Source organism: Acomys minous (genome assembly GCF_964271855.1).
Source record: "Acomys minous genome assembly, chromosome: 2".
Taxonomy (NCBI): Eukaryota; Metazoa; Chordata; class Mammalia; order Rodentia; family Muridae; genus Acomys; species Acomys minous.
Window position 1 is genome coordinate 84,262,063 of NC_140484.1, and position 70,852 is coordinate 84,332,914.

At 48.5% G+C, this 70,852-nt stretch overlaps 2 protein-coding genes across 7 annotated transcripts; both read left to right on the plus strand.

The window, feature by feature from the left end:
• The first annotated feature begins 754 nt into the window (after positions 1-754).
• On the plus strand, positions 755-7,774 carry KLK6 (kallikrein related peptidase 6). Of its 4 annotated transcripts, none has more exons than XM_084773270.1 (7): positions 755-885; positions 1,652-1,702; positions 1,999-2,059; positions 2,490-2,646; positions 4,232-4,479; positions 4,937-5,073; positions 7,466-7,774. In XM_084773270.1, exons 3-7 carry the CDS (start codon positions 1,999-2,001, stop codon positions 7,622-7,624), a joined length of 762 nt encoding a protein of 253 aa, XP_084629396.1. In that variant the 5' UTR covers positions 755-885; positions 1,652-1,702; the 3' UTR covers positions 7,625-7,774. The 4 variants fall into 4 exon arrangements, with proteins under 4 accessions (XP_084629396.1, XP_084629395.1, XP_084629397.1 ...); XM_084773269.1 differs by having other exon boundaries at positions 783-885; positions 1,529-1,702; XM_084773271.1 differs by having other exon boundaries at positions 819-889.
• A 14,436-nt stretch (positions 7,775-22,210) lies between these two features.
• KLK5 (kallikrein related peptidase 5) lies at positions 22,211-31,574 on the plus strand. Of its 3 annotated transcripts, none has more exons than XM_084773241.1 (6): positions 22,211-22,366; positions 22,622-22,705; positions 25,156-25,417; positions 27,308-27,564; positions 27,821-27,954; positions 31,102-31,574. In XM_084773241.1, exons 1-6 carry the CDS (start codon positions 22,351-22,353, stop codon positions 31,252-31,254), a joined length of 906 nt encoding a protein of 301 aa, XP_084629367.1. In that variant the 5' UTR covers positions 22,211-22,350; the 3' UTR covers positions 31,255-31,574. The 3 variants fall into 3 exon arrangements, with proteins under 3 accessions (XP_084629367.1, XP_084629366.1, XP_084629365.1); XM_084773240.1 differs by having other exon boundaries at positions 22,218-22,393; XM_084773239.1 differs by lacking the exon at positions 22,211-22,366 and adding an exon at positions 22,401-22,527.
• Positions 31,575-70,852: the final 39,278 nt, after the last annotated feature.

Below are 70,852 nucleotides of genomic sequence, written 5' to 3' on the forward strand. Positions count from 1 at the left end.
CCCCAGGAATACAACTGCATACCAAGCACTCACATTTCCCCAGGTAGTGCAGGGAAAGAGCCAGCAGAGCAACAGAAGATATGGAGAGTCCGGGGGCGGGGGCAGGAGACAGACAGACAGACAGAGACACAGTGACACAGAGACAAAAAATATGGAGAGAGACAGGGAGGCAGAGAGAAGGGAATAAGGAGATACAGACAACGCCAGACAGAAACAGTAAGAGAGACAGATGCAGGTAGAAAGGCAAACAGAAAGAGACACAGACAGACAGCCAAACAGATGCACAGAAAGAAAGACGAATAAAAACATGCAGAAATAAATACATACACACAGAGAGAGAGAAAAGAGTCAGAGACAGAGAAAGAGGGAGAGAAATAGAGATGTGGAAAGAGAGAGGCAGAGGCAGAGAGAAAGCTTGAGACAAACATGGGGCAGAAGGAAAATAACAAACAAAAACAGAGCATTTGAGAGATGTAAATGCATTGCGATGGGGGAGGACAGACACAGACAGACATGGAGAGGGATGGGGCCAGAGGTGAGAAGACTTGGAGGAAAGGGTCCTGAGCTCTAAAATATTCAGATCAGGGACCCAGCAGGGCTGTCAGTCACATTGGTACAAATAGAAGTCATTGAGCTAGCCTCCCGCCCATCTTCCTGGAAACGAGGTTGAGAAAGGGAGCTGCTGGGAGCATGGTACCAAGTTTCTGGGTCCAGACAATGCCCGATTGTTGGATGTCTCTTTCTCCATATTGCTCACCCTGCTTCCCAGCCCGGGTTAGGGGCGGGGGGACAGTTTAGAGAAACATCCTTTCTCAATAGCTTGGCTGGCAGTTCCCACTCTCCTGGGGACGTGGAGGTCTTCTGCACCCACAGAGCGACTTACAGGTAGGTGAGTCAGCCTGACCCCACTGAACCTGGGCAGCTGGTTCCAGTGCCTCAGAGATACAAACGCAGGAGGATGACCTGCAGGCTCCCTAGCGGGTATAGGTGGGGTCCTTGGGGAGGTTGGGGTACCAATGAATAACCTGGGAAGTGGCATTCAGTTCCCAGTCTGATTTTTGTCCCAAATGCCAAACTAAGAATGAGCTCCCATCTCTCTGGACCTCAGCCCCGAAGATTTCGGCCCAACCCTCCTCTTTGGGACTAAGGCTTCAGGCTCATCCCTCCTCCTCAGACTCAGGAGTCCAGGATCAACACTCCTCCCTTAGACTTGTGGTCCAGGCGCCAGCCCTCCCTCAGACACACGGGTCCAAGCCTCAGCCCTTCTCCTTTGGGCCCAGGAGAGCAGACCCAATTCCTTCCTCAGGGCACAGAGGTCCAAGATTATTATGGACCAGAGCTGGGCACTGCCTTCCCCGTCGCTATCTGGTCAGGGGTCACCAGGAGCAGAGCCGTGGGGCAGAAGGAATGTATGTGGGAGGGTTGGGTGAAGAAAAGGGTGTGTCTGGCTTCCTCCTAGCTCAGACTAGGAGAGAGAGGGGTTAAAAGGAAGCTGGAAGAGACTGAGAACAGAGCGTACCTCTTTCAGGGACGCCGTAGAGCCAGGCAGGTTTCTGGGAGGCAGTCTCCTGCTTGGGACCCGGCACCCAGGTGTCCCCTGCAGCTCGGGTCCTAAGGCCACATTCTGTCAGTCGGCTCCGTCCCTCCTCAGGTGGAGCACACTGCCTTGCTGACTTTCTCTGCCTCCGGCTTCCTGTGATAAGTAAGTGGTGTCATTTTCCCTACCTAAGTGTTGGCAGGTACGCTGCTGCTGGCTAGCAGCAGGTAAGGCCACAGGGGAGGGCGGTGGGGGGCTGCAGTGCCTACAGAGGACGCTCAGATTCAAGGTTGGGAAGGGAGGAACCAGGAGGTGAGGGGTGAGGAGGGTGAGGGAGTGGCAGAGCAGAGATCAAACAAGGACAAGACAGGAAATATGGAGAGGGCTTGAGGAAGGAGCAGGGTGGGGTCCAGGACAGAGGCTGGGACATGACTGATGGACTGATGCCTTCCCCTCTCAAGATGCCCATGAAGATGCTGACGGTGAAGACGCTGGCCCTGTGCCTGGTTCTTGCTAAGTCAGGTGAGAAAGGGAACATGGAAGGGGGAGGGGATTGGTAGATGGATGGGCCTTGTTGACAGATGGTGGCTTAGGATAGGGCTAGGTGGCTTTGAAATGAGGAGACCAGCTAAGAACAAGTGTGGAGGTGGGCGTTGGGGATGGGGATAGCCAGGCGTGGTGGCGCGTGCCTTTAAACTCCAGCACCAGGGAGGCAGAGGCAGGTGCATCTCTGAGTTCAAGTCCAGCCAGAGTGAGTTCCAGGACAGTCAGGAGTACACTGAGAAACTCAGTCTCAAAAAGAAAGAAAGAAGACAGAGGACGGAGGTGGAGTGGAGTCGGGGGAGGCGGAATTGGACGTAAGAATGAGAGTAGGAGCCTACTTGATTGTAGTTCATCGCAGGAGGATCCAGGCTCTCCGAGCCTTCTCTCACTCATGCCCTCCCTCTCTCAGCCTGGTCCGAGGAGCAGGACAAGGTGGTGCACGGTGGCCCCTGTCTGAGGAACTCCCACCCTTTCCAAGCTGCCCTCTACACCTCTGACCACTTGTTGTGTGGTGGGGTCCTCGTCGACGCACAGTGGGTGCTCACAGCTGCCCATTGCAACAAACCGTGAGTGTCTCTGCCTTTGAGAAGTGGATGTAAAGGGGTCCGGAGGGTGTCTTGTAGACTTCAGGAGGGAGGCAGACCTGAGCGCTTACCATTTTTTCAGCCAGGTCTCCACAGGTCCCAGGACCCTGGGAGTATCAAGATTTGCAGATACTCAAGCCTTTTACAAAGAACAAAGTAGTACAACACTTGCTTGTAGTCTGTGGATACCCTTGGAAGAACTCTAAGCTCTGTCTCTAAAGGGGCTGCGGATGCAGGAGTCGGTGGAGTGACTTCCCCGAGTTCCATCCCCAGCATCTCCTAAACTGGGCCTGGAAGTCACCACTGTAGTCTTAGCGTCTGAGAGATGGAGGGAGGAGAATCAGAAACCCAAGCTGCTCCTCAGCTACACAGGGAGCTTGAGACCAGCTTGAGATGCAAGAGACACCCTTAAAAAAAAGTGGGGGCTGGAGTGATGGCTCAGTAGTTAACTTGCTCCACAACTCAGTCAGGGAGACCCAAGGCCCCCTTATGGCCTCTGAACATGCATAGCTATGCAACACGCTCACACATACACATGTACACACACACACACACACACACACACACACACACACACACATACACAAACTATTTTTAAAAAATAGGGTTGGAGAGATGGATCCGCAGTTAAAAGCACATCCTTTTCCTGCAGAGTTCAGTTCCCAGCACCCATATGGTAGCTCACAACTGCCTGTGTAACTCCATCATCAGAAAATCCAATGCCCTCTCTGGCCTTCATGGGCACCTGCACTCAAATGCACATACCCCACCCACCCACACATAAAACTAAATCTAAAAATAAATCTTAAAAGATATATACACAAGTTATCTTTAGATTATGTGTAGTGCCCCTGGCAATGTAAATGCTGCGTAAACAATTGTTGCGTTATTTTGTTTGAGAAAAAGATCACTAAAAAAAAAAATCTGTACGTGTTTAACGCAGACACACTTCCCCCATACATATTTTAAATTTTGTGTTTGTTGTTTTTGTGGGGGTGTGCACATGCCGCAGTACACCTGTGCAGATCATAGGACACCTTTGCGGAGTCAGGTCCTCTCCGTCCGCCTTTACACAGGTTCTAGAGATTGAACTCAGGCCATTGGGCTTGTGTGACAATAACTTTACCTGCAGAGCCATCTTGTCAGTTCCTCCTTCAATACTGTGTTGTTGCTTGTTCATTTGTTTGTTTGTTGGGTCAGGGTCTCTCTATGTAGTTTCGTTGGCTTGGAATTCACTATAAAGATCAGGCAAACCTCAAATTCATAGAAATCCTACGTACGGCATCTGCCTGCAGAGTGCTGGGATTAAGGGTGTATACCACTGTGCTCTGCTGCTCCCCCAATATTTTTGGTCTGTGATCAGTTGAGTCTGTGCATGTATATCCTGCAGCTATGGTAACTGACTCTCAAGTAGTGCAGTAGAAAAAATTTTAAAGTCAAAATTCTAGAAGAACAAGCTTGCCTTTTACTAAGCTGGGGGAAATTGAGGGAGGGGGTAGGAACTGGGCAGATGATCTCTCTCTAGCAACCTAGGGCTCTAGGTGAGTCCTCGCTGCCTCTTTCCCAGGAATCTGAAGGTGCACTTGGGAAAACACAACCTACAGCAAACAGAGACTTTCCAAAGACAGGTCTCTGTGGATTGGACTTTTGTCCATCCCCGCTACAACCCTAACACCCATGACAACGACATCATGCTGGTGCATCTGAACAGTCCAGTCAGATTCTCTCAGAAGATCCAGCCTCTGCCCTTGAAGAAAGACTGCTCGGAGGAGAATCTCAACTGTCAGATCCTGGGCTGGGGCAAGATGGAAAATGGTCAGTGATGGGAGGTAGTTGGGAGTGGTCAGGGAGACCAGAGGGAGAGGGTCTAGTGATGGAGGTGGGGCAGGAGATGGTGGGCCATGAGAAGATGCTGATGAAGAGTACCAGTGGGCTAGTCTGTGTATGGCTAAAAGATGGATGGAGAAAGAAGAAGGTTGGACCAAATGTGGGTGGATGAATAACACAGAGAAGATGGCTGTAAAATGAAAGGCCAACGAGAAGAGAAAAGAGAATTCATGAAGGAATAATGATTAGTGAGGAAGTCAGGCTAAGAATGATGGGGAAGGGGACCAGTCAGGACACAGGGTCAAGGAATAAATGGATTCTAATCATGAGGGAGAAACAAAAGAGGAATCAATGGGAAATGGGGGGGGGGGGAGAAGGGCAGTGAGGACGGTGAAGACCTGAGAGGAACGGGCTATGTGAGCCTGGCCCATCTCCCTCCTCCTAGGTGAATTCCCAGACACCCTTCAGTGTGCTGATGTCCAGCTGGTGCCCCGGGATGAGTGTGAACGCGCCTACCCTGGGAAGATCACCCGAAGCATGGTGTGCGCCGGTGACAAGAGAAAAGGGAACGATTCCTGCCAGGTGAGGCCGGGAACAGGGATATGAACTCAACCACAGCCAGAAAAGACAGCGACACAGACCACAGCAGCCGAGCAGAGATTGAGAAAGCCGCTGGGAGGGAATTGGAAGACAAGACGGGAAAGAGACTCCACCTTACACACGAAAAGGCAGATAAGAAACAAATGAGACCGCTTGGGGCAGAGAGGTTGGCCCAGTCAGAAAAATACTGGCTAAACAAGTGTCAGGGCTTGAGTTGAAGGGTATAATGGCATAGGCTTGTCATCCCAGAACTGGGGGGCAGAGGCAGGCAGATCCTCGGGGTACCACTGGCCAGCCGGCCTAGCTTAATTGGTGAGCTCAGGCCTGTGAGAAGCCTTGTCTCAAAACACGTAGTGTGTGACTCCCAAGAAAGGATGGATGCCTTCAACTGCTGGCCTCCACCTGCACGTGCACACACACACACACACACACACACACACACACACACACACACACACACACGACACCCAGCAGAAACAGGAAGTTCCTATGCAGAGACAGAGAGGGAGACACCAAGAGCCAGTGGTTAAGCAAATATGGGTGAACCTAGAAAGCCTGAAAACTTAAGACATCATTTCAATGAAGGGTCACCTTGGTAGGAGCTCTGAACAGGTGGGACAACTCAAAGGCCGAAGAGATCCTTCAAAGAGCCATCTTTCCTCAGGGCTGCAGCCATGAAGCCCACTTGGAAATGGCTGAGCTCCCAATGAGAAAGAATCCCACTTGCAAAGAGGGGGACTCATCCCTCAAAAACCTGTAGCAGGGCTTCTGTGGAGCTCATTCACATGCCTTGGCTTGTCCCCAGACTTGCACAATCCTCCTGCATCAGCCTTTGGGGTACTGGGATAAGAGGCATCCACCACCGTACACATCTAGACTTCAATGCCTTCCCTGGAGCCTCTCTACCTGCTATCCTTCCTGACTCTAGTCCATGGAGGAGTGAAATCAGCCTACCAAGAAAGCAAGGGTGAGGGTGGAGAGGCCAGTAAAGTGAGATAGTGATTTAGGAGCAAAGAAAGATTGGTAGACAGCCGGCCTGGGAACAAGAGATGGCGAGCATTAAGTTTTTTTTTTCTCCTTCCTGAGACCCTGCCTTCCCACCTCTTCTCCCCTCCCCTTTCGTTCATTAATACCCTTTACTTTTATGGACCTTGGTGTCTCTCTCTGTCCTGTGACACTCTTCCTGCAGTGATGAAAATAAACATCTACTCACCCCAGATAGGGAGCCAACAAGAGAGCAAGAAATGGCACCAAAGCCCAACTTGGTGAACCAATGGGTTTTATCGGAGTTACTTATAGGAATGTGGGTGAGGGAGGTTATTTACAGAAGCAAAAGTGACTCGTGGGCAACTGCAACACCAAAAGCTCACCCCAGCATGGGTGACAGCTCGCCAAACCAGAACGCGGAGCACACTGCACAGCCTAGAGAGTCAGAGCCTCTTCCAGGAGCTCATCTTGTCTGAGAAAGGCTCTTATGGTCCTTACCACTTTTATATACCTGGGGAAGGAGGGACCGAATGCATCTGGTCAGTTTTGGGGACTTCCTGAAACCACTGAGTTGTTTGCCTGTTGAGCTTAGGGTCTTCATTGTCCAGTGTAATGTTTCAACTCCCTTAGATCGTGTTGAGTGTGTGTGTGTGTGTGTATTTTAAAGATTTATTTATTTATTATACAATGTTCTGCTCAAATGTGTGCCTGCACACCAGAGAGGGCACCAGGTCACGTTATAGATGGTTGTGAGATACCATGTGGTTGCTGGGAATTGAACTCAGGACCTCACAAAGAGCAGACAGTGCTCTTAGCCCCTGAGCCATCCTTCCAGCCCCCACATGTTGTGTCCTAACAACCTTCTATCCAGGATGGATGGCTTGGCACCCTCCAGCACCTCATCTATCTCGGCCTTTTACTGAGACTTGGACCCAGGTTCTTTTTTTAAAAAAATATTTTATTTCATTTTAATTTATGTGTGTTGGTGTGAGGGCGTCAGATCTTGGAGTTACAGACAGTTGTCAGCTGCCATGTGGGTGCTGGGAATTGAACCCGGGTCCTTTGGAAGAGCAGGCAGTGCTCTTAACCACTGAGCCATCTCTCCAGCCCTGGATCCAGGTTCTTATGCATGCCTGACAAGCGCTCTATCAGTGAACTACACCCCCGTTCCTATTTTACTTTGAGAAGGGGGTCTTCCTACGTAGCGCAAGCTAGCCTTAAACTTGTAATCCTCCTGCCTCAGCATCTTGAGTAGTTGAGATGACCACCACATCAGCCTTCTTCATCTCTGAGTATCTCTAACTTCCCCACTCTCCTCACTTCTCCTCCCCGACCCCTCCTCCTTATTCTGTGTGAGTTTCTTATTTTCTCTCTCTCTTCCACACAGGGCGATTCTGGAGGTCCCCTGGTATGTGGGGATCACCTCCGAGGGCTCGTGTCATGGGGTAACATACCCTGTGGATCAAAGGAAAAGCCAGGAGTTTACACTGATGTCTGCGCTCATACCAGATGGATCCAAAGCGTCATAAAAAACAGATGGCTCTAACACGAGACATCCAGTGCTCGCCCTGTGACTCCCCCTGACCCTGGAGGGCTACCGAGTCTCTCTCCCTGAGACCCTGCCCTAGTCTCAGAGACTTCTGATGCCCAGATCTGACCCTGATACTTAATAAACGCGGTGACAGAGACCCTGGAACATCGCTTACTATCCTCTGCTCATTTCTTGCACCCCAGGAAGATGTGGGACTCAGGCTACAGTCCTACACCACGAGTGTGGGATGCAGGCTACAGTCCTACCCCACAGGTGTGGTTAGCAGAAAGAATCCCAATGTAGCCATTTACTGTCGGGCACACCCTTGGGAAGTGCTTTTCTTTATAGTGTGAGTGTTCTCATCTGTAAAACTGAGATAACATGGGAGCTGGAGAAATGCATAGCGGTTCATAGGCCTTACTTGCAATAACGTGCTGGAATCAGTGATCATTTACTCCTCACGGCAAACAGCACACAGTAGGTTCTTTTCTTTATTCCATTTCTGCTCCTTGGAAGCCCAGCTTGGCCCAGTGCTATTACCTAATGTGATATCCACTCTGGACTCCTCTGCCCTGTCCTATGGCCCCTCAGAGATGACTCTCCCTCAGGCTTTTTGTCATGTTAGAGTATGTGTGAGAGAGCTACAGCCTACCACACCGAAAAGAGTGGGCTAGCACTCAGAATGGCTCTTGGTGCTGAAGCTCAAGGGCACAGCACTTTTGTGTTGTTGTTGTTGTTGTTGTTGTTGTTGTTGTTGTTGTTGCTGGTGGTGGTGGTGGTGGTGGTGTGTGTGTGTGTGTGTGTGTGTGTGTGTGAAACAGGGTCTCTTTATTGGCTGTCCCGGAACACATCATATAGACCAGGCTGACCTCAAACTCACAGAGATCCACCTACCTCTGCTTCCTGAGTGCTGGAATTAAAGGGGTGTGACCCTGCCTGGTGTGGAGGGTGTAAAAACAAAAACAAAAACAAAAACACAATTACATCTGTACTAGCTGGGGGTCAGAGTAACTGTGCAACAGTTTCTGACAGAACATAATTGTTATTTCAGTCACAACATGACAATTTTGATTATACCTTTTTTGGTTGTTTTAGTTTATGTTTAGTTTATATAAATATTAACTACTTCGGTGAATATATTGAAACCATGGTCAGGGTCATAAAAATTCCAAATGTGTTGCCAACGTGGACGTAGCTGTTGGTGGGGGAGGTGGGTAGAGGACTGAGAAGAGTGTAAGCAGACACAGAGTTGGGACAAGATGGCGTCTGTTACCTTAGTCACTTTGGTAGCAGCAAAAATAAGGAGGTGAAACAGGTGTGGTGGTGCACACCTTTAATCCCAGCACCCAGGAGGCAGAGGCAAGTAGATCTCTGTGGGTTCGAGGCCAGCCTGGTCTACAAAGTGAGTTCCAGGACACCCAGAGTTCCAAAAAACCAAACAAACTGAAAAGTTAGAGGATTGTAAGAGTAAGGGTAAGAGGGATGGGAAATAACCATCATAAGGGACCTCGGGTATCAGCATCTGAGGCAAGGACAGTATCCTGGAGGCCATAGGAAGACATAGAAAGTTTGAGAGCAGCCACACGGGAAACCCCACAACTGTGGGGTGTGGGAGGAGTTTTGGGTGGTGGTGCAGGGAGAGAAGAGGTGGGACTGGGACTGGAAGGGTTGAAGAAAGGTGTCTGGCTGTGGAGGTGGGTGGATAGCGCCATCAGCGAGGGGAAGTCCTGGGTGTCGGACAAGGAAGGCTGGGCTTTGAGGCAGGAGGATTAGGTGGCATTACTGTCGACACCAGTCACCAGAAGATGATAAGACTGAGGGCCGGGCAAGGGAACTGAGCTTGGCTCTGAGGGAGAAGAAGAGTTCTGAACTGAGAGTCAGAACCTCAAGACTTCCTTTATGCAGCCAGGCATGGCCTGGACTTCTCCCCCACCTACTGAGCGCTTAGATTATAAGCATGTACCATTATGCTCAGTTTAATGTGTGGTGCTGGGAAATGAACCTGGGGCTTTTGCACATGTTAGTCAAGTCCTCTGCTAGAGTGTCAACTCAAGAACCAGCAAAATATTAATTTTATAGTCATGTCACAACGGGGGAAAAAGCAGCTGACATTTTTGAGTGGACGGGAAGATGACATTGTGGCAGCCTGGCAGTTTCAACCAACATTCTCTAGTAAATACAATCATGAAACTTCCAGAGTCACCAAGAAGAATCCAGAGGGCAGGTGTCCAGCTCCCTGAGGAAGAGAGGCTTGGCTTTCCAATGTAGAGGTCAGGTACAATGAAAGGAGCCCGATCCAGCTCCACAGGCTTGCCACCCCATGTCTTAGTTAGGGTTACTACTGCTGTGATGAAACACTGTGACCAAGGCATTTAAAAAGCCCTGGTAACAGGGAGCTTCCTTACAGCTGCAGACGGTGAGTCAGGGACCATCACGGCAAGAGCAGGGTGGGAGGCAGGCAGGCATGGTACCGGAGCAGAAGTGAAGAGCCTACATCTTCATCTGCAAATCGGTGGCAGAGAGAATGAGACCGGGCCTGGCATGGGCTCTTGAAAGCTTAGAAGGGACAGGAAGGGTCCACAGTTTGGGCCCAACTATTTTCCACACTGAAACCATCCTTTAATCCTTCACCTTGCCCCTGTTATATAAGAATTTAAAAATCTGCAAGTATGTGTGTGTGTGTGTGTGTGTGTGTGTGTGTGTGTAAGAGAGAGGGGGGAGGTGCACGTGTATGTGTGAGTGAGCATGCACATGGCTGTGAGTGCAGGCGGGCCTGTGCCAGGGCTCTCTTGTAGAGGTCAGAGGACAGCCTCAGGGGTCAGTCCCCACCATCCACCTTGTTAGAGAACAGCTCTCCTGTGCTGCCAGGCTAGCTGACCACTGAGTTTCTGTGTATTCTCTTGTTTCTGTCTCTAACCCCACCAGGAGCTCTGAGATGATGACATATGCTACCATGTCTGACTTTACTTGGATTCTGTGGATTTGAATTCATGGCCTTATACTTGCCTGACAAGTGCTCTCCCCGTGAGCCATCTCCCAGACCCTAAATAAACCTCTTGGTTTTCTTTTCCCTGTGGTGCTGGGGGTGGAACACGCAGCTTCAAGCCCACTAGGGGAGCTCTTTATACCAAGCCATCCTCCCGTCCTCCCTCTTAATGTATGAGTTTTAAGTTTGTAACTACAAGCATCAAGTTTACATACGGATATTTGAAAGAATGAACGATCATATTGTCAAGTATAATGTGCTTTTATAGTAAACTTTACAGAATGTCTAAATTTTGGGTCTAAAAACTAAATGACTTTCACAGCGAATGTGTTCTTTTCAGAAAATGTAGTTTTAAACTTTTGAAGGTGTCTCATTAACTTAGTTTCTGAAGGGGACAAAATAATATTGTAATGATCTCATGAAAATGACTCTGAAGAGACCTCTAGAGGACTTACAACTGGTCAAAGTGCAGAAGACACTCAATGGAAGAGCGCTCACCCATAAATGGAACTTCAACGTCACAAACAGTTGCCCCAGCCCTCAGAGAGATTACAGAAAGGGGAGCAGAAATATTCCAAGAGCCAGAAACTGGGAGGAATACCATTAAATAGCAGCTTCTAGACCTGGCACAGACGCTGCACCCATGAATTTGTGGTAGCTGTGGTCGCCCTTACAGAAGGTCAAGCCAGTCAGCCTTCCATCATGGATGGGAGGTGGTCCACGAGCCCTTGCTCTAGCAAAGGAGCTATTGGAAACCGGTGGCTGTGAGGGAGAAGGAGTTATGTTCTATGGAAAACAGCCCCTAGCAAATTGTCTGTGCTCCACTGGATGGCCCCATACCCATGCACGTGTGGGCGGCATAGTTGAAATCAGTGGGTTATCAAAAATAAACAAGAATCCCCTGCTTGACCAGAGGCCGCCATAACTCAAGGTAGGCTGCTGGCCTCCTGGGCACCTGCCCATTCTCTTGGCACTCGCTGTCCCAATACTACCCCAATGCCCCTGCCTCTCTTCATTGCCCTGTCCCAGGCCCCGCCTCAGAAGGAGACCCTCTGCTCCAGCAGAGGCCATGCTGACTACCAGAACTCCAGGTAGACCACCAACTCATGGACCTCCCCCAATCTCTTGATGCTCCCCTTGCTCTTCATCACTGTATTCCAGCTGCCAACTTGGATAGAGACGATGGAAGAAATAGATACATCAGTCAAAAAAATGTTAAATATAAAAATGTCTTGACATTAGCCATCCGGGAAATCTGGGACACTATGAAAAGACCAAATCTAAGAATAAGAGGAATAGAAGAATCCCAGGCTCAAAGGCCCGGAAGTATTTCAACAAAAATCATAGGAAAAAAGATTTTCCTAACATAATGACATGCCTATAAAGGTGCAAGAAGTTTACAGAACATCAATAGATTAGACCAGAAAAGAAAATCCCCTCATCACATAATAATCAAGCACTAAACATACAAATCAAAGAAAGAGTATTAAAAGCTACAAGGGGAAAAGGCCAAGTAACATATAAAGGTAGACCTATTAGAATTAAGCCTGACTTCTCAATGTAGACTCTAAAAGCCGTAAGGGCCTGGAGAGATGTCCAGCAGACACTAAGAGACTACAGATGCCAGCCCAGAATATTATACCCAGCAAAACTTTCAGTAACCATACATGGAGAAAACAAGATATTCCATGTTAAAGTCAAATTTATACAATATTTGTCTACAAATGCAACCCTACAAGGATACTAGAAGGAAAACTCTAACCTAAGGAGATTGACTATGCCTATGAAAACACAGAAAATAAATAATCTCACACCAGTAAAACCACAAAAAAGGGAAACATACTCACAGACACACTACAATCACCACCACCAACAACAACAGGGAAATAACAGAAGTTAATAATATTTTATCACTGTTCACTCTCAATATCAATGGACTCAATTTTCAAATAAAAAGACACAGACTGACAGTCTGGATGTGAAAACAGGATCCATCCTTCTGTTGCCTTCAAGAAACACACCTCAACATTAGCAGAGACATTACCTCAGAGTAAAGGATTGGAAAAAGATTTTCTAAGCAAAGGAATCTAAGAAACAAGCTGATGTACCCTTTTTAAATATCTAACGAAATAAACGTCAACCAAAAAATAATCAAAAGAGACAGGAAAGGACACTTTATACTCACCAAAGGAAAAATTCACCAAAATGATGTTTCAATTCTTAACAGCTATGCCCCAAACACAAGGGCACCCACATATGTAAAAGAAACATTACTAAAGCTTAAGTCTTGCATTGACCCTCACACACTGATGGCATGAGACTTTAATACCCTACTTTCCAATGGACAGGTCATCCAGCCAAAAACTAAACAGAGAAATACAGGAGCTAACAAACATTATAAACCAATTAGACCTAACAGATATGTATAGAGCATTTCACCCAAACACAAAAGAATATCCCATCTTTTCAGAGCCTCATGGAACTTTCTCCAAAACTGATCACATATTCAGTCACAAAGCAAGTCTCTCTCTCTCTCTCTCTCTCTCTCTCTCTCTCTCTCTCTCTCTCTCTCTCTCTCTCTCTCTCTCACACACACACACACACACACACACACACACACACACACACACACACACACACACAATTTATTCCTGTACCACATCAGACCATCACAGATTAAAGCTAGATTTCAACAAAAGATTCATGGAAACTGACTGACTCTCTATTGACTGGCAACCGGGTCAAGACAGAAATGAAGAAATTAAAGACTTTCTAGAATCCAATGAAAATGAAGGCACAACATACACAAACTTATGGGACACAGTAAAAGCAGTGCTAAGAGGGAAGTTCATAGCACTAAGTGTCTACATAAAAAAACAAAAACAAAAACAAAAACGGAGGGTTCTCATACTTCATACTAGCAACTAAACAGCACACCCGGAGGCTCTAGAACAGAAAGAAGTAAATTCATGCAAGAGGAGATGGCAGGAAATAATCAATACCAATAAAACCGACAGAAAGAGAACAACATAAAGAATCAACGGAACAACTGGCTCTTTGAAAAAATCAACAAGATAGATAAATCCTTATCCAAACTAACTAAAATAAAATGGAGAGAGAATTCAAATTTACAAAATCAAAAGTGAAAAGGGAGACATAACAACAGACACCAAGGAAACCAAAGAATCATTATGTCATACTTTAAAAACCTGTACTCTACAAAATTGGAAAAATCTCAAAGAAATGGATAATTTTCTTGATAGATACCATTTACCAAAGTTAAATCAAGATTAGATAAACAATTTAAATAAACCTATAGCTCCTAGGGAAATACAAGCAGTCATTAAAGGGCTCCTAACTCAGGGCCAGATGATTTTAGCACAAAATTCTTCCGAATTTTCAAAGAAGAGCTAACTCTGATACTCTTCAAATTATTCCACAAAATAGAAACAGAAGGAACATTAGCAAATTCATGCTATAAAGCCACAGTCACCCTGATACCCAAACCACACAAAGATCCAACAAAGAAAGAGAATTACAGACCAATTTCCCTTATGAACATAGATGTAAAAATACTCAATAAAATACTTGCAAACCAAACCCAAGAACACATCAAAAACATATTCCACCATAATCAAGTAGCCTTCAATCCAGAGATGTTGGGATAGTTCAACATACCAAAAAAAAAAAAAAAAAAATCAATCAGTATAATAAGTAACTTCTAAAACCCACCATATAAACAAATTGAAAGAAAAAAAAACCCTCACCATCATCTCATTAGACACTGAAAAGGCCTCTGACAAATCCAACACCCCTTCATCATAAAAGTCTTGGAGAAACCAGGGATACAAAGGACATACCTAAAAACAGTAAATGCAACTTACAACAAGCTTATAGACAACATCAAATTAAATGGAGAGAAACTCAAAGCAATTCCACTAAAAATTAGTAATAAGACAATGTTGTGGAAGCTTTGGTTTATATGTAAACATGTTTATTTTAATCCCAGGTATGGGACATGGGACTGTTCCAGTCTGTCCAAGCTAATAAGTGCCTCCTGAGAGGGCATGTAATCTTTGTCAGCTGTGAGCTGCCTCATGTGGGGGCGTGGCCTTTGCCAGTGGGAATAAATGCCAGACCCAGAGAGAGATTGGGGGCTCCGAGAAAGCAGAAGACTGCTGATGCTTCCCCCTGCTGCTCCTGGTTGCTGTTGATGCAGTTTGAGAGGAGAAGTTGGAGATGTCCTGAAACAAAGACTGGATTGCCCTAAGGAACCTCAGCAACCCTAAACAGCAGGAAGTAGCTAAGGAAAGCCATGCCCCTGTCCCCACTCAACCTCTGCCTCCCTGACCTGGTGCTAGGGTGTTGGAAGGCATTTTTTAAAACACTATGCCTACAAGACAAGGCTGCCTACTCTTTCCAGGTCTATTCAATATAGTATTGAATATTGACGTTCTGGTTATGGCTGTAAGACAACTGAAAGAGACCAAGGGGATGGATACAAATTGGAAAGGAAGAAGTCAAATTCTTGTTATTTGCAGATGATGTGACAGTATATGTAAGTGACCGCAATATTCTACCAGGGGAACTCTTACAGCTGATAAACACCTTCAGTGAAGTGGCTGGGTACAAGATTAACTGGAAAAAAAAATCGGTAGTCCTCCTATATACAAATGATAAAAGGGCTGAAAAAGAAATCAGGGAAACAGCACTCTTCGCAGTATCTTGGGAAAACTCTAACAAGCAGGTGAAAGAAAGACCTGTATGACAAGAACCTTAAGTCTCACATAAGCATATGTGCAGACAAAACACTGATGCGCATAAAATAAGAGTAAATGAATCGTTTTTAAAAAGATCTCTCGGCAGGGTGAGAGAGACGGCTCATCAGTTAAGACCACTGGCTACCCTTCCAGAGGACCCCAGTTTGGTCCTCAGCACCCACGTGTGTTGGCTCACGGCTACCTGTAAGTCCAGTTCCAGAGACTGGAGCCATCTTCTGCCTTCCACGGGCATCCACACGCTTCATATACAGACAAGCCGGAAATACCCTCACACGCATTAAAAAACAAACAAACAAAAAAAAACTTTAGAAAGAAACAAGATATCACTAATTATGTAGCTCAATTGGTAGCGCTTGCCTCGTACTCATGAAGACCTGGATTTGATGCAAAAACACTATATCAAACAAATTGTGGGATACGTACAACTCCAGCACTCAAGGAGGTAGAGGCAGGAGGGTGCACAGTTCAAGCTCATCCTTAGCTATGTAGTGACTTCAAGACTAGTGTGTGCTACATGAGACCTTGTCTCCAAACAAACAAAACAAAATAAAAAATCTTTAAACGAGTGGTTTATATCTAAACGTGGTGGTTCGTCCCTGTACTCCAGCCCTTGGAAGGCTGAGGCAGGAGGATTGTCAAGAAGCCTACAGCATGAGGTCTTATCTCAAAGATCAAAATCAGGAGCTGAGGAGACCATGAAGCAGGTAAAAGCACTTGCTGCTGGCCTGATGACCTCAGGTTGGTCTCTGAGACCCACGTAGCGGACAGAGAGAGCCAACTCCTGCAGGCTGTCCTCTGACCTCCACTTGAGTAGGCGCATGCACCAAAGTTAGGCCTGATGATAAACAATTATTAGACCCTATTGATAATTATAAACAACAAGTGGTACTCGACATGGGGCAGGTATCCACACTCTTAAAAATCATATTTTGTCATAGTCTGGTGAGTGAAAATAGCTCCCAGAGAGAGTCCATGGGCCAGAGAAAAGATGGCTACAGACACATGACCAGTTGGAGAGGCGGACCTAAGAGACGGACAGTCTTCTAAACTAGCCTGAGGAATGGAGCTAACTGCCTAAAATAATAAGAAAATAAAAACTGCTATGGCCCCTCGGCGAGGGACCATGGCAGAAGGCCCCTGGATCTTTTTTTGGCTTTGTTTTGATGTTTATGAATTTGTTTACAATGGGCTTAGTCATAGTCACATTCTCCATACAAGGCAGAGAGCCAAGAAATGTTAGGCTAAGTTACTAGCAACTAGAAAGGGAAACGGAGGTGAACTCTTCTTTATAGAGTTTAAAGCAGCTGGGATTTGAAGCTCCTTAGCTGCAACATGGTTGTTAGGCCTTTCTGGAAAAGGTCCACCAGAAAGAGATATCAATAACTAAATTCCAAGGAATGGTGGACAGGATTTCACTAACTGAAGCCTAAATTGGCACAACTGACCCAAGGCTTAGACTTTTCTTGGTTCCTTACTTGAGTTTTGCTGAGATTTCTAAAGATTTGACAACATAGAGATGAAATAGATAAACAGGGTGGTGGTGGCACCAGCCCTTAATCCCAACACAATAGAGACCAAGCCTGGTGAAACTCCAACCTGGTCTCCACAGGGCGTGACCTCCTGCTGATAAGATAAATTATTTGTACAGACAGCCTAGCATTTAAATTGACAATTTTTTTTTTAATACATTCCTTTTTCTTACCAATGGATTATATGTACTTGCTGATCTAAAGGATGGATACACATCAATCTAAGGTTTATATAAAAAAAAACAAAAACAAAAAAACAAAGTGAGTAGCTGTTTTTAAAAAAAGGCCAGCCAATCTCCTTAAAAGTGGAACATCCATGAGAGATATGGCCAAAGGATAAATCAGCCTAAGAAATAGATTTTGTTGGTCAAAGTAAAGACCACGGTTGGACGGGAGACAGACATGAAGCTGCATGGCTCCCACGTCGAGAAAGGCGGGGGGGGGGCAAAAACACCCGCCACCAATGTGAAAAGCCAGGTACAAGATACCTATGATATACATAAACCCTAAAACAAAATGAGAGTTTATATGAAGTTTATTTAAAGTGTAATGCCTTTTTCATTTGCTCAGGGCAACCGGCTTGTCTCTAAAACGGGAAGCATTTTCTAGAGAAACAGGTAGCAGCCTGGCCTATACATCAGGTGCCGTAGAGCCTAGAGAAGGACATTTATAACTATACAATCTTGTTCTGTTTCCAATATGATGATAATTGTGTGTTCGTTGCTAATGGTGATGTTATATTTCTTCTTTGAGAGAGGTCAAAATAAAACAGACCCGGGAAAAAGAGAGACTTGCTAACTTAAGGAAATCTCTATTTACATGAACTCAAACTGCAGAACAAGCAGTTAACTTATATTGTTAGTTCCGCTACATGGAAACAGCTCTGAGACTGGCTGAGACATGTGCGTCCTGCACACCTAATACACTCATAGTTTTAGGACTGTATAATGCTTGTGAGAAATTATATATTTTCGGAATAAAAGAACAGGACGCTGACGCTGGATCAGACCTGACGGGATTCATTCCTCCAGCATGCCGAGACACTAACATCCTGCATCCTTCATGTTCCAGCCCCGAGTGCTTTGGTTGCTGTTCCTCATCAGAGAAGGACAGATTCAAAGAAGGCTCCTGATCCAAATTGGTCCAGCATTCCAGACTGCCCCACAAGGACTTAATATTAAGCCTGGAATTTCTCAACATTTAGAGACTGGACCACAAATACTATTCCTAGCTTATTTAACCTTTTTTTTTTTTTCAGTTTTAGTTGGGCCCCTACATAGGTATTCTCCACCTCAAATCAGCGTGAAGAAACTTTAAGAGAAAAATGCCCCCATTTCCCTTAAGCGGGGTTTGGGTAGAAAGAAAGGGGAGGATAAAGATATGTAGGGATGACAGGACAAAAAGTGGATTATTGAATCTGCTCCTTGCTGAGCATGGTGGCTCACGACTGTAACCCCAGCACTCTAGAGGCAGAGGCAGACAGACCTCTGTGAGTTCGAGGCCAGCCTGGTCTACAAAGTGAGTCCAGGACAGCCGACAGCCAGGGCTGCTACACAGAAACGCTATCTCAGAAAATGAAACAAAAGACAAAACGAATCTACTCCTCAACTTAAGGCCTTAATTGTTACTCACAAATAAGGTTAATTTTACTTCACTGATACAGAATTTTGTATATTGATACAAAATAAGTTTAATTTTTGATACATTGAAATAGAGTTCAAATTTAATATTATCCTTCACACATTATGCTTCTACTGTAATATGAGGTTCTGTGCACATACAACTCAATTAATACATGGTTTACTTCCAATACTCTGATAGTGTCATTATAGGCTTTTTAGGATAATTTTTTTCTCCTTTATTAATTTATTCTTGTTACATCTCAATGGTTATCCCATCCCTTGTATCCTCCCATTCTTCCCTCCCTCCCATTTTCCCCTTATTCCCCTCCCCTATGACTGTTCCTGAGGGGGATTACCTCCCCCTGTATATGCTCATAGGGTATCAAGTCTCTTCTTGGTAACCTGCTGTCCTTCCTCTGAGAGCCGCCAGGTCTCCCCCTCCAGGGGGACATGGTCAAAGGTGAGGCACCAGAGTATGTGAGAAAGTCATATACCACTCTCCACTCTACTGTGGAGAATGTTCTGTCCATTGGCTAGATCTGGGTAGGGGTTTAAGGTTTTACCGCCTGTATTGTCCTTGGCTGGTGCCTTAGTTTGAGTGGAACCTCTGAGCCCAAATCTGCCTATCATAATGTTCTACTTGGCGTTTTAGGATAATTAAATAATACAAGTCAATTGTTGATCAATTCATGGTTGTGTCAGGTATAGAAATATACATCCTAGGTTTAACAGATAGATATAATTCTATAAATAAAATAGTTAGATATGGTCTTCAAAAACCTCAGAGACCTACAGAATATGGCATTTTAAAATGTTTTTATTATTTTAAGACAATAAGACAGGTTAACTCCTGACAATACCCAGCCCACCTCAAAGAAGATGATGAGCATTGAAGAAACTCCTTGTGGAGATGGCTTCAAGTGTGGCAAAGAAGCCACTGGATAAAAATGTCCTTTTATCTGCCACAGACAATATGTGACTAAAATGGGCAAGCTTGGATGCAAGTGGAGTGGACGGCCAACTCTGCCATGACAGGGTAAGCAAGTCCTCAATGGTTCCTGCTTCACAAATATGTCTGTCAGATATATTGGGCCAGAAGGCTGAAGATGATGCTCCAACGTTATATAGAGTTTTGGGTGACCTGTCAGGCAGTAAACTGTCTCTGTCATTCTTTCATTTTGGAAGCTGCTAACCTGCACTTCCTGTTTACTTGGGTAATTAAATTTATACTTTCTCAAGTCTCTGATGGGGTTGAAGACCAGATAGTTTTAAAATTAAGCTTAGTTGGTTAGGAGTTAAGATACTTTTATGTCTAGATAGATACTTTTAGGTTGATAGATTTAAGCTTTGATAAGTATTGATTTAGTTCAAAACTTTAGACTCACAAAGATAGAATAGATATTTCTTCAAGGTTGCCAAATACCTTTCGATCAGACATTATGTATGTAAGTCTTACCTATTGGTTTTTATAATTTTTCATAATTGTTCTTATTGTATATAAAAATGCCTTTTTATCTAGACAGAAAAGGGAAAATGTTGGAGGATGGTCTGATGTATTTTGATGCTAATTAGAAAAAAGCCATCCCACCTGGGCAGGGCAGATGAGATAGATGTGGCTGAGGTTCCTGGGCTTAGGAAGACAGAGAGGATCTTGGGAAGGAGAAGGTGAGAGGAAGAGAAGGAAAGGCCCGAGGGGTCCCAGGAAGAGAAGAGAGGAAGGCCACCGTGGGTTAGATGGAAGAGAAGACGTGGCTGGCGTGGTGGATGGAGATTAGGCCTAGATGAAGAACGTTAGCAAGTATTTGGGATTGTGGATGGGAGGTAGCTTGATAGGCATTATTAGAAACAGATGGGATTGGGGCAGGTATGGGATGCCGGCCCCACCATGGGAAGTAGTTTAGAGGATTAATGTCTGCCCTGCCCCAGGTTAACTAAGGCTATTTTAAAATATAGCAGGTGCCTGTGTCTTGATTGATTGCTAGCCGGGCATACTGATAATACAGATAATTTAAAAATATCTGTCATATTTTTAAATAATGTGACAGATTATTTAAAAAATAAAGTCATAAATAAATAAAGTACAATTTTAAAAAGTAAAGCATTTGGGCTGGAGAGATGGCTCAGAGGTTAAGAGCACTGTCTGCTCTTCCAGAGGTCCTGAGTTCAATCCCCAGCAATCACATGGTGGCTCACAATCATCAATACTGGCATCTGATGCCCTCTTCTGTCATGCAGATAGAGCACTCATATACATAAAATAAACAAATACTTTTTTTAAAAAGTAAAGCATTTAACCACTACAAGCTGAGCTTAGAAGACAATATAAGTAAGTAAAGAATACCAAGAGACATAGGTGGCTGACTCTGTAGCTTTAATATATGAAATACAACTTCCCAGAATCACATTAAGCCTCAGTGAGGGCTTTGCTGTTTGGCTTTTCTTTTCTCCTATGCAGTAGAGCCCCCACCCCCACCCCCACCCCAGGCTGTAACTCTCTGCTGGAATCTGCACATCTTCATGATTGTCATTTCACATGGAGAGAATCCACGTCCAGCACGAGGGTCCCTGCCTCCCTGTGGGGTAAGTAAGGAGTTGGACACAGAAAGAGACACCAGGACACAGAAGAGGGCAAGAGAGGCTGCGGTGGTCAGGATCAGACAGGGAGGGGTGCTGGGCTACTTTCCATCCAGTGCCCCATTTCCCTAAGCACTGGGCACCACCCACCTCTGGTCCTGGCTCTTGGCCTCATTTTCCATTAACAGGTTGCCCTGCCCAATTGTGTCATGCATGCCCGGCTGTGCCAGCTGGACCAGGGCACCTGGTGGGGGCAGCCTGCTTCACCCTGCCTCTTGCTGACCCTTGGCCTGGGACCCAGAGTGAAGGGTGAGATAAGGTGATGGGGTTTCATGTGCAGATGGCCTTGTCGTCCTGCCCAAACAACAAGGAGGTCTATAGAGAGACAGAAAAGGACAGGGAACACATATCCAGAGAGGCAGTCATGAGAGAGACAAAGCTCAGAGAGACAGAGAGGCAGAAAAGAAAGGCATGGAGACAGCTAAAGACTGGAAAAAAGTGGCAGACACGCAGAGAAAAAGAGATGAAGCAGAGAGAGAGAGACAGAGAGAGAGAGAGAGAGAGAGAGAGAGACAGAGAGAGACAGAGAGAGACAGAGAGACAGAGAGAGAGAACAGATGAATCAGTGACAGGGAAACAGAGACAGGTGCATAGGGGGCAGAGTCGGAGAAACACAGAAGCAGACAGAGAGAAATGGGGACAGAGATGGGGAAAGACACACTGACAGAGAGATTCATTGAGTGATAAATGTTGACACACTCTGAAAGGTTCCATGAGATCCCATGAGATCTGATAGCTAGACCACAAGGTAAAAGAATTTTTTTTAAAAAAATGGAAAGAAGGGTGAGAAAAGACACACCGAGACATAATGAATTGAATGAATGTGACACAGGGAGGAATTAAAAGTCCTTGCTCTGAAACCATACCTCTGGTGAGAAGCCAGATTCAAGAAGGGCCTGGCCTGGCCTGCCCTAAGGACCCCTCCCCATCCTTAGGGCCAGGGAGGGAGGGAGTGGTGCTAAGGCACTGGGTGGGGGGTGTTCTGGGGGTGGAGGGGAGGGGAGGCAGGACGAGTGAGTGCTGGGACCCAGACTGACAGGAACCTCACAGCCTGGGAATGTGCCCCAGGGACCCGTGGGTGGTTATATCACCAGGTGCCAGAGCAGAGGTGGTGGCTGGAAGTCTCAGGCCAGCTTGAGGAGTCTGCAGCTATATTTGGAGCCAGATCCCACCACCCACCGCTGGGAACATGGGGACAGTGGCAGGTGAGGCCTGGGGAGGGGTCTCAGCAGGTAAGGAAAGAGAGAGGACCTGGTCTGGCTCTGTCTTCCCTTGGACTCACCCTGCCTCTCCTCACTGTCCACGCTCAGGGATGCTAAGATGCTTACAGCCTTTCTTCTCCACTGCTGGTCCCTGGGTGCTGATGGTGAGACTGGGAGGTTGAGGAAAGTGGACCAAGACTCCCATAACCACCTAGGCCCATCCAGAACCACCTCGTCTCTTCCTCTACTTCTTACCAGGTGCTGTGGTCATGGAGAGGGCAGGACACCCCTGGAAGTGGATGATGACTACCCTGATTGCAACCCTGCTTCTGGGGGTCTCAGGTAACCACAGTCCCTAAGTATGTGTGGAGGGGACTGCCTCTGTGGAGCACTGAGTGCGTCTCCACGACCAGGTGAAAGTGCGTTTGTGGTTTGTGTCTATGTGGTTACACAATTAAATATGGGCCCCATGGCTGTGTGTGTACTGCAAAGGAGGAAAGGGTGTTTTTGTTTGTTTGTTTGTTTGTTTTGAGATAGAATCTCACTGTGTAGCCCAGGCTGGTCTAGAACTCACTATCTAGACCAGGCTGGCCTTGAACTTGTAGCCAGTCCTCTTATATTTGCCTCCCAAATATAAGTAGTGTGTCACCATGTGTTTTTGCTATTATTGGTTTCTTTTGGGTTGTTTGTTTGTTTGTTTATCTTATTTTATTTATTTATATAGCTATTTTTGCATTATGTATGCCTGGTGGCCAAGAAAGCCAGAATAGGCTTCACTTGGACCTGGTGTTGCAGACGGCTGTGAGCCATCATGTGGATGCTGGGAATCGTACCCAGGTCTGTTGCGAGAGCAGCCAGTGCTCTCAGTTGCTGAGCCATCTCCTCAGACCTCTTATTTGTAGTTCTTGAAACATAGTCTCCTTTTTTAAGCCTAAGGAAGCCTAGGGTCTGTTCTACAGCCCAGGCTCGCCTGGAACTCACTCTGCAGCCCCGGCTGGCTTTGAATTCTAGGCAACCCTGCTGCTCACCTTCTCGAGTTCTAGGATTGGAGATGGGAGCAGTTCTGCCTGGCTTGTGTGTGGTCTCTTCTCCTGTCAGGTGGCTGTGCATGGCAGATGGTCCTGGCCCTCTGAGATTTTTGTGTATGTACGGTTGGGTGTCCATGCGCTTCAGATCACATTTGGCGCCGTGATCATGTGGGTGCAGGTTGCAGGTTGCTGTGAACGCTACTGTGTGCGTTTGGCCCAGTGTTTCCTTTGCACGCCACACTGCATGCCTGCAATGCAACGCAGCTCTGCTCACCTCTGTGAAAACGTGTGACCCTTGTGTTTGCAGATAGCCCCTTTCAAGTGTGTGGTTGCGTCTGTGACAGTATTTGTGATCGTGTGGCTGTGTGTTTGGGGGGCTGTGAGTGCAGCAAGATGTATGCTCATGCTGCACTGTAACTGCAGTTTCTGACCCCACCTCGAAGTACTGAGTGAGAAGTGACTATAGCTACCGAGATGCTTTTCTTGCACTGTGCCATGCTGGGAATCGGAAATCAAATGTCCTTTATGTGTGACGTGACAACATGCCTGTGTACAGGTGGATGAGCTCCCAAGAGTCCACCTGTCACTTGGAAGCAGTAGCATTTGAAGACAATGTTTGGGTTTCTTGGAATGCGGCTGTGGGTGCAGACAGCACTGAGGTGTCCCTTCTCTGGGCCATCAGCAGGGACAGGATGAGTGACTGGCCTGTGAAGAGTTGGGGGTGGTGACAGAATACGTATAGGTTTGTGGGGGAATTCAGCATGTGAGCCTTGCTGTGCCCTCCAGAGTCCCCTTTTCCTGTCCCCCTTCCCAAGATCTACCCAAGAGCTGACTCCACCTACTCTTCTCAGCCAAGTTGCTAGGCTAGGCTTACACACACACACACACACACACACACACACACACACACACACACACACAGCCCGTCTCTTTTCACTAGGCTTCACCCACTTGCCTTAAGTGGCTCCAGAGCTCAGCTGGAGCCTTCCAAAGCCAGGGCTCCCAAGGGGGACTGGTCACCCCAAGTGACCTTGGCCTTGGGTCTCCCTAGATTAATTCCAAGTCCCCAGCCTCTCAGCTCTTAAATTTGCCATCCGGGTGCCTCAGCCCCCTGAATAAGTGAGGTGACTGGCTTGTGCCACCGATCTTGACTTCTGAGTTCACTCTGGAAACTAGGTTTCAGTCTTTAAGCTTGGTCTGCCCTTACGTGCTACTGTGCCCCAGAGCAACCTCCTTCTCCTCAGGTATTACCAGCCGAGCTCCTGGCGATGTCAGGAATCCCTGAGGCTCACAAAGTCCAGGGAGCCCACTGGAGCCAGGGTTCTCTGTCCTAACCCCTAACTCACAGGCTGAGTTGCAGCTTCTGCCTCTTCTGAAAGCTCCTTCCCTGCAGCCTTGGCCCCGCCCACACTTCTCTGACCCCACCCCCTACAGATCTAGCCACACCTCACAGCCTTGTCCCCACCTCTACAGCCTTGGTTCTATTTCTGTAGCCCTGCGCCTAACCTTCAGTCCTATCCTCACCCCTACGGCTCTGACGCCTGCCTTGCCTACATTCTCGGACTCAGTGCTTCAGTCCTCGCCCAGTCCTGCAAGCCCTGGCCTCGCCCTCCACAGTCCCGGTTCCAACTCTCTATCCAAAAACCTGGGATGCCAGGTCAGACCTGCTTGGTCCCAGTTCCTGACTGTAGGAGCATCCGTGCCTCTAAACCCCATCCCAAGTCCCACCTCCAGGCCCGTTCTCCATCCACTCTCTATTCCCAGAGCCTGTTCTTGCCGATGTTTCCTCTTGCGACAACCCCTCTGGCACCCAACCCTCTGGGACCAACAGAGACGTCAACAAGGAGTCCGAGTCAGGGGAAGACAGCCAGTCGGATAGCAGCTCTCGCATTGTGAATGGGTCTAATTGCAAAAGGGACGCGCAGCCATGGCAGGGCGCTCTGCTGCTGGGGCCCAACAAGCTGTACTGTGGGGCCGTGCTGATCAGCCCACAGTGGCTGCTCACAGCAGCACACTGCAGAAAGCCGTGAGTGTGGCTGGAGAAGGCGGGTGGGAGAAAGCTGGGCACGGAGGGCAGGAGAGGACAGGTCTGGGGAGGGCATGGGGAAGGAAGAGTAAATGAGTTCATGGATGGATGGAAAGATGAACCGATAGAAGAAAGAATGGATGGATATGGGTGGGTGGGTGAGTGGATGGTTGAGTGGGGTGGCTGGGTGGCTGGATGGATGGATGGATGGGCGGGCAGACAGATGGGAACAGCAGCCTAGGGATTAGATTAATATCGGTGAGAAGGTTGATCTGGGCTAATCTAGGGATAAGTGAAACTGCAAGCTAAAAAGTGAAGAGACAAAGAAATAGTGCAGTAGAGACAAGGAGAGGGATAAGGAGAGAGATAGAAGTGGTAAAGACTTTATAGAGACTCGAGTGGCTTGGAATGGGGCTGGGTTAGGACCTATGAAGATGAAGATGGGGCTGGAAAGGGGCTGGAAAGGGGCTTGGACTAGAGACTGGGTTGGGGTAGAGTCAGGGAATGGAGTGAACCTGGCAGGCCTTATAGATAGGGCTAGTTGAGTGGGATTTGAGAGGTGCATGCACATGGTTTTGGGTTGGGAAAAGAGTACTGTTGGGGTCGGACGTGCATACATTGATGGTTTAGTGTGAGACGGATTTAGGATCTGATCTAGAGTGGAGCTTAGTGGGAAGTGCAATGGGTGGGGGGAAGATGGAGTCGACAGAGCCAGGGCCAGAAATGGATATAAGACAGAAAGTGTATTTGGGTTAGTTTATGAAGTGAGGGATGGCTAAACACGTTTGGGCTGGTTTGTCATTTTATCATTATTTTGCTGCTTTTGAGGAAAGGTCTCATGTAGACTAGGGTGACCTCAAACTAGTGATGACGCCAAGGATGGTCTTGAACTCTTGACCCTCCTGCCCTCCTCTCTTCAGATCTGAGATTATAATAAGCCTTGCTTCCATGCCCTGCTGGGATGCTTACGCTGGGTACAGAGCTGCATTGATTATAGACAAGGCTATAGATGTGAGGTTGAGAATGCTAACCCGGACGGTTGCTGGAGGGGCTGGAGGTTGCAGTTAGTGTGCAAGATGGAATGTGGTTAGGCTGGGAGCCATGATGGGATGAGGTACACACGGGACAGAGGCTGGTGGGGCGGGGTGCAGAGTCAGGGTTGGCGATAGAGACTGGTGGGGCGGGGTGCAGAGTCAGGGTTGGCGATAGAGGCTGGGGGGCGGGGTGCAGAGTCAGGGTTGGCGATAGAGACTGGGGGGGCGGGGTGCAGAGTCGGGGTTGGCGATAGAGACTGGTGGGGCGGGGTGCAGAGTCGGGGTTGGCGATAGAGACAGGTGGGGCGGGGTGCAGAGTCGGGGTTGGCGATAGAGACTGGTGGGGCGGGGTGCAGAGTCAGGGTTGGCGATGGAGACAGGTGGGGCGGGGTGCAGAGTCAGGGTTGGCGATGGAGACAGGTGGGGCGGGGTGCAGAGTCAGGGTTGGCGATAGAGACTGGTGGGGCGGGGTGCAGAGTCGGGGTTGGCGATGGAGACAGGTGGGGCGGGGTGCAGAGTCGGGGTTGGCGATGGAGACTGGTGGGGCGGGGTGCAGAGTCGGGGTTGGCGATGGAGACAGGTGGGGCGGGGTGCAGAGTCAGGGTTGGCGATGGAGACAGGTGGGGCGGGGTGCAGAGTCAGGGTTGGCGATGGAGACTGGTGGGGCGGGGTGCAGAGTCAGGGTTGGCGATAGAGACTGGTGGGGCGGGGTGCAGAGTCAGGGTTGGTGATCGGGTGGGACTGGGTTTGAAATGGGCGCAGCTGGGGTTGAGGATGGGTTAGAGCAGGGATTGAGACTGCCATGGACAAGGGGACAGGGTTCTGGGCTGGAAGTGATCACTGCCATGTTCTTCAGAGTGTACAGAATCCGTCTGGGTCACTATTCTATGTCACCTGTCTACGAGTCTGGGCAGCAGCTGTTTCAGGGGATCAAATCCATCCCCCACCCTGGTTACTCCCACCCTGGCCACTCCAATGACCTCATGCTCATCAAAATGAACAGAAAAATCCGTGAATCTCACTTAGTGAGGCCTGCCAAAATTGCTCCTAACTGTCCCGTTGAGGGGATCAGTTGCATGGTGTCTGGCTGGGGGACAACAAGCAGCAGCCACAGTGAGTATATGGGCTCCCCCAATCCCTGCTCTTCCCGCAAGCTCTCCCACATAGCCCAGGCTATCCTAGAACTCTGTATAATTTGGATAGCAGGCTTGCACCACCATGTCCAGCTCCCCCCCCTCTCTCTCCCTCCCTCCCTCCCTCCCCTCCCCTCCCCTTCCCTCCCCCTCCGTCTCCCTCCCCTTCCCCTCCCCCTCTACATCTCTCTCCCTCTCCCTGTCTCTCTCTCCCTTATAACTCTCTTGTTTGACAGATAACTTCCCCAAAGTCCTCCAGTGCCTGAACATCACTGTGCTGAGTGAGGAGAGGTGTAAAAAATCCTACCCGGGACAGATAGACAAGACCATGTTCTGCGCTGGTGATGAAGCAGGCAGAGACTCCTGCCAGGTAAGGACTGCATGCAGCTCCATTTATCCAGAAAAGTGACTGGGTTCTGTTTACACTTGCTTTATTTATGTGTGTGCACATATGTCATAGTTTGTGTGCATGCAGGTCAGAGGACTGCACACGGGAGTCAGCTCTCTTCTTCCATGGTGTGGTTCCAGGGATTGAACTCGGGCCGCCAGGCTTGGCAGCAAGCGCTTTACCACTGAGTCTCCTCAGCAGGCCATCAAGTGCCATGCAGACTACCTGCACGTTATTAAGTACCTGCATCCTAATTTTCACAGAGCTCACGTGCCGGTGCACTGTTCTCTGATGCTCACACGGCTTGAGCATCCACGTTTTGTTTTCAGTTTTCATACAGGCAACTTAAAAAGAAAAGGAAGTAGGGCATGGCTTGTCGCCGCAGAAATGTGGGAGGCTGACTTAGGAAGAATGAAAGTCCAAGGGCCAGCCTGGGTTACAGAGTAAGCCTAGGTAACACACTGAGACCCTATCTCAAAAGAAAAACTGTAAGTGAGGCTGGGGGTGTGGCTCAGTGCGAGAGCCCTTGCCTAGAATCCCCCAGTGAGGGCCTGTGGACACGGCCCGGTGGCAGAGCACTTGCACGGCGTGCCACACGGCTTGAGCTTTATCTCCTACCCCCACAAAACAGTAGTTAAGTAACTAACGATGTGGAACTAACAGGATAGTATATTTCATTTCGTTCAACATATGTGACCTATGTTCTCAAGTGACATTCTTCAGAGTTTAGTTAATATATAACAACTATAAATATACCATTTACACTCCCCCAAAACCACAGTGCCTTTTATCTTGAAAATCCCTTTCGGTTTTCCAGACATACAGCAGCCACCATATCACCGTTTAAGTCTGGAAGGGGAAACCAAGGCTGTTCCCTGTGGTTAAATAGGATGTACACTGCACAAAGGTGCTACATCTCAGGGGACCTCTTTACATCATGGCTGTCATAGTTTTGCCTGTTATGTGGCATCTTCAGACATGCCCTGGGTGATGTCTCATTCTAGCAGAATCCAGTAGGTGATAGTTTTCTAATAAATGCTAATTAAATGTCATGAGGAAAGAGAAAAGTTGTCTTAAGTATTTTTTAAAAGAGCATATAGGATGTGCTTCACTGTTGGAAGTGCTGAAAAGCCGAGAGATGGCTCAGCAGTTAAGAGCACTGGCTGTTCTCCCAAAGGTCCTGAGTTATGTTCCTAGCACCCACGTCTGTGACTCCAGCTCCAGGTGATCTAACACCTTCTCCTGACGTCTTCTGGTACCTGTACTCACAGCTTATACCCACACACAAATCTACATACACACACACACAATTTAACACAGGAGTTATCAACCTGTGGGTTTCGACCCCTTTGGGGGGGGTTGCACGTCCCTTTCGCAGGGGTCACCTAAGACCATTCTGAATATTAGATATTTACAAGCTTACAGTTACGAAGTAGCAAAAAAAATAACCTTATGGTTGGGGCGCCATCGCACGAGGAACTGTATTGAAGGGTCACAGCATCAGGAAGGCTGAGAACCGCTGAGCAAACATAATCAATATAAATATTTTTTTTAATGTACAGTCACAACAAAACATGGTCAATAAACCTTGAGAGTAGGGCTATGTCAGAAAGTTATAAGGGGTCACCAGAAATAAAACACAAGGAACAGTCTTCACAGTGGTCATGAGGAGGCCTTCCTTAGGATGTGTATCAGCAGGGACTGTAGCGCCCCTAGAGCCAGACTCATACAGGCTTAGGACATAGGAAAAGTCCTGTGAAAAGGTCCCAAGGCAGCAAGGCGGAAGTTTGGCTGACTCAAAGACTGAGAAGGAATTCACAAATCTTTGGCACAGAAGTTATTTTTTTTAAGATTTATTTATTTATTATTATGTATACAGTGCTCTGTCTGCATGTACACCTGCAGGCCAGAAGAGGGCACCAGATCACATTCTAGATGGTTGTGAGCCACCATATAGTTGCTGGGAATTGAACTCAGGACCTCTGGAAGATCAGTCAGTGCTCTTAACCTCTGAGCCATCCCTCCAGCCCTGGCACAGAAGTTATGCTGGAGGAAGCAGTCTGTGAGCTATGGCAGTGGCTGGCGGGTCCCTGAGGCTTTCTGGCCAGCTAGCCTATCAATAAGCTCCAGGCCAATGAAAGATTCTGTTCCAAAAAAAAAAAAACCCACCGGTGACAGCACCTGAGGAATGCTATCTGAGGTTGTCTTCTGACCTCCACATGTACATACACACAGATGTGCACACACACATACACAACAAAACAACAACAACACTAATAATAAACAAGTGCAAGATTGACACCACTAATAAAATCACTGTGGTGGCTAGGTATGGACTGGTTCTGTTTCAAGTCATTTACAGGTATCCACTCATTGGCAGATGCAGCAGCTATCGCGAGTCTTCATTTACAGGCTCAGACACGTTAACTAACGGCTGCTCAGAACTCAACACAGAAATTTAAAGAAAAATCAGCGAGAAAGCATCTGTGCCTGGTGGCATAGGGCTATCATCCCAGTTATTAAGAAGGCTGAGGCAGAAGGATCACAAGTTCCAGCCCCAGCCTGAGCTACATAGCCAGACCATATCTCAAAACAACAACAAAACTCAAAAGAGAACGAAACAGAAACAGGGAGGAGGAGAGACAAGATGGGCTGGGAAGAGGAGAGAAAAGGAGGAGCAGGAAGGGAGGGAGGGAGGAAGAAAGGAGAGAGGGAAGGGAAGAAAGCAGAGATAGATGATAGACAGACAGACAGACAGACAGACAGACAGACAGACAGACAGACACATAGAAGATAATGAGGAGGAAGGGAGACAGATCAGAAATCTTATGAGGACAAGCAGAAGATGAGAAAACTAGCAGTGATAGGGACGGGAGGGGTTGCAGTGTTAGCGAGCATCTGGGTAGTGGTGGGCTTTTTACGAGCTGAACCTGCAGTGAAATATTGACAATATGCTCTCTCTCCGCGTCACTCTGTCCTGCCTGCGTGGACCCCTGCCTGTCCTCTCGCCCTGTTCACTCCTGCTGCCTGTGTCCCTCTGTATTACTTCATGGTACCGAATGTCTCCTTCCTCTCCTTCTGCCTCACCGCATCCTTACCTCCTTCTGTGCCTCTGTTCTTCCCCAACAGGGTGACTCTGGGGGACCTGTGATCTGCAATGGCATGCTGCAGGGCCTTGTGTCCTGGGGTGACTTCCCCTGTGCCCAGCCCAACAAACCAGGTGTCTACACCAACCTCTGTGAGTTCTCTGACTGGATTAAGCACACCATTGAATCCAACTAATGAGCCGCACAGGAGCCATCGAGCCAGCACCACCCCACTGCAGTGAGGAGCACTGTCCCTCTTTGAGGATGCAGAAGATAGAAGCCAGTCTCCCCAGGCTTGCTCTGTGTCCCTTGGCATCAAGATACTCATCCCCAGTGATGGACTGGCCGTGTTTCTATAGCCAGACCCTAGGGACACCCCTGGAATGATGACGATTGGGTTGAGACCCTCATTAGCGATGGATCCATCCACAAACCCAGACTTGGACCTTTTCTGCAGCCATCACCCAGATTTAGACCCTAAAATAAAAAATAGGGGAATAACCCCCTTGGTATGTCTCCTCCTGTGTATGCAGCTGTGGGCAGGTGCGCGTCTTAGTTACTTTCTATTGTGTGATAAGACAACGACATCACAACCAAGGCAACTTATAGAAGAAAAAGTTCGTAAGGGGCTTACAGTCCAACGGGTTAGAGTCCATGACCATCATGGAGAGGAACGTGGCAGCAGGTGGGTGGCCATGGTGCTGGGCTAGTAGCTGTGAGCTACATCTTGAGACACAACCACAGACAGACAGACAGACAGACAGATAACTAGGAACAGCATGAGCTTTTGAAACCTCAACGCCCACTCCCAGAGACACACCTTTCCCAACAAGTCCTTCCCAAACATTTCCACCAATTAGGGACCAAGTATTCAAATACATGAGCCTATGGGGACCATTCTCAGTCAAATCACCACAGCGGCTTCTCCTCCAGGATGATGCATTTGCCCCATGGGGTCTTTTGGTGACTTTACTTTTTTTTTTCACAAATATTAACAATCTTAGTTACTTTTCTATTGCTATGGCCACGTACCTGACTAAGGCAACTTAAGGGAGAAAGGGTTTATTCTGGCTCACAGTTCCCGGGCACAGTCTATTATGGTGGGAAAGCAGGAGTAGGAGTTTGAGGTGGTTGGTCACACTGCATCCTGTCAGGAAATAGAGATGAGCATGGACATTTCACTGGCTTCCTCCTCTTTAGTCAGATCGTGGCCTCAGCTTATGGGCTGGTGCTGCGCACATCCAGGGTGGATCTCTCTACCCTAACGAACTCCCTTACAAGGCATTCCCACAGGATCATCTCCTAGATAACTCCAGATCTTATCTGGTTAATACTATTAGCCAACCATGGCCATCGTCAAAGCTTGTTGTGTGACAGGAAGCACACAATATATGGTGCAGTCCCCAATGCATAAGGTACAAGTTGGGACTTTTTTTTTTCAATTGCACAATGCTGTCCTATATATATATATATACATTCAATCAAAACCACACTTCAATTGTTGGATTTTGATCTCTTCCCAGGTTATACAATCTGGTACTATTATAGTTTGGATACTGTCTCCTGAAGGTTCACATGTCAAAAGATTGGTCCAGGCTGGTAGTGATCTAGAGAGCTATGGGACCTTTGAGAGCCGGATCCCACTGGAAGGAAGTTGGGTCATTGAAAACGATACGGAGACCCTCTCCTTTGCTCTCTCTTTTTACTTCCTGGCCACCACGGTTTGAGCAGCTTCTTCTCCTTCCTGTTCCTGCCATGACGAGCTAACTCCCTAGAGACCTGAAGGAGAGCACCCACCACCACCCCCAACCAGGATTAGCTCCAAACACCTGTTCGCACAGAGAAATCTTTTATTAATCAGGGAAGAAAAGTTACAGTGGCTGCTTTATGGCTCAGCAGAAAAACAGCAGCAAATCACATTGCAGGGTTTTTGGTTTCGGTTTTTCAAGACAGGATTTCTCTGTGTAGCTCTAGCTGTCCTGGAACTCACTTATATAGACCAGGCTGGCCTTGAGCTCAGAGATCGGCTTGCCTCAAACTCTCTGAGTGCTGGAATTAAAGGTGTGAGCCGCCACCACTGCCCAGCACAGGTGGCACAGGTGTAATTTTTTATTAATTTATTCATATTACATCTCAATGGTTATCCCATCCCTTGTATCCTCCCATTCCTCCCTCCCTCTCATTTTCCCCTTACTCCCCTCCCCTATGACTGTGACTGAGGGGAACTTCCTCCCCCTTTATATGCTCATAGGGTATCAAGTCTCTTCTTGGTCACAGGTGTAATATTTAAAAAGAGAGAAAAGGGGAGGTCTGTATTAGAATGGGCTGAGATGGGCATGTTAATTAAGTAAACCAAAAAGGGGGCTTTTGATTGCTAGCCTTCAGTACTTTGACAGCTGGACCTCAGTAGTCTGTCTAATGAGGAGAAAAGTGGCCAAGTAAGGAAATAGACCTGATGGCTAGCTTTAGGAATGTAGTCTAACCATTTTTAGCAAGGCAGAGGGGACGGAGGGGAATGGCAAGGCCTGCAGAGCCGTGTTCACCATGCCCAAGCTGCTGAGGATGCCTTCAAGACCAAAGCACCAATCCCAGGAGAGGCCCCAAAGCCAGGCTCCCTCAGCCTTGAGGCCACAGGAGAAGCAGCTGGCTTTGGATGATGTGCGGCTGTCTGAGACACGGGGCACATTGTGAATGCATCTGTAGTCCAAACAGGGGTTTGTTGCTTTATTTTAAAAGCATATATTATTTTATGGGTATGAGTGTTTTGCCTGCATGTTTATCTGTACACAGCACCTGTGTACAGTAGTGCCCACGGATCCCTTGGGACTGGAATTGCAGTGTAGAGATGCCTTGTGGGTGCTGGGAACAAAACTCAGGTCGTCTGGAAGAGGGGCCAGTTATCTTAATCTCTGAACCATCATTCCAGCCCCACCTTTATGTTTCTTCAATTATTTAAAACTTTTTCTTGTGGGGGGGGGCATTGTGGGTCTTGTGTGCAGAGGTTAAAGAACAATTTTTGAGAGTTGATTTTCTCTTTCTACCCTGCGGGCCCTGGGATCACACACAGAAAAACCTTCCCCGTGGATTCATCTCGCCAGCCCCCAGGTTTCTTTAGATGTATTTTTTTTTAAATCTAGGTGTATCTCTCTGTGAGTGTGTGGACATGAGCATATGATGCACAGAGGCCAAAAGAGAGCATCAGATCCTCTGGAGCTGTACCTGCAGGCTGCTGTGAGCCTCCCAGTGTGTGAGCTGGGAACTAAACTTAAGTCCTCAGCAAGAGCAGAGTGTGCTTCTGACAACTGAGCCGCCACCTTGCTGACCTCCAGATTTTACTTACTTACTTACTTACTTACTTATTCAGAAGGCGGCATAGCCATGCAAAACCAGAATGCACAGTGCAAGTCCCACTGGGATTTTTTTTGATGATGGTGGTAGTGGTAGTGTGTTTTTGTTTGTTTGTTTGTTTGTTTTGTTTGTTTTAAAGATAGGATCTATCTATTATGTAGCTCTGGAAGTCCTCATTATACACACCAGACTGGCCTTGAACTCACAGAGATTCACCTGTCTGGGCCTCCTGGATGCTGGGATTAAAGGCATGTGCCACCATGCCTGGCTCAACTGGGTTCTTTTTCTCATTTATTTATTTAACCACTTTATAACCTGATCCCAGCCCCCTCCCTCCTCTTCCTAGAAAAAAAGGATGCTGTGCCTTGTTCTGAGTGGTCAGAGCTCTACTTTACACTATTAAAAGCTAACTGGCTGGGCTGGAGGGATGGCTCGGAGGTTAAAAGCACTGGCTGTTCTTCCAAAAGTCCTGAGTTCAATTCCCAGCAACTACATAGTGGCTCACAACTACCTATAATGAGATCTGGTGCCCTCTTCTGGCGTACATGCAGGCAAAACGCTGTGTATATATGATAAATAAATAAATCCTAAAAAGAAAGAAGCAAAACAAACAAACAAACAAAAAAACAAAAAACCGTTGACTGGCTCAGATCAGCACAGCCCATCCACAAAGCAAATGTGTGAGAAGAAAGTGCCGCCCTGAGGATGTGATTTCAAGAAGTGCTGATCATGGGGGGATGTGAACTGCTGCCAAGCAGCCTTTGTATTGTTTTTTTTTAAACGGAGTTTTGCCTTATCTAATCCTTTGATGCATTTTGTTCACATTTCACCACAGAGAACATGTCGGCAAGTGAATCCCTGGGCCTCGATGGCCAACTAGCCTAACCTATTCAGTGCCTCTGAGGCCAGCGAGACTCTGTTTTATAAAACAAAGGGGACAGTTCCTGAGGAATGACACCTGGCAATGACCTCTGCCCTTTACACACCAACTTAAGGACCCACACACGAATGTGCATTCACACAATGACATTTACTGTAACTAAGGCAGAAACAGAGCAGGGGAAGCTTGTGGCGGCTTCTCCACCTCTCAAAGAGTCCCATCCACAACCTGCTTGTTGGATGCACCCCAACTCAGGGGCAGAGCCAAGGGTGAGCAGAGAGCCCAAAACACAGAGCTATAACAAGGAAGAGAAGCCAGGGCTCTGTGACCCGAGTGACTCCACACTAGATAGATAAGTTAGATAAAGCTGAGATAAGCCCCCCTGCACCCCCGGCCAAGCGCAGCTATCACTTCTACTAGTTAGCAAGTGACCTGGAAGCATCCAGGAAGCCATGGGACCCAGAGCTAAACAGGAAGATGGAAGCCAAGGATCACGGCTCAGTGTTCGAGCCCCTGCCCAGTCAGTAAGGGGCCAAGGGAGTGGTTTCCAGGTCACTTGTTGGTGTGAGTAATAATCTGGGCTTGGCCAGCAATGAAGTAGGGGGGTGGTTGATAAACTCATTTCAGCTGCGCCCGTCTTATCTAAAGCGTGGAGTCAGGCAAGGTCACACAATACCTACTCCTCGGTCCAAGTGATAGAGAGCTAGCCTGGAATGTGCGAGGCCCCGAGTCTGATCCTCAGTACCGAATTTAAGCATTTTAATCACATATTATTTATTTTACGTGCGCAGTGGTGGTGGGGGATGAAGAGGTAAGTGCATTGCCATGGCTTGTTCTGTCTGAGAACAACTTGCAGGGGTTTTTTGGTTTTTTTGTTTTTGTTTGTTTTTTCTCCTTCTACCCTGTGGGTCCTGACAACTCTAGTTGTCAGGCTTGGAGGCAGTCACCTTTACTGGCTGAACCATCTTGCCAGCCTCCCCGGCCCCCATCTCCAGCACTGGAATTTTTTTTTTAAACAAAAAAAATCAGGGAAAGGAAGCTGAGTGTAGTGGCTGACACTTGTGATTCCCATACTGGGGAGGCCGAGGCAGGGAGGCTCTGGAGATCAAGGCCAGCCTGGGCTACCTTGTGAGAACCTGTCTCAATAACAAAACACAAACAGAACTGCACAGAACTGCTGTGGGTGTAGCTCGGTGGGTGGTGTGCTCACCCCAGCGCTCAGCTGAGGTGTAAACAGGGAGGGGCGGTGCCCGCTGTAATCCCAGCGTTGGGAGCAGAAGTAGGAGACTCTGAACCTCAAGGATTGTCATTGGCTGTATAGAGATTTTGAGAGCTCAAAGCTTGAGTTTGGATACATGAGACCTTGTTTAAAAAAAAACAAAAAACAAAAAAACAAACAAAAAAACCCCAACTCTTTAAAAGGAAGAGAGAAAGAGAGATGGTAATGTTTGAATATCCCTCCCCCATTTCTTGTTCAGAAGGTGGGTACTCTGAGGAGGACTAACCATCTTATGTCACAAAAATAAAAGCCACCAAAAGGTGACTGGACAGCAAGCCAGCTGTAGCCCCATCCTCTCAGGAATGTCTTTCCTGTATCAGCCTCTCATTAGTTTCTCTCACCCCAGCTTGGATCAAGGGAAAGAAAATGCAAGTGTGAGAGAGGCTGTCTTTGGTTATCTGCGCTGATACTGAGGGGAAGGCGTGGCAAAAGAAGCTTCCAGAAGGAGGAAGCCAAGCTACCACATTGCACTCATTTTCTTGGCAGCCTTAACTTTCTCTTCTCACATGAGGATGTGTCTTTTCCACGCAGACGCTGGTTCCAGAGTCGGGAGGAGGCGAGCATCCCTTAAGGTGAACAGTCCCTTAATATGAAGGGCGGGGAAGGTTCTCACCTTCCTGCACAGTGTCGTAAGACAGAGGATCAGAGGGCTGTGGTGGCGCAACGGCAAGCTTCTCGCCCTGGGACTCATCACGGCACTGTCACAAACAGAAGTGAGGTGCAGGGCAAGGCTGAGCTTATCAACAAGAAGGGCCCAAGAGCAACACTGAGAGGAGACTCTGGGCAGGTGGATGTGTCAATCTGGGAGTTATCATAAATACAATAGCAGAGAGATGGGTAGGGGAACATGGGATGCTTAATAAAAGATGTTGGGAAAACCAGTTCCCTCCATACCGGAAGCCAAACCCAGGGCTGGAGAGATGGCTCAGCAGATAAAGTGTTTGCTGCTCATGCCTAACGCCCTGAGTTTGATCTTTTGAACCTATGTAAAGTTGGAAGGAGAGAACTGATTCCACAAAGGTTTCCTCCAGTTTCCATGCATATCATGTGTGTGTGTGTGTGTGTGTGTGTGTGTGTGTGTGTGTGTGTGTGTGTGTGTGTGTGTGTACAATAACCATAAATATCTTTTGATAGGCCTGGGTACTCAGCTGGCACCCCAAGAACTAGACTCCTGCCAACACTCAGAGGCTGGGATAGGAGGACCATGGGTCCCAGGCCAGCCTAGTCTACACAGGGAGATGATAAGTCAGAAACAAGGATACACAGACCATCTGGTAAAGTGCTTGCCAGGAGAGCATGAGGACATGAATTTGATCTCCAGAGCCCACAAGCCAGGCATGGGGCTGGTGGCATGGCTCAGTGGGCAGTCACCTACTTATAGGTCTGAAGATGTGCTCAGGCCCGAAAACTGAGTGATTCCTAAGGTCCACATGGCAGGAGATGACCAGCTCCTATAAGCCTGTCATCTGATGTCCACACAGACACTGTGACCATGCATACAGGAACATACATGATAAATGTAATAGAAATGCTGTTAAATTTCAGGCTTGACTGAACCTGTTTATAATTCAAGTACTGGGAGGCCTGAGACAGACAGGTCCCTGGGGCTTGCTAGACAGCCAGCCTAGCATACCCTGGCAGCTCTGGGTCTCAAAAACACAAGGTGAGGTAGTGGCTCAAAACCATCTATGACTCAAATTCCAGGGGATCTTCTGACCTCTAAGGGCTTCGGATTCACACATAGTAGACATATACCTTGCAGGCAAAATAGTCATGTACACAAAGTAAATAAGTCTTGGGGGAAAATGTGGATGGGGTACATTGACTAAGGATTCCCAAAAGTGACTATGGCTTCCATATGCACAATCCTGTGTCCACACACCCGCTGCGTGTGCACACACCAGTGTGTGTCTAGTGTGTGCATGTATGTGTAGTGTGTGTGTGTGTGTGTGTGTGTGTGTGTGTGTGTGTGTGTTCTCACATACCCATGCATGCACAAGAGTGCAGTTGCCCTCAGAAGCCAGAAAGGGATGTCAGATGCCCTGGCACTAGAGTTACAAGTAATTGGTGCTGGGAACCAAAGTCCAGTCATCTGAGAGGGCAGAAAGTGCTCTTAAGAGTTATGTTGAAGGCTGGAGAGATGGCTCAGAGGTTAAGAGCACTGTCTGCTCTTCTAATGGTCCTGAGTTCAATTCTCAGCAACTACATGGTGGCTCACAACCATCTATAATGAGATCTGGTGCCCTCTTCTGGAGTGCGGGCAGAACACTCTATACATAATAAATAATTAAATCTTTAAAAATAAATAAATAAAAGAGTTGTGTTGAGCCATCAAAGAGAGGACAGACAGATAGATGAGGACTGAGGTGTTCATGGAAAGATGGATCGAAGGTTTTAAAAAATATCAGAATTACAAAAAGTACTGTTTCTAAAGAGATTTCATGTCATGAGTTACCGTGGGCCTGTGAGATGGCTGAGTGTGTCAAGTGCTTGTCACCAAACCTGATGGCCTTCCACTTGATCGCTGGACCCATATGGTGGAGAGACAGAACCAACTCCCTGAGGCGCTCTCATGCCAACCCCATACCCAAATAAACAAAATAAATGTAATAAACATTTTTAAAGGCGCCTAAATGAAGGCGTCCTTGACGTGAGGCTGGGAAAATGGGGAGGAGGGAGCTAGCATGTGAGGGATGCTCAACATTAACCAACCCCAGTTGCAGTGACATCAGCATGGCGCCTGCTGTTCTGAAACTCTCTCTCTCTCAGGTGTTGTCCGCTCTGGCACATGCACACACCCTGTGACTCAGCCATTTCTCTCCCGGCTGCACGGCCACACCCAGGAGGCGACATGTGTGAGCCTGTGTGTGTCTTTCCTTGCCCTTCTTGGTGACACGAGGTTGGAAGCCATCACACATCCAGTGTTAGATCATATCCTTTCACTCATCCTCCCTACCTCCCCAAATTCAGCCCCTACCCCCTGGTACTCTCCCCTCCGCCCCCCGCCCCAGTGCTATAAAGGCCTCCTGTACCCTTGAGGTTCTCACAGCACTCTTCCCCCCCCCCAACCTTCCCACTACAGCCTAAATTTACAGTCCTACTTCCTGCCTGCCTCGGTGCCTCTTGGCTAGGTCATATGATATGGAGTCTGTCCCCTCCCCTCTTCTGAAAACCTGTAAGAGTCAGAGTTCCCTCAGCCCTATGGACCTAAGGGTCTTCTTTAATCTTGCTTCAGCACCCCGTCACATTCAGGGACTACAGGGTCAGTGTCCATCCAGGGTCACGTCATGGCTGCCTGTGGCCACGAGCCTATAGGTCTCTGATGTTCTGAAACGTAGGTTTTTTGTTTTTTGTTTTGTTTTGTTTTTTACTATATTTCATATATTCAGTGTGTGTCCATGTGCAGGCCCTACGGTGCGTGTGTTTGTCATAATGCACCTGTAGAGGTCAGAGGAGCCTTGCAAGGGTAGATAGTCTCCTTCCATCCTGTGGCCCCAGGGGTCAAATGCACGTCACCATGCTCAGTAGCAAGTGCCTCCGCCATTGAGGCATCTAACTGGCCCTAGCCTGCTTCTTTACCTATAAGTTATAAGACTCGTCACCAACAGAATTGTCATGTGATGGGGTGGGCGGGGAGCGGGCAGCAGACCCGCTGGCATTCTGATGGGTCCTAAAGGGCGTAGAGCTTGAGGGAAGGGTCTGCTGTACTACGCCATGTTGGTGACAGGGACATGCATTAAAATGACACACTTAGGATAGTCACAATGTATGTTTTGTAAGCCTGGGGTACGGTGAAGGAAAAGACAGAAGGAGGAAAAAAATAAAAGGAGTTAGCTACAAACTAACGAAGATGTACCATGGCCATCACTCATCTCCTCACAGAAGGCTAAAGGCAAGGCAGCAGGAAGTGGCCATAGGATATGGTCCTGCTGTGACTTGGCTTCCTTAAGGGACTTGATACCTCTCTCTCTCTCCCTCTGCTCTCTCTCTCTCTCTCTCTCTCTCTCTTTCTCTCTCTCTCTCTCTCTCTCTCTGTCTCTCTCTCTCTCTGTCTCTCTCTCTCTCTCTCTCTCTCTCTCTCTCTCTCCTGTCTATTCCTCTTTCTTCTTTTTTTTTAGATTTTGGATTATTTTTCTGTTAACATACAGAGTAATAGCTTTCATTTGGACATCTTGAGAGCCAATCAACAACACGCGGCCTTTCCCTAGTCCCTGCTTCTTTTCCTTTCACCTTCTTCCTCTCAGATAGCAGGATAGTCTCTTAGGGGACATGGTTCCTTCCTTTCTCCCTTTTTTGGCTTTTTGGGACATAGTCTCAAATGGAGACGTGGCTCAGTGGTAGAGCCTTTGCCTGCAATCACCCAGTCAGGGAATGGGGACGTGGCTCAGCTGTAGAGACCCTGCCTAAAATCCTCCAGTCAGCTCCTGGGGAGTGTGACTCAGTGTTAGAGCCCCTTCCCCGAACATTCCAGACTCCAGATGCTATCCCCAAGAGCACAAATAAAAGCAGGTACTGAACTCCATAAAAGCAGGGTAAGAGTCTTGAGCCACAGTCACAAGAACCATCAAATGCTGGGGTGTGCTCTGTTTCTCCTTCTCTCCCAGGCCAGATCCTGATGAGAGACATTGTGTCTGTCTGCTAAAAACACCAACGTTCTTCCTGCCCTTCACACATGGAACCTGCAAACCCCGGTTCCTGTCACGGTCCCTATTATGAACTGATACCATACGGGGTTGTGTGACAGCTGCTGTGAGCACACGGGTGACTCGGTTACAGCCAGCCCCGTGAATCCTAATGCCAGGAACTCTGAATCTCCCAATGCGGCCATTGATTTTTCCCCGTCAGGATCCTCGTGGCTTATTTTGTGATAATCAGAGTTGGCCAGCAAGTGCCCAGCAAAGACAAAGCAAACAGTAGGACGGAACCGAGGAAGCAGCCGGCACAGCCTCTCCCTGAACACCGCTCATACGCTAGCCTCTGCAGCCCAGGGTGATTTCAAACTCTCACTTAGCCTCCTGCTCCAGTCTCCCAAATGCTAGGGTTATGGCGTCTGTCACCATACCCCCCAACTTCAGACACATTTTTATTGTGACATCTTATTTTGGTGTTGAAGAGCTGGCTCAGTAATTAAGAATACCTGCTGCTCTTGCAGAGGACCGGGAAGGAGGGGGTTCAGTTCCCAGCACCCATAACAATCTATGACTCCAGCTTCAGGAGATCCATGGTCTTTTTGTGGCCCCTGTGGACACTGTATTCATGTGCACAGAATGACAGACAGACAGACAGACAGACAGACAGACAGACACACACACACACACACACACACACACACCCCACAGTAAGTCTTTTGAAAATAAAATCTCATTTTTCAATAGCTTAAGAAGTTGTAAAATAGGTCTAGGGGAGGGGAAAGGGGCAGAAGTGGGAGGGAGGGTGGGAACCAGAAGATAAAAGCGAGGGGGACAATTGGGATGTAATCTGAATAAATTATAATAAATTAAAATTTTTTTAAATGTACTATAGTTTAAAAAGACAAAAAAAAAAAAGAAGTTGTAAATTGGAGGCTGTGTGTCAGCAAGGATGCCTTTCGTAAAGACTGGCAAGATGAAGGAAAAAATGCTATTTAACTCAGATCCAGCACCTATAGGTGTTCTACATATGTGCAGTGCCTACAGAGCCCAGAAGAGGGCGTCAGATCCCCTACAACTGGAGTTACAGATACTTGTCAGCCACATTTGGGTGCTGGAAATTGAACCTGAGTCCTCTTAACTGCTGAGCCATCTCTCAGCCCCTCCATCCTTTTTGGTATCTCTGCTACACTGTCATTTTTAACTTTTACTGCACTTGTTTATTTGTTTGTTTGTTTGGATGGATGCACACATACCAGGGTGCAGGTGTGTAGGTCAGAGACAACCTGCAGCCTAGCAACCTAATTTTGATCTCTGAGGTCCACAAGGTGGAAGGATTGAGCTAGCTCCAGCAAGCTGTTCTCTGGGGCCACACCAGGTTCTGTCTGTCTGTCTGTCTGTCTGTCTGTCTGTCTGTCTGTCTGTCTCTCTCTCTCTCTCTCTGCCTCTCACATGTTTTTAGTATCTGTTTCTCTTTCTAATATAATTTTTATTACTTCTTTGGGAATTTATACAATGTATTTTGATCACAACCAGCCCCTAACTCTGGCCCATCTCCCCACCACAAAATAAAAAAAATATTTAAGTACTAAAGGAACTGGAGAGATGGCTCAGAGATGTAAGCACAGGCTGACCTTCTAGAGCACCTGGGTTCCATTCCCAGAGCCCACACGGAGGCTTCACAGCTGTCTGTGTCTCCAGTTCCAGGGGATTCGACATCTTGTTCTGGCTTTTGTAGGCTCCAGGAATACAGCAGCGCACAGACACGCAAGGTGGAAAAACACTCAAACACACAAAATAAGGTACAAATCATTTTAAACTTAAAGTAATAGAAAAGCTTTAAGACAGAGTCTCACCATATGGGTGTGGCTGGCCTGGAATTTTCATGTCCCCAAAGGAAGTGTACCGAGTTCCCTAAACCATCAGGGCTCAGCTAGCACTGCCAACTGAGCTACACTGCTAGCTCCTTGGCTACACTTTCTTAAGCTGGCTTTATGATCATGAGTTTTTCGTCTATCTGTCTGTCTGTCTGTGTGCACCACATGCCTGGTGCCAGCGGAGGTCGGAAGATGGCATCGAATCCCCTGAAAATGGAGATACAGATGGTTGCGAACCACCATGTGGGTATGTGGTGGGTACTGGGAAAAGACCCTCTGAGCCATGTCTCCAGGCCTAGTCACAATCTTAAAATGTGTGTGTGTGGGGGGGTTGTTGTTGTTTGTTTGTTTTTTAAGGAACTCATCGAAGCTGCACGTGTGGCAACACATGCCTATAAATTTCAACACTTGGGAGGTGGAGGCAGGAAGATCAAGAATTCAAGGTCACTAACCTGATGAGACCTAATAGGCTGTCACCAGACAGCTGGGGTAGGAGGGCCCCCCCCCCATCAGAAGTCTAGGGAAGGGGAATAGGCAGAAGAAGGAGGGAGGGTGGGAATGGGAAGGTAAGAGGATAACAATCGGGATGTAATGCGAATAAATTAAATACACATTAAAAAAAAAAGAGCTACATAGTAAGTTTGGCCTAGGCCAACTAGGACCCTGTGCCCACAGCAGCAACAAAAGGGACCTGTCAACACTTGAGTTCTTTATGTTTGTAGAACACCCTCCAGGTCATTGCACAACTGTTTTATGACCATGACTAAGTGTGAACATTCTGCCCACTCCCTTTAGCTGAGGAGCTGAGAGACCCAGCCCTGCAGCCCGCCTCAGCCCTGCAGCCCGCCTCAGCCCTGCAGCCCGCCTCAGCCCTGCAGCCCGCCTCAGCCCTGCAGCCCGCCTCAGCCCTGCAGCCGCCTCAGCCCTGCAGCCCGCCTCAGCCCTGCAGCCGCCTCAGCCCTGCAGCCCTCCTCAGCCCTGCAGCCCTCCTCAGCCCTGCACCCTGTCTCAGCTCTGCAGCCCGCCCCAGCCCTGCAGCCCGCCCCAGCCCTGCAGCCCGCCCCAGCCCTGCAGCCCGCCTCAGCCCTGCAGCCCACCCCAGCCCTGCAGCCTGCCCCAGCCCTGCAGCCCTCCTCAGCCCTGCAGCCCGCCCCAGCCCTGCAGCCCTCCTCAGCCCTGCAGCCCTCCTCAGCCCTGCAGCCGCCTCAGCCCTGCAGCCCTCCTCAGCCCTGCAGCCGCCTCAGCCCTGCAGCCCTCCTCAGCCCTGCAGCCCTCCTCAGCCCTGCACCCTGTCTCAGCTCTGCAGCCCGCCCCAGCCCTGCAGCCCGCCCCAGCCCTGCAGCCTGCCCCAGCCCTGCAGCCCGCCTCAGCCCTGCAGCCTGCCCCAGCCCTGCAGCCCTCCTCAGCCCTGCAGCCCGCCCCAGCCCTGCAGCCCTCCTCAGCCCTGCAGCCCTCCTCAGCCCTGCAGCCCTCCTCAGCCCTGCAGCCCGCCTCAGCCCTGCAGCCCTCCTCAGCCCTGCAGCCCGCCCCAGCCCTGCAGCCCTCCTCAGCCCTGCAGCCCGCCCCAGCCCTGCAGCCCGCCCCAGCCCTGCAGCCCTCCTCAGCCCTGCAGCCCGCCCCAGCCCTGCAGCCCGCCTCAGCCCTGCAGCCCGCCTCAGCCCTGCAGCCCGCCTCAGCCCTGCAGCCCGCCCCAGCCCTGCAGCCCGCCCCAGCCCTGCAGCCCGCCCCAGCCCTGCAGCCCTCCTCAGCCCTGCAGCCCGCCCCAGCCCTGCAGCCCGCCTCAGCCCTGCAGCCCGCCCCAGCCCTGCAGCCCTCCTCAGCCCTGCAGCCCGCCCCAGCCCTGCAGCCCGCCTCAGCCCTGCAGCCCGCCCCAGCCCTGCAGCCCGCCTCAGCCCTGCAGCCCGCCTCAGCCCTGCAGCCCTCCTCAGCCCTGCAGCCCGCCTCAGCCCTGCAGCCCGCCCCAGCCCTGCAGCCCTCCTCAGCCCTGTAGCCACCCCCCAGCCCTGCACCCTGTCTCAGCCCTGCAGCCCACCTCAGCCCTACAGCCTGCCTGGCTCAGGAGTGAAGTTTCCTCATCTTAAGAAACCTATAAAACCCTGAGCTCCTCACTGTGAAGATGCACCAGCCATGTCCCTCACCTCCTGCCCCATGGGTATGTTTATTTCTGGATAGAGACATTGTCTGTCCCTGGGCTTGAAGCTCCCCTGGAGTTACTGGGGGCCCCAGGGTTCCCTTTTGAGTTCTTCGTCTCATTAAGGAAAGAATGTTAAGAACTCCAGAAGACACTCAATGGTGGCTTTATTAGCATTTGAGAGAAAAACAGCAGGGTAATCTGAAAGGTCTCAAATTCAGAATCCAAGGAGACACTGAAGCACATTGTTGGGGATAATTTTATAGAAGAGTTATTAATATCACGGACAGACAGACAACAGGGTGGGGCCTCCCAGAACTACAGGCTCCATCCAGCACCCCACACAGCAGCATGGTGAGGACTCTGAGGAGGATCAGGCCCAGGAAGCTGGAGGGGGACCCCTTCTTATAGGCCTCAGAGGAAGAGGGGAGATTTCACTGTCACAGTCTGCAGCCAGGCTGTCTCTGGCTCCCCATCAGGTGGCAGAGGAAAGAAGGGACTGTGTGTCACCCAGCCACCTGTAGCCACATGTGCCAGAGTCTACACATTTCCTACACAGAAAGAAATCTACACACACACACACACACACACACACACACACACACACACACAATCAGGCAGAGATTCGCAGACGTTGCTCTCCGGTATGGTCTCTGCTAGTGTGAGGCTCGGGTGGGGATGAGGGTGGAGGGGTGGAGTACCACAGCTCCTTGGGAGCAAGCAGGAATCTGGTTTGGATTCTAACACAGGATTCTGGATTCTGTTTGTTTTTGTTTTTTTGTTTTTTAAGATTTATTTATTATTTTGTATACAGTGCTCTGCTTGCATGTACACCTAAAGGCCAGAAGAGGGCATCCGATCCCATTATAGATGGTTTTGAGCCACCATATAGTTGCTGCTGCAGCAGATTCCAGAAGCGGGGGAAGAAGACCATGCCCTTTAGAGTTTGACAAGCCCAGAGAGCACCAGGGAAGCTGTGCCCAGGCTCTTGGCTTCTGTGCTAAAAGAGACAGAAAAGGAAAAATGTGCTTAATGCCTGGCCACAGATCTTGCTAATGCCACCAGAGGAGAATAAGACCAGTATGACAATTTTGAGCCAAGTTTAGAGCAAGCTTCATTAACCGCTGGCCAGGATGACAGACACTGGCCAGGTCCATACCCAGGATTCCCAGAGTATGGCTCCAATTTACATTAGTCAGAGGCTTATAAAGGCAAGCCCACAAGGCCGAGCACATCTCATCCCAACTGGGGCAAGCATGCATCCTGACGTACTTCCTCCCTGTATTTTCCCACCTCTGCATGATCACGTGCATCCTGTGCAATTGGAGCCACCATACTTGGAGCGAAACGCATGACTTGTTATCTTACTTGAACAATTTGAACAACAGCCCCCAGCGTTCAGGAAGTCATCTGTCCTCGGGAAAGTGGGGCTTACAGCTTAGAGGCGTTTTCGTTTCACAGATCTCTTAAGCAAAATAATTTTATCTTAAAACACAACTTCAGCTTTCACAGTCTGAGTTCAGAGAGGAGCGATTCCACGCTCCACTCTCAGGAACAAAGGATTGCACTAGAAATAAAAATAGAAGCCATTTATCTTTTAAAGATTTTATTTGTGTGGGCATGTGTGTGTGTGTGTGTGTGTGTGTGTGTGTGGTGTGTGTGCATGCACACATGTGTGCACAGTGCCAGAGAAGCCCAGAAGACTACTTTGTTAGTATCGTCTTTCACACAAACTGGACCTTATTTCTCAATCTAATCGCCATGTTACTTGGGAGGGAAAAAGAATATACTGAATAAACAATAAACAATGCCTGATTATTTTTTTTCAATTGTAACTACATTGTAAGAAAAAACTAAAAACAAACAATAAGAATGAGCCAGTACACTGTGACAGGGTAGACACCACAGAGGTTCCTCTGTCTTGTATTCTCACTGAGGCCATTTCAGATTGAACTAGAATTTGATCTCCTTTACAGAGAATCCCATGAAAAACTATCCAACTCTATTCTAGGAACCAGAGTTAGAGATGTTCCAACTAATTTAGCTTAACTTCTGCTAAACTCTTGCTTGTGCAAACCACCTCTAGATAACTGCTTATCTTAGCTTCTGTCAAAAGGCTTGCTTGTATGACGTCCCCCTGCCACTACCACCCCACTCACCCCCACAGCTGCCAAGAAAGATGTGGGGGACACAGTTTCTGCCTTCAAAAAACCCTGTGCCCTGAACACCTGGTGCTACACTTAAGACCTGAATACCTTAGTGTGGTCCCAGCCAGCTGGAACAGACATTCCGTTGGCTATAAACTGTGTCTGAGTGGTCATCTCTAGTGGGCTCCCTGTAGCAACACCAAAACTGTGACTGCTATTGTCTTCAACTCCCACCTTGTACTGTTAAGCCGGATTCTCATGCAGCTCAGGTGAGCTTCCAAGGTGCTGTGCGGCAGAGCTCCTCGAACTCCAGAGCCTCCTGTTTCCACCTTCCAAGAGCTGGGGTTATGGACGTGTGCCACCACACCTAGCCACACTGTCACTGTCCTGGTGGAAATGAAGATACTCTAAAGAGTCCCTAGTGTCGGTCACCCTGTCTATCAGATTATTGGAACCGTGGACCACAAAGAAATGGAACCTCATGCTGAGAGAAGGAAAAGGTGCCAACCAGCGAGGTCCTCCAGAAAGAGATTTCACACAGTTCTAAGAGCTTGCCAGACCACCTTACAGGTTGAGACTGAAGCCCAGACAAGGCTGGGTGGATGGTGGGTTAGGACCACATCCTGCTTAGACAGGCATATCATTAGCCTCCATTTATACCCCGGTGTCACTTCTGGGCCCCGTAGAAGGAGTGGAGTGGGTCACGGGATGTCTTTGTCTTCTTCCCAGTGTGGCCACATTGAATAAAGCTCCTTTCTCTGAATTCTACCATCAACGGGACTGTTGCAAATTGTCTTCTCAGGAACAAGTGGTTGAACTTAGCTTTGTTGGGTATAGGTGCCACTCTGTAAGCCAGGCTGGCTGTCCTGGCTAGTTTTCTGTCAATTTAAAGGCAAGGTCAAGTCCTCTGGGAAAAGGGTACCTCAACTGAGAAAAATGCCTCCACCAAATTGGCCTGTGGGCAAGTGTGTGGTGCATGTTTTGACTAATGATTGACATGTGGAGGGCCCAGCCCACTGGGGTGATGTCACCCCAGGCAGGTGGTCCAGGATGATATAAGAAAAACAACTGAGAAAAACCAGTAAGCAGCACTCCTCCAGGGCTTCTGTCTCAGCTCTTGCCTTGAGTTCCTGCCCTGACTTCCTTCAATGATGGACAGTGATGTGAAGGTGTGAGCAAAATAAACTGTAACCCCATCACAGCAATGAAAACTCTTACTAAGGCATTTACTTACTACTTCAGCCTCCCAATTCATCACTAAGCCCAATGCCAATGCTGTTTATGAAAATACGGGGCCGGGCATGGTGGCGCACGCCTTTAATCCCAGCACTCAGGAGGCAGAGGCAGGAGGATCGCTGTGAGTTCGAGGCCAGCCTGGTCTACAAAGCAAGTCCAGGACAGCCAAGGCTACACAGAGAAACCCTGTCTCAAAAAAACAAAAAACAAAAAACAAAAAAAGAAAAAAAAAGAAAAAAAGAAAATACAACATAGGTCATAAACGTGATTTTAAAGTGTCTAATTAGCACATTTAAAAATCACATTAAGCACCTAGAGAGATAGCTCATTGGTTAAAGCTGCAGCAGATGGCTCACAATTGCAAGTAACTCCAGCACCAGGGGGCCAGACACCCTCTCCTGGCGTCCTAGAACACCCACCCACAACTATTTATACACACACAGAGAGAGAGACACACACACACAGACAGACACACACAAACACATGCATGCAAATATAAAATAATTGTTTTATTGGTCTATAAAATTTACATTAATTGAGTAACCAATAATCCATCAATTTCTGGTCCCTTTTGGTGAGTGCTTATCTCTCCCTTAATGTAAGACCTTCCAAGGGTAGGGAACACAGAGCTGATAACTCCACTGTTAAGGGCTGAACTTTTCCCAGCTCTTTGGTTACAGCTTTATTTTTTCGATAGTTTTCAACCTCAGGGTAACTTCTTGACCCACCATGTCTGCTAGACATCACACCCCAGTTCTAGGTGTAAAGAACAGCAAGGAAGGTGGGTCCACATGACGCCTCAGTAGCCTTGAAGCAGCTGCCGTATGCTTCACATATGAAAGTTTCCAGAAGGAAGCTGCACCTTCCACTGAACCTTGTGCCTAACAAAAGAAGCTCATCGATCCTGGAAAGAGAGGTTGGCTGTTGCAGGTGGGGAGCCTAATTACATTGTACCGTGGGCTACTTTAGCCCCTAAATAGACACTCATTACCCATCTCTGTGTCTTACTTAACATGCGGTGACTAACAGATAAAAACCTTTTGGGATGTGTTAACTTAGCAAAACCCTTGGCTCCACCAAACTGAGAGGCAGAGTGCCATCAGATGGCATCTGAGGCCCATAATGGAGGATTTGAGCTTCCCGCCTTTGCTGTAACCTGCCTATCTGATGTCTCCACCAATGGACTTGCAAAGAGTCTTGATTTATGACTTGCTTTGTTCTGTTACCATAAAAACTTCATAGAGCACCTTCCATGTCAGAACAAGGAATCTAGAATAACATAAATTTACTTTCCGGGGTTGTGGTCACTCACATTTGGTTTCAGGGTAAACGCTTTTGTAGCCTTACTGTAGCCAGCTGACCTCAGGGAGAAACTGCGACACACACAGTCACATGGGAGATCTGGGCAGGCTGGGGAGGGGAGGCACCCACCTCATAGACTGTCTCCAGATGTATCCCCATCTCAGCACCCCAACGCCTTCACCAGCCTGCAAACTCCTCTGGTGACCACATTTTTAAAAGTAAAAAGTAAGCTGGGTATGGTGGTGCATGCCTTTAATCCCAGCACTTGGGAAACAGAGGAAGGCAGATCTCTGTGAGTTCGAGGCTAGCCTGGTCTACAAAGAGAGCTCCAGGACAGACAGAGCTGTTACACAGAGAAACTCTGTCTTGAAACGCCAAAACCAAAATGAAGAAGAAGAAGAAGAAGAAGAAGAAGAAGAAGAAGAAGAAGAAGAGGAGGAGGAGGAGGAGGAGGAGGAGGAGGAGGAGGAGGAGGAGGAGGAGGAGGAGGAGGAGGAGGGGGAAGGAGAGGGGGAGGGGGAGGAGGAAGAGGAGGAAGAGGAGAAGGAGGAAGAGGTAAAAGTGGGCGGAGTGCAGAGATGGCTCAGGGGTTAAAAGCACTTGCTGGCTCTTGCAGAGGACCCAAGTTCAGCTCCTGGCACACAGCTCAGCAGCTCACAGCTGCCTGTAATTCCAGCTGTGGAAGAACCCAGCAATGTGAGCACCTGCACTCATGTGCACAGACACACTCACTTCAAACTTTTTAAAAACACTTTTAAAAAGAAAGAAGCAAAAGAGACAGAGGATGTCAGCTTTGGGTATTTTTGTTTTGTTTTTGTTTTGTTTTGTTTTGCTTTGTTTTGTTTGGTATAGCACACACAGGACATGATTGTGTTCAGCGCTATCTTGTAAAAAAAAAAATGCCCAAGAAAACCAGCGTCTGAAGAACAGCGCCTGTTTGGAGGAGTGATCCCCACCTGTCATGGCAGCAGTCTGAGGGAGGAGGCTTACTGTGAGTGTGATACTATCCTGAACTGCAGCGTTCCAGGTCAGCCTGTGCCATGGAATGAAACTGTCTCAAAATAGAAACAAGAAGGCTGGAGAGATGGCTCAGTGGTTAAGCGCACTGGTTGTTTTTCCAGAGGACCAGGGTTCAAATCCCAGCACCTACGTGATGGCTCTCAACTGTCTGTAACCCCAGTTCTAGGGAATCTGATTCCCTCTCTGACCTCCAAAGGCACTAGGTACACACCTGTCCCTGTGTGTGTGTGTGTGTGTGTGTGTGTGTGTGTGTGTGTGTGTGTGTGTGTAGACAAAACACCCATATGTATAAAATAAAAATGTAAAGCAACAGCAAAAGAATACATAACAACAACAACAACAACAATCATCATCATCATCATCATCATCATCATCATCATCTTATTCTAAAGTGTTTTGCTGGGGTTAAGTCAGAAAACTCAACACTGTTAACATACCCAGAACTTGGCAAAAAACAAACTATTAGCAATAGGATGCTAATAATAACAATGAGGATGATAATAATAGCAGCTGGCAGTTCATAGTGCCCTGTGGGCCAGTTTTGCCCTTCATGGTTGGTGTGGCTTCCCAGTGTCTGGGAATGGAAGGCAGAGGTGAATGGGACACAGGGGTCTCAGTAGGAGAAGAAAAGACTCAAGCTCTGTCCTGCAGTAGAGCTCTCTGTGGCACTCTGGGGACTCGGGGGTTGAACCCAGGGCTCCTCACATGGGAGCCAAGCATTGTACTCACTGAGCCCCCCATCCCTTCCAAATAATCTCATATCACACCTGAGACTGAGGAGATGATACAACTGGCTAGCCATCTTCCCAGCCTCCCCGACACACCGCACACCCCACCGTATCCCCACCATATCCCCACACGTCACACCCACTCACCTTACCACCACCCCAAACACCCCAACCCCCACTGCGTTCCCCACTCGCCCCCAACCCCCAACCCTACCCCTCCACCTACTTTCCCTATTCTCCTATTCCCCATCATCCCTGACCCCCAGCCTCCCTGACCCCCAGCCTCCCTGACCCCCAGCCTCCCTAAATCCCAGCCTCCCTGAACCCCAACCTCCCTGACCCCCAGCCTCCCTGACCCCCAGCCTCCCTGACCCCCATCCTCCCTGACCCCCAGCCTCCCTGACCCCCAGCCTCCCTGACCCCCAGCCTCCCTGACCCCCAGCCTCCCTGACCCCCAGCCTCCCTGACCCCCAGCCTCCCTAAATCCCAGCCTCCCTGACCCCCAGCCTCCCTGACCCCCAGCCTACCTGACCCCCAGCCTCCCTGACCCCCATCCTCCCTGACCCCCAGCCTCCCTGACCCCCAGCCTCCCTGACCCCCAGCCTCCCTGACCCCCAGCCTCCCTAAATCCCAGCCTCCCTGACCCCCAGCCTCCCTGACCCCCAGCCTACCTGACCCCCAGCCTCCCTGAACCCCAGCCTCCCTGACCCCCAGCCTACCTGACCCCCAGCCTCCCTGACCCCCAGCCTCCCTGACCCCCAGCCTCCCTGACCCCCAGCCTTCCTGACCCTAGTTCAGTGGCTGCTATTATCATCACCATCAAATTACTGATAAAAAGTGACCCAGATCAGCCTCTGCTGCCAACAATGAGATGTTTATCCAAGTGTGGAATGCTAGGGAGCACCCTCTCACCTGTGAAGTTGGAACCGCCCTTTGACCTCCTTCTGCCCAAGAGAGCATCTGCTCTGAGCCTAGTGGCCAGCAGGAAGAGCCAGGTTCCCCAGGTACAGAGACGCGGACAACACGCACATTTTGAAGGGACTTGCAATCAGCCAGGGAACAGCCACACTCTGATTTAACAGGTCAAGGAGGGAAAGGAATACTAGAGGGGCGGTCACAGGGCAGAAGGGACCACAGCACACTGTCCCAAGACCCACTGGGAGGGCGGTCACAGGGCAGAAGGGACCACAGCACACTGTCCCAAGACCCACTGGGAGGGCGGTCACAGGGCAGAAGGGACCACAGCACACTGTCCCAAGACCCACTGGGAGGGTGGTCACAGGGCGGAAGGGACCACAGCACACTGTCCCAAGACCCACTGGGAGGGTGGTCACAGGGCAGAAGGGACCACAGCACACTGTCCCAAGACCCACTGGGAGGGCGGTCACAGGGCAGAAGGGACCACAGCACACTGTCCCAAGACCCACTGGGAGGGTGGTCACAGGGCAGAAGGGACCACAGCACACTGTCCCAAGACCCACTGGGAGGGCGGTCACAGGGCAGAAGGGACCACAGCACACTGTCCCAAGACCCACTGGGAGGGTGGTCACAGGGCGGAAGGGACCACAGCACACTGTCCCAAGACCCACTGGGAGGGTGGTCACAGGGAGGAAGGGACCACAGCACACTGTCCCCAGACCCACTGGGGTAGTGGTCACAGGGAGGAAGGGACCACAGCACACTGTCCCAAGACCCACTGGCAGGGTGGTCACGGGGCAGAAGGGACCACAGCACACTGTCCCAAGACCCACTGGCAGGGTGGTCACAGGGCAGAAGGGACCACAGCACACTGTCCCAAGACCCACTGGGAGGGTGGTCACAGGGAGGAAGGGACCACAGCACACTGCCCCAAGACCCACTGGGAGGGTGGTCACAGGGAGGAAGGGACCACAGCACACTGCCCCAAGACCCACTGGGAGGGTGGTCACAGGGAGGAAGGGACCACAGCACACTGTCCCCAGACCCACTGGGAGGGTGGTCACAGGGCAGAAGGGACCACAGCACACTGTCCCAAGACCCACTGGGAGGGTGGTCACAGGGCAGAAGGGACCACAGCACACTGTCCCAAGACCCACTGGGAGGGTGGTCACAGGGCAGAAGGAACCACAGCACACTGCCCCAAGACCCACTGGGAGGGTGGTCACAGGGAGGAAGGGACCACAGCACACTGTCCCAAGACCCACTGGGAGGGTGGTCACAGGGCAGAAGGGACCACAGCACACTGCCCCAAGACCCACTGGGAGGGTGGTCACAGGGAGGAAGGGACCACAGCACACTGTCCCAAGACCCACTGGGAGGGTGGTCACAGGGCAGAAGGGACCACAGCACACTGTCCCAAGACCCACTGGGGGAGTGGTCACAGGGCAGAAGGGACCACAGCACACTGTCCCAAGACCCACTGGGAGGGTGGTCACAGGGCAGAAGGGACCACAGCACACTGTCCCAAGACCCACTGGGAGGGTGGTCACAGGGAGGAAGGGACCACAGCACACTGTCCCAAGACCCACTGGGGGAGTGGTCACAGGGCAGAAGGGACCACAGCACACTGTCCCAAGACCCACTGGGAGGGTGGTCACAGGGCAGAAGGGACCACAGCACACTGTCCCAAGACCCACTGGGAGGGTGGTCACAGGGAGGAAGGAACCACAGCACACTGTCCCAAGACCCACTGGGAGGGTGGTCACAGGGCAGAAGGGACCACAGCACACTGCCCCAAGACCCACTGGGAGGGTGGTCACAGGGAGGAAGGGACCACAGCACACTGTCCCCAGACCCACTGGGAGGGTGGTCACAGGGCAGAAGGGACCACAGCACACTGTCCCAAGACCCACTGGGAGGGTGGTCACAGGGAGGAAGGGACCACAGCACACTGTCCCAAGACCCACTGGGAGGGTGGTCACAGGGAGGAAGGGACCACAGCACACTGCCCCAAGACCCACTGGGAGGGTGGTCACAGGGCAGAAGGGACCACAGCACACTGTCCCAAGACCCACTGGGAGGGTGGTCACAGGGAGGAAGGGACCACAGCACACTGTCCCAAGACCCACTGGGGGAGTGGTCACAGGGCAGAAGGGACCACAGCACACTGTCCCAAGACCCACTGGGAGGGTGGTCACAGGGAGGAAGGGACCACAGCACACTGTCCCAAGACCCACTGGGAGGGTGGTCACAGGGAGGAAGGGACCACAGCACACTGCCCCAAGACCCACTGGGAGGGTGGTCACAGGGCAGAAGGGACCACAGCACACTGTCCCAAGACCCACTGGGAGGGTGGTCACAGGGAGGAAGGGACCACAGCACACTGTCCCAAGACCCACTGGGAAGCTGCAGGTGAGGCTTCTGGGGGGAACCCCTGTCTTGTATGGGGAGGCCCCATGTTTGAAGCTAACACTGATGTAAACGAACAAACAAGAAGGGTTGAGTGTGGTGGCTCATGTCTGTAACCCCAGCACTTGTTAGCCGAGGCTGAAGTTTAAGGCCCAAAAATGCAAGGGGGGCAAGGAGAACGAGAAAGGAGAGAGGAAGGAAGGAAGGAAGGAAGGGAAGGAAGGAAGGAAGGAAGGAAGGAAGGAAGGAAGGAAGGAAGGAGAAAGCCATCACTGGTGAATCTAGACAGGGGCTCTACCATTGAACCATGCCCTCAGTCCCTTACTGGGGGATTCTAGGCAGGGGCTGAGCCACTGAACCGCACCTCCTGACCTCTTTTTAGTTTTTTGAGATAAGAGTCTTGTTATGTTGCCCAGCCTGGCCTTGAAGTTGCAACCCCTTCTTCCTCGGCGTCCCAAGTAGCTGGGATGACAAACCTGCACCACAGGGCTCAGCATTTCATTTTTATATTTTAAAAAGGGGTGAGGCGGGAAAGGAGGGAGGGGCGGCCTCAGGATGGATGTGTATCACTCTATACCTATTTGGAAAACAGTTTATTTTCTCCCACTTGAAAATATTTCCTAATCAACAAAATAAATAACTTTTATTGAGGCCAGGAGCGTAACTAAGTTGGTAGAGTGCTCGTCTGGCATGCACAGAACCCTGGGTTCCCTTCCTCAGCACCACATAATCCTAGCATGGCGGGCATCCTTGTAGCACTGGCTCTCAGGGCATAAAAGTGGGAGGATCGAAAATCGAAGATCACCCCAAAAATATCCTCTCCCCCCCTCTCTCTCTCCCTCTCTCTCTCTCCCCCATCCTTCCCTCCTTCCCTCCCTCTCTCTCCCCCCCCCCCCACACCACATACTTAGGATAGAACCTGTTAGCCCCAGCCTGTCTTCCACAACTCACACTCAGCGCTGGCAGGAGCCATGCAGCAGGAGGCGCTGCAGTCATTGGTGCAGCCTGAGGAAAACAGCCCGTCACCGTCCCTGTGTCCTGACAGCCCCCTCCTGCTGCCAGCCCTCGCTGCATTTGTTGCTGCCTTGGTCACCCCGTTTCTTGCCTTATATGAATATCCTTAGGAGAGGGGGAGGTCTAATTCCCACTGGGAAATGTAATCACAACGAATAACAAAAATGGTGATTTTTTTTTTCAGAAAAACAATGCCACTCAGATAGATTAATGATTTAGCTGAAGATTTCTGAGAAGATTAAAATATACATATGTATAGTTAAAAGGAATGGGTCAAGGTGCTTTTTATGTACAATTAATTAAATCAGGTCAAGATGTTTTGCCAGCTGCTTTGTAGAAGATAACCTAGGGCACAACATAAAAATAAAAAATAAAAAACACATTCTCAGTTACTAAACGGAAGGTCTGCTAGGTCAGGAAGCAAGAACAAAGTGAGCCCAGTTGCTAAGGGCTCGCAAGTTTCACCTACAAGGGACGGGCTAATAATCACAGACTCTAATTAAGTTTTGATGTTAAGACTGTTAAGACTGAGCGTCTGTGTGCACTGAAAAAATCTGATCTTCCTGATTTAAGAACTCTACATTTGTGACAAGCTTTGGTGCACCCTGAGGACTTAGTGCTGAGCAGCATGTGTTGGGTTTGGGGTAGAAGCCGTGAAAACTCAGTTCAGACACAGAAGCTTAAAATGAAAGCTTTATTTTCTGAGCTCAGGGAGGCGGCCAGTTCGGGGTCTGAGCCCTGTCCTTAAGGGAAAGTTATGTTACATATATAAAGGGTGAAAACCCGCAATTAGCTCATACAGGGGGGTCGGATGGTGGGACACGGGGGTCAGCTCTGACTCAAGTTAGTTTGCTACAGGAAGTTCTAGCTGGCCTTGAACGTGTGCCTGGCAGCTGGGGCAGCTGGGCTTATGGTTGGGGAGGTTTCTGGGAACGACAAAGCCACAGAGTTTCTCAGGGCACATAAACACAGTTTATGGTCAGCCTGACCTTGTACAGAGATTCCTTTATGTGAGCGAAGAGCTGAGACGATGGGCCTGGTGGGCCTGAGATAAAAATATCTTATAGTTACGCTACCCAAAAGGAGTAGATCTCAACACACGCAGGCTACATAGATTCTTCTTCTTCTGGTGTCTCAAGGAAAGTAAACGATCTCTGGCCTAAAGTTCTCTAGTTAACTATGCATTTACTTACTATGAAGACAATGTAAGGACAGGCGGACGGTTAACTATGCTACATGAATAAGAATTGTGGGAAGTTAGAATAACGTGATATCTGTCTCCTGTCCTGCAACCGCAAACTGCTGCCTGCCAGTACGAGAAAAACTGGCTGGGGCTGGAGAGGCGGCTCAGCGGTTCAGAGCACTGACTGCTTTTCCAGAGGTCCTGAGTTCAATTCCCAGCAGCGACACACTCACAACCATCTATAATGTGATCTGATGCATATTGTATACATAATAAATAAATCTTTTTTTTTTTAAAAAAAAACCTGGTGTTAGAAATATTTGGCTTTCTCAAATCTCATTAATTTGTAATAGAAAACTATTGTTTTAGGATATGGCTGTACTATGGGGAGAAGCCACATGAGAAGCTGAGTGGTCAGATGAGGGATTTAGAACAATTTGTTTCTAAAAAATAGGAAACTTGTAATTCACTGTGTAATTTGTAAAAGTATCTTTTATTCTCCACATTTAGTTGTTGTCTCGGAAATCTTACTGCATCCTTCTGCTAACCTGGGCCTGGTCCTGGAAGCTTCTAGTCTTCTGCTAAGCTGGGCCTGGTCCCAGAAGCTTCTAGTCTTCTGCTAATCTGGGCCTGGGCCTGGAAGCTTCTAGTCTTCTGCTAACCTTGGCCTGGTCCTGGAAGCTTCTAGTCTTCTGCTAAGCTGGGCCTGGTCCTGGAAGCTTCTAGTCCTCTGCTAAGCTGGTCCTGGTCCTGGAAGCTTCTAGCCTTCTGCTAAGCTGGGCCTGGTCCTGGAAGCTGCTAGTCTTCTGCTAAGCTGGGCCTGGTATTGGAAGCTTCTAGACTTCTGCTAAACTGGGCCTGGTCCTGGAAGCTTCTAGCCTCTGTACAATCTAATCCAGGCCTAGAGTGTTTCAGCCTATGAGACTTACTGCTGAATAAGCTCACCCTTTCTAGTTCTTTCTGAACTCTGGCTGGCTGGCTCAGTTCAGTTATTCTGCCTCAAACCCCCCTCCAAGATGACTGACTCACCCTGCCTTCTCTCACTTTCACACTAAATAGCTCTCTGCTTAGCTTCAAACTAACTCTAGCAATCTGTTCTAATCTTCTGGCTCCTTCTCATTCTCTGGCTCATTCTGTCTTCACCTGTGTCTGGCTTGTTCTCCCTTCAACCTGTCTCTGTGAAACTATCTCGGTAAAATCTGCCTCTGAATTCTGTGAGCTGAGAGATCACAAACTCATCTCCACTGTATTGTTCCTCAACTCCCCGGCTCAACAGAACTCGGAGATCTACACGCCTCTGTCTCCCGAGTGCCGGGATTAAAGACATGCACTACCACGCCTGGAGCTAAGCGTTTCTTTACCTGAAATTTGCTCTATACCAGGCAGGTCTTGAGCTGCTTGCCTTTGTCTTCTGGGATTAAAAGCGTGTCTGTATTCTGGTCAGAACACACAGACCTAGAAGAGGTGTGGTCTCTTGCCAGAGCAGCAGCCATGTTGCTGGTTTAAAAATCCCTCTACAGTAATTGAAACTCATGATTAAGAAATGATTGTAAGCCAGGCATAGTGGTACATGCCTGTAATCCCAGCACTCAGGGAGGCAGAGGCAGGCAGATCTCTGAGAGTTCGAAGCCAGCCTGATCTATAAGATGAGTCCAGGACAGGCAAGGCTGTTAGGGTCCTGAAGAAAAGGCCCCAGACTCAAATAGTATGCATGCAGCAAAGAGTGTTGTTTATTCTGCAGAAATCCAGCGTACTGGGGTCATCATTTAGACACAGTGCGGAACCCCAGTGAGCTCTCAGCCTCTTTTTAAAGGCAGTTAGGGGAGTTCCAGATACAGCCAGGTCATTTGCATTTCTATTGGCATAAAGTAGAAGTGCATTGGGAATTGGCTGGTGCCAGCTCAGGAGTTTGTCATGAGTTAGTTAGGGGTGTGCTAAGCCCGTAGCTGAGCAACCTGTCTCCCCTGGCCAGATGTCCTAACCTCCCCTGGCCAGATGTCCTGGCCATTTCTGACTTGTTGCCCATTCTCTGTGGTTTTTCCTGTAACTGAAGTTTTTATTTCTGAGAAACAGAAACGTAGGCCTGTGCAGGCTTGGTGCAAAACAATGAAGCATGTCATGCAGTCAGCTAGGCTTGTTTAACCAGGATTCCTCAAGCTACACAGAGAAAGCCCGTCTCAGAGAAAGATGAAGAAGAAGGAGGAGGAGGAAGAGGAGGAGGAGGAGGAATAATAGTGATGTGAATTTTTTTCCTGCATTAAAGATTTCATTAAGGTATATAAGGACTAAGAGAAAAAATGAAGTTTTTGGAGCCTTGCTTCACCCAGCAAGTGTGTGTCAGAGTGTGCCTGTTTTACATTGCTGCCGATCTCCCATCTCTTCCTTGGATTGCTGAACTCTCTGCTGGACCTGGCCGCCGGCTCAGCACCAGCAGCCACATAATCAACAGTTGCCAAAGGCAACATGCGTGGGTACCTTTAAGGAGTCCTGCCAAGACAGACCACTTTCTTGCTCTCTCGCTCTGTCAGTCTCTCTGTCTCTCTCACGCACATACCCACTCCAAGAGGCCCGAATAAACCTTTTGTGTGAGATCTGTTGAATGGTGTAATTTCTGTGATCTCTCGGCCCAGATCTACTGAAGTACTCTGCCGCGCAACCCCTAACATTGGTGCCTGTGACGCTAGGCTCTCCTAGTGCCTGAGCACTCCCCCCTTGGGGATCTAAGCCACAATGGGACCCTATCCCTTATCTCTGGTCCACCTGCAACAGGCTCATCCTCCATCTTACTGTTTGCTAGACCCTCCATCCTTTACCGGCAGTTGGTGAGTGAGTCCACTTCATTGGCTTAAATACTTCCCGGAACCTTCAAAGGCAGAGGTGCCCTTTCCCTTGGGTGAGGCTTCCTTTTTTTTTTTTTTTTTTTTTTTTTTTTTTTTTTTTTTTTTTTTAGCTCAGGTTTTCACCTTTTGTTTTCATTTGAAAGTTCTGGTACTGTTGGACCCTGGCCCAAAATGTTGGACCCTGGAGTCCAATTCGGTAAGAGGGTCGCTGCCTCTTGAGAACCCACTCAAGTCACACCAGCTGAGAAGTATAGGTAAAATTTATTACTGACACACCAGAAGTCCCAATTGTTGATGTGTCAGGGTCTCTCAGCACTCGGGAGGCAGAGGACCCCAATAGCTGTTACAGACTGGGGGAGGACCTGACCTTTAAACTGATTGGTTGGGCTGCTGCATCTGAGGTATGTGAGCAGGATGATTGGCTCCGGCCAGGTTAACGGGGGGGGGGGCAGAGAACAGGCCGAGTGGGGGCTTTCCGCACTGGGTGCTTTCCTAAAGCTGCAGGTGGTGTTTTGTTTTGCTGGTTCTTGTAACTAAGGTGGTACCAGGGTAGGGGTCAAATGGCCCCGAGCTTGGCCTTGTTTTTCAGGCTTTTCAGTACCAGGTGCCTAGTCTTTCCTGGGCCTTAGCCAGGCTAAGCCTCTGGCACCCTGGCAGGTAATCTGCCTGGGTCCTAGGGATGCCTTGGAGTTCAGGCCTTGGACCTCCTGCTCTACTTCCCCTTCATCTGTGTCTCCTGGCCCCAACTTTGGTACGCCTCCAGGAGAACTTCCAACCACTCCACCCAGTGCCCAACTGAAAGGCCTTTAAATTTGCCCATCTTTGTGGCCTCAGTACCCCTTAGATATTCAATCCAAATGCAGCATTAGGGGTGAGGTGGGGGAGCAGAGATTGCCTATTCCCTTATCTCTTTTCTCCTCTATAAGCTGTTTGGTTCTGTCTGGTCTTCCCACAGCATGTTTAAGTGCCCTGTCTTTGCATTAAGGTTGATGGGTTTGTAAGTTTGTTGCAAAGAGTGAGCTGGACCTAGCAAGGGGTGTCCCGGGCGGCAAAGGAGCAGGCCAGCTGCAGCATGCGCTCTGTTCTCCTGCAGTACTGTCTCCGAACCAAGCTGCTGATCTAACACCATAAACTATATACAGAGCATTTGTTTGCGAAACTGATTCCAAATTCTAGACTCCAATTCTTCAGCTGCTGCCTCCCTCCATGTGAGCACCTACGTGCTTCTCTGCCCCTGCGGCTTCCTGCGGCCTCCCGCAGCCTCCTGCACCCTCCCGCACCCTCCCGCACCCTGTGGATACCTTCTTTCTCTCTAGGTCTCTCCTGGCTCCAGCTTGCCGCTCCGCAGCTTTGGCTCCTCCCTCCCGCTTGGAGCTTATAGGAACACATCTGCACGGTGCTCTGCTTTGAGACACCCTCTCTCTTCCACCATGGATTCAGATTTTATTATAACAGCTTGACCAAAAATGCGATGCACTCAATTTCCAAGTTCTCAAAGATTGTAACTTCTCCCACCACACAAACTAATGATCCCCAAATCTCTTATCACTAGGATTCTACCTCCCACTCTTAAAATCTTATATCTCTCCGAGTTCTCTACGCTCTGCTATAAAAAAAAATCTCTTAAGGTTATGCTGTAAACTCTTATCTCAGGATTTGTAAATTCTTTGGCTTATAATTGAAAAATCTATATATGGATATATATGTATGATTCAATTCTTGTTTAGAATATGTGTGTGTGTGTAACTTGAATTCTATATGTGTGTGTATGTAACTTGGATTCAACTCTCATTTAAATATTTATACTTATTTCCTAATATATATAATGTTATATATATACATATATATGTATATATGGAAAACAGGTTATTTTAAACAGCAGTCACGTGACTCTTTATCTTGGCTAGTGACCTCATCAGGATCTAAGTGGCCACATGGCTGCAACCATCTTAGGTTAAAAAGTACATGCCATGTGACTTCACCATCTTAAGATGACGTAAAGCATCAACCGTAAAACTTCTTAGTCCTAATGATCTCTCTGTTTGTCATTGTATCTCCTTTTAGACTAAGGAAGGAACAAATCTCAAATATTTTGCACTGCTATGGACTTCTGCACGATGATAAAAAAATTTAAGGTTATTCTTGCTACAATATACTATATATGTGACTCAACTCTGGTTTAGAATATACTATAAATTATGATAAAAATTGTTTAAGTTTATAAAGGTATACTCAGATTAACAAAAGCTGGCCTAAGATGTATGTCTAACTTCTTACATCTTTGCTGACCGTGCAACACGAAGCTGCTAGAAAATTTAGATAAATAACAACATATGTTTAACAAGTCAAGTGTGTTGGATAATCAAGATTGGTACATTTCTAAGGTCTGCCCGGGTTCACAGTAATATTTGTCTAGCTTCTCTGTTCTTGCTCACTTTAAGCTTTAGCTCTTTGGATAAACTAAGCCGTACCCTCCCCTCCCCCCCCGCCAAAAATGCCTGTAATGTTCCATAGTGGTACACAGGGAAAGGATCCGTATAGTCCAGTCTCTCTGTGGACTTTATCTATGGGTTAAAAGTTTTGTTCTGATGCTAGAAGAGCTTCAATTCAAAAATTGTTACTTTAAAAAAGCTAATCCTAATAGGTACGGAAAATAAAGTCCTATTCTTATTTTAAAACCTACTAACTTATTGTAAACTGCTAAAAAGTTATTAAGACATGCAAGTTATAATCCCCTCATAAATTCAAATTCTTTAATGAGTTCAGAGCTACACTTTTAGTCATGTTAAGTACTGATGTAATTAATTACCGGAATAAACTTTATTTAGGCTCCTGCATATATATATTTTCAAAGCTAAGCCTAAAACAAGAAACTAGGAACAAGAAAAATTTGTCTAATTTACATATACTTAATAGATAACGGTCAAACTCTTCAAAGATCTGCTAAATGTGGCATTTTAAGTGTCTAACAATAATTACTAAAAGATTTTTGTGATAGACATGCCAGCTCCTGGCAGCACCCTTATTCTCCTCCAAAGATGATGGGCACAGAACTCTACCTGGAACTTGTGGGTAGGTGGAAAACTTCCCTTCACCTTGCCCACCACCAGGACCAAACTGCTTGCCCACCAGACTGTGGACCAGCAGGACCCTGGAAAGTTGGTTGCCCTGCGTTGCCGGGACAGGGAAGTCTGTTGTGTCTTCTGGACCTAGTGACAGAAGACTGACAGTAAAATCTCTTTCGCTTTCTGTAGATTTGGAAACTGCTCGGTCTGTATTTTCTGTTTACTCCATCTTACTCAGATCTCTGATGGTGTTGACTGTGAGGCTACTGAGAGCCTTGTCACTTTAGCAGCAGCAACCAAGGAAGATGTCAGCTGCCCTCTCAGTTCTCTCCCTGTGTAGAAACCAGGCCGCAGGCCTCACTTTCCTGGAGCTACGACTGGGTCTAGACAGTGTACCTTGCTACCAGACTCTAAAAAGAGAGAAACTCACAAAACAGATTTCAATTTAACTTTTTTACTATTCCTTTGTTTAAATAAACTCACTTTACAATGACTGCTCTCAGAAATCAATCTGTGTCTCATGGAAAATGACTGAATAGGAAAAAAAAAGCTATAAAGTTTATGTAATGTCTGAGGATAGAGAAAGCTTAAGTTGTGAGGGTCTAAGGAAATGTTTTAAGGTTTGTAAATGCAATTTGTAAAGGTTTGAGGACGTGGAAGCTTAGGTTTTGAGGGTCTAAGAAGGTGTTTTAAGGTTTGTAAATGCAATTTGTAAAGGTAAAAGAAAGTGACTTAAGGTATATAAAAATGAAAAAAAAATGTTTCAGGTCCCTTTCTCTCTCTATTCCATTGTTATATTAAGACTTCAAAAGTTCAGCATTTTCTCATTAACCTATGGAGTTCTGACAAGCTATTAACCTAGCTCTGGTAAGCACTGACTACTATTTTCATGGTCACAAGCCCAAATTTTTCTTTGGTTATCTTATAAGTACAGACTTAAAAGTGCTTTTCATTTTGTTAAAAATGTCTGTCTAATCTGTATACACCTAGCATTCTAGATAGAGGAAAGATTGTTGATGCTTTTAACCCAAAATCATTTTGGGTCCCCAAGCTTTTGTTATGACTCAAAGGCCTGAGCCAACTGCTTTTTCTGCAGTGCGGGTTGCAGTAAAGACGGTGGTAATGCTAACATATCTAAAACTTATTTTTTTTGTAAATTTAAACAATTTTTTTATGCTTCAGGAAATCAATTTAAATCCTTCTCTCATGGGTCAAGTGGACTCCAGATAAGTCCTGCTAATCAACAGCCTGTTTCTCCAGCTGCCCAGTCCACTTATTCTTGAGGGTAGGATCCCTCCCCTTTCCCTGGTCTTGGGACTCCCCTTCCCCAACTACCAGGACTATGGGCCTAAAAGTTCCAACTGTACACCTAACAAAAAAATTCCCCCAAACTCCTTAACTTTATCTTCTGCCCCTAGTATATCTGCCGGCTTCTGATGCTCCCTCAAAATCTGCACCTCAGACAGCTTCAAAGTGGCTATCCCCAGGCCTCAGAAACTGCTCCAACTGCTGCCTAAACATCCCTATCCCCAAATTGTCCCACAGAGCCTGGGCAGCAAGTGAAACAGCCTCCTCTTCCAGGACTTGGCCAGGATCTCAGCTTTCTTGGGTCCCCAAAGATGTCAACACCCCTCAGACAGCAGGAAGCAGTCTGAAGAACACAGTACCCCCATTCCTGCCTCACCAGTAACCCCTTTCTATTTTCCCTGTCTTTTATAATAAACAAAAGAGAGGAATATTAGCCCCAGCCTACCTTCAGCAACTCAGCACCAGCAGCCACATCATCACCAGTTGCCAGATGAGACACTTGTACCCTTTAAAAGGTCCCCACTAAGCAGGCAGTGGTGGCACACGCCTTTAATCCCAGCACTCAGGAGGCACGGGTAGGTGGATCTCTGTGAGTTTGAGGGTAGCCTGGTCTACAGAGTGAGGTCCAGGGCAGCCAGGGCAACACAGAGAAAGCCTGTCTTGAAAAGATAGCTAGATGATAGATAGATAGATAGATAGATAGATAGATAGATAGATAGATAATAGAGTCCCTGCCATAACAGACTTCTCTCCTGCCTTCTCTCATTCTGTTTGTATGTCTCTCTCTGTCTCTGTCTCTCTCTCTTTCTCATGTCTCCACTCCAAGATGGCATTTCACTCCCTCTCCAGTAAGTCTCTTGCATGAGATCTGTTCTTTGGGGTACTGTCTGAGGCATACCTGGGCCTCAATCTGACAAGGTACTCTGCCACAAAACCCCTAACAGAACCTATGTGACTTTGGACAATGACTCAAGTCTCCCTTGACCTCAGTTTCCCCTGCTTGTTGTCAGGATTACAATCGTGATGGTTTTCTCTGACAGATGGGAAAATGTGACCGTTAACCTGGGGAGGGCCCTGAACACAGTCACGGTGGACTCTTCATGGTTTGTATTAATATTCTCCTCCCTTGGGCTGGAGACATGGCTCAGAGGTTAAGAGCACTGGCTGCTCTTCCAGAGGTCCTGAGTTCAATTCCCAGCAACCACATGGTGGCTCACAACCATCTATAGTGAGATCTGGTGCCCCCTTTTGTTGTGCAGGTGTACATGCAAGCAGAGCACAGTGTACATAATAAATAAATAAATCACTAGGAAAAAATATTCTCTACCCTTGGCTAGGACATAGACTCAAACAGAGTTACCAGTACCACATGCCTGGGTAACACACTAAGAACTCTGAGTTGGCGGCAATCAGAGATACCTACACTTCTGTGTCTGCTGCTCTGTTCAACAGTCCGGTTACGCAGTCAGTGTGTCTGTCCACAGATGGCTGGACTAAGAAAATGTGGCACCTGTGTTAAATAGAAGACACAGAGGTGGCAGGGGAGCAGCTGATTTTATAGATGGGCACTAAGGCCATCAGATGGAAGAACGGGGTCGTTTTTTTCTCTTCTGCATTTCTCTGGTCTGATAGAGAAGGAATTCCTGGCTCCCACAATGAGAAACAGAGCCAGCATGGAGGGGTGCAGCATGGAATCTCCTGGGCAACCGAGGGAAGGCCAAAGCTCCAGGATGTGCTGTCCAAGGCTGGGCATTAGTGTGTATATGAGCTCGCTACAGGACAGAAGCCCCGAGGGCAGTGGGAGGTCACAGCTCAGCCAGGGACCATAGAGACAGGGAGAAAGCATGCCTGTGCTCTGTAGTCACCTTTGCTGTCTGCTAGGGAATCTGGCCTTAAGTGGGGGGGGGGGGGAGGCTGAAGAAATGGGGTTGGGTGGAGAGGTGAATAGAGTGTGGTCGGCTGCATCTCTGTTGTCTAGGGTTTGGATTTTGCTTCAGCTAAGACTTGACAGTGAGTTTCCTGTACCCAGCAGAGGTCTGTCCAGTCAAGCAAAGAGGAAGGCCAGACACTGCAGGCTCCTGGGCTCGGGGCTTAAAGGGACTGGCCTATGACTTAACAATAAATGTATTCATGTAAGGTTGCTTTACTCAGCCCAAAAGAACAAAACGATATTATTTGCAGAAAAAAAATGGGTAGATATTTAGATTGTGTGATACAAAACAGGCTAGAGTCAGACTTGGACTGACAACAAGCCTGTGCTGTGTACCACACAGAGAATCTAGAATGGGTATATAAAACATAAGAGTGGACGAGGGCCCGCTTGGGCAGAGGAATGCAACCAGTGTAGGAGAAACAAGAGAGAGTTGGGGACCCAGTGTGGTGGTGCACACCCTTAATCCCAGCTCTCAGGAAACAGGAGGATTTCCGGGATGTCAGGGTCAGCCTGGTATATGCAGCAAATTCTAGGACAGCCAGAGCCCAGAGCAGACTTCACCCAGAGCAGGGCCTGTTCAAAACAAGCACTGGATAAGAGGAGGGATTCGGGATGGTGGTGGTGATGATGATGATGATGATGATGATGATGATGATGATGATGATGATGATAAAGACATTGATGGTGGTGAAATTCTGTCTCAAAACAAAATTGTGGGGAGAGACCTGGAGAGATGGTTCAGTGGCTAAGAACATGTCGTATTCTGCCAGAGAGCCTAAGCTTGACGCCCAAAACCCATGTTGGGGGGGTTGTCACTGCAGGGGATCAAATGCTGTCTTCTGGCTCCGTGGGCTCCTGCAGGTATGTACACACACACACACACACACACACACACACACACACACACACACACAATTAAAAACCTCAAAATTGTGTATGTGCTTGTACATGGTTGTGTGTGTGTGTGTGTGTACACATGCATGCACGCAAATGTGCAAGTGTGGAGGCCAAGCTGGTGTCACCGTCAGTCATTCTCTGTTTACTGCTCTAGAGGCAGTGGGACCTGGGAGAATGGAGCCAACAAATGAGGCAGACTAAGGTCTCACGCAATAGCCAACTTTATTCTGAGCATCAGATAATTAATACTCTGAGGGTTAAGCAGAGTCACATAAGTCAAGTGTCCGGTCACAAGGGCAAGCTGCACTCGGCACATAAACAAATAACAACAGCCAGTTGTAAGGAATAAGCTGAGGAAAACTCACTCCTCTCTGCTGCGCCTGGGAGCAACATGAAACCACACTCCAGGAACAAGTCTGTGTCTTGTTTTCCTGGAGTTTTCTCGCGAGCACTCAGAATTCTTCTCACTCCACTCCATTCTTAGACCACGTGCTGAGGACTCTCCACCCCAAGTGGAGGTCTCTCACTGAACCTGGAGCTTGTCCATTCAACTGGAGTGACTGAGCCTTACTCTGCCTCCCCGCACCGGGACTGGAGGATGTAGCACTGGAGCCCTGGGACCCACCTGTCTCTGCCTCCCAGGCACTGGGGTTGGAGCCCTGGGACCCACCTGTCTCTGTCCCCCCACCCCACCCCGGCACTGGGACTGGAGCCCTGGGACCCGCCTGTCTCTGCCTCCCTGGCACTGGGGCTGGAGGATTGTACTGCTGCACCCAGCTTTTGATGTGAGTGCCCTGGTGCAAAACAACCACTTAACTGACTGAGTCGTCTCTCCAGTTAAAAACTGTTTTAAAGCATTTGCTGCGCTGAGGCTTGGCTCACTTGGTGGAGTGCCTGGGGGGATGCATGGAGCCCTGGTTTCCACTCCCAGCACTGCATAAAGCAGGAGTGGGACACCTGCCTGTCATCCTAGCATGTGGAAAATGGAGGCAGAAGGATTAGGTCACCCTCAAGAAGTGTGAAAGCAGGGGCAGCCTGGGTTCCATGAAACCCTTTCTCATAAAATAACAAACTGAGGAAAGAAAGGAAAGGAAAGACAAGTGAAGATGAGGGGAGCTTCCGGGTGCTGTGAGGAGGGCCATTCTGATGACGGTGATCAGAGCCGGTCCTTGAACGCACACACAGGCACACAGGGGACAGAGACTAAGCACCTGCAAAACGGAACTCCAAATCCCCCAGCACCGGTACCAGGGACTGACGTTTCCAGCTGCTGTACTCCTGTGTGTACAGAACATGGCCATACATACCCCACGGGAACCTCACACAACACCCAGATGCTGTCACTCACAGCTCCTGCTCCAGGTCATACTTGAGTCCTTCTCTTCATATCTGTGAGGTTCGAGGTCAGGACCTGGACAGAAACGAGAAGATTCAAGCTGACCTGGCACTAGCTCATCTGAGTTCCAGGGCAGAGCAAGGCATCTGGGTCCCAGAGAAACGGTCCGGGTGTATCCATCTGGAGCCACAAGGTGGCAGTGCAGCACAGTGGAAGCACCCCGGGGCAGAGCGCCAGAGAGCCAGAGAGCCAGCACCTGCAGCCCTGCCTCTCTCTCCTAATCTCCACGGAAGAGATAACAATAGTCTCTGCACTACAGGCTGCGAGGAAATTAAATCAGATGACATGGGTACAGAGCCCAGAGCAGAGCCTGTTCAAAACAAGCACTGGATAAGAGGAGAGATTGGGGATGGTGATGATGATGATGGTGATGATGATGATGATGATGATGATGATGATGATGACGACGATGATGATGATAAAGACGGTGGTGGTGGTGATGGTGGTGGTGGTGGTAACAATGAAGATGGCTTATGATGGTGAAGGTGATGATCGTGCCAATGATGGTGGTAATAAATAGGCTATGTTGGTGATGGTCGCAGTGGTCATAGTGGTTGTGATACTTAGTCCATGGTGGCGGTGGTGATGATGAAGATGATAGTGATGAGGATGACGGTGGTGATGGTGATGGCATGACAGTGGTGAGGATGATGATATTGATGGTGAGATGGCGGTGGTGATGGTGATGAAAGTGACAATGGTGGTGATAATTACAATGGTAATAACAGTGATAGTGGTGGTGGTGATGGCAATTAGTCCATGGTCGTCTCAATTAGGGTTTCGATAACTGCGATAAAACACCATAACCGTAAGCGCCTTGGGAAGACTGCCTTTGCTTCCCTTACGCTTCCACATCAGAGTCCATTATAAAAGGAAGTCGGGACAGGCACTCAAGCTGGGCAGGAACCTGGTGGCAGAGGCCATGGAGGGGCGCTGCTTACTGACTGGCTCCTTAAAACCTCATGTTTATCTCATAACATAAATGTGGTACACTTTAAAATGCCCCTTCCCAATCCTTAAAAATCCCAATCCTCAGCCAGGCATGATGGCGCACGCCTTTAATCCCAGCACTCGGGAGGCAGAGGCAGGTGGATCGCTTTGAGTTCAAGGCTAGCCTGGTCTACAAAGTGAGTCCAGGACAGCCAGGGCTACACAGGGAAACCCTGTCTCAGGGGGAAAAAAATCCCAATCCTCTTACACTTCTCTTAGCCAATTGGCTCAAGGGCATCAGGATCTCAAAATAGCCAGGAGGAAACTCTCAACTCCCAGTTCAACGGTCTGTGTGCTGTGGCCCCAGGCAGAAGCCTTTCTTCTTCAGAAACAAAACTTCTAAGCATTCAGCACATAAGGTCGCGGGAACAGGAAGCAAAATGTTCCTGGTTGGTCACTAGGAGTGATAGTGCGTGGAGCCACTTCCCTTTCCACACCCGTGATCCCTGACTATGGGAGGCACTGCATCACACTGGATGCATACACAGCCTTCTTGAGAGCCCTGCCCCAGCGCCCCAGGCTGTTGGCATCCGGGTGGTGTGTTAGCTGGATCTTTAAAGCCATCCCATTGCTTTATCCAACTGTTTCAGTTTCAGTACAGTGTGGAACTTAGTAGGACCAGTGGAGTCCATAGGCGTTAGCCTTATTTCTTTAGCTGTGAAGCGGGTTCCCTGATCAGGAGCAATGCTGTGCAGAGCACCAAGATGGTGGATAGGGCGTTCTGTGAGTAAGTCCCTGGACTTACATTGTTGGCAGGAGAGGCAAACCCATAGCCAGAAAAACCATCTATGCCAGTAAGGTCAAAATACTGTCCCGTCCCCTATAGGAGTGCTCCAAAGTAATCGATCCAGGAAATAGTGTCACCCGGGGGCTCCTGTCAAAACAAAGCAGCTTACATACTTTCTTATTCCAAGAGGGAATAACCAGGGCGCAGTCACGGTCAGATCAAAGCAAAACCCAAGTCCTGGAACAGGGTGAAGCTCAGTGTCGGATTTCTGGGATCTCTGGGCTCCAAAGCGCTTGCCACGGCACACACACAGAGGAGGCCTTGGAGGAGCATGCTTACCGTGGTCTCCTCACCTTGGCTTCCAGCCTGAACTGCCCTCAGTGAGGAAGTGTGGCAGGAAAGCTGTAAGGTGAGGTAAACCTTTCCTCCATGCCTTTGGTCATGGTCTTTATCACGGCAAATAGAAAGCCCAACTAATAAAATGCTTGCTTTTGTTTTATTTTTATTTACATTTATCGCCTCTGATCTCTTTCACCTC

Bases quoted from the DNA above. Each gene is read 5' to 3' on its own strand.
- KLK6 (XM_084773270.1), top strand. From the start codon at position 1,999: ATGCCCATGAAGATGCTGACGGTGAAGACGCTGGCCCTGTGCCTGGTT. The intron at 2,060-2,489 runs GTGAGAAAGGGA...TCCCTCTCTCAG, and splicing joins CCTGGTTCTTGCTAAGTCAG to CCTGGTCCGAGGAGCAGGAC. The intron at 4,480-4,936 runs GTCAGTGATGGG...CCCTCCTCCTAG, and splicing joins CTGGGGCAAGATGGAAAATG to GTGAATTCCCAGACACCCTT.
- KLK5 (XM_084773239.1), top strand. From the start codon at position 22,482: ATGCTTACAGCCTTTCTTCTCCACTGCTGGTCCCTGGGTGCTGATG. The intron at 22,706-25,155 runs GTAACCACAGTC...CTCTATTCCCAG, and splicing joins CCTGCTTCTGGGGGTCTCAG to AGCCTGTTCTTGCCGATGTT. The intron at 25,418-27,307 runs GTGAGTGTGGCT...CATGTTCTTCAG, and splicing joins GCAGCACACTGCAGAAAGCC to AGTGTACAGAATCCGTCTGG.